The 52,024-nt window shown below is 36.5% G+C and overlaps 1 protein-coding gene across 2 annotated transcripts; it reads left to right on the top strand.

Moving 5' to 3' along the window:
• Positions 1-1,293: 1,293 nt before the first annotated feature.
• TTC21B (tetratricopeptide repeat domain 21B) lies at positions 1,294-43,440 on the top strand. 2 transcript variants are annotated; one of them, XM_074910732.1, is made up of 29 exons: positions 1,294-1,341; positions 1,512-1,641; positions 2,744-2,854; positions 5,134-5,300; positions 7,590-7,712; positions 9,177-9,334; positions 9,732-9,816; positions 11,346-11,444; positions 12,027-12,219; positions 13,252-13,349; positions 13,822-14,022; positions 15,796-15,925; positions 16,361-16,518; positions 17,771-17,995; positions 18,759-18,997; positions 19,319-19,391; positions 20,391-20,501; positions 23,623-23,761; positions 25,679-25,785; positions 28,304-28,492; positions 31,306-31,416; positions 32,547-32,628; positions 33,364-33,514; positions 34,005-34,166; positions 34,564-34,759; positions 36,507-36,731; positions 39,182-39,302; positions 41,601-41,668; positions 42,647-43,440. In XM_074910732.1, the coding sequence occupies exons 1-29, from the start codon at positions 1,309-1,311 to the stop codon at positions 42,722-42,724; spliced, it is 3,963 nt and encodes a 1,320-aa protein (XP_074766833.1). In that variant the 5' UTR covers positions 1,294-1,308; the 3' UTR covers positions 42,725-43,440. The 2 variants fall into 2 exon arrangements, with proteins under 2 accessions (XP_074766833.1, XP_074766834.1); XM_074910733.1 differs by lacking the exons at positions 1,294-1,341; positions 1,512-1,641 and having other exon boundaries at positions 2,750-2,945.
• Positions 43,441-52,024: the final 8,584 nt, after the last annotated feature.

Raw genomic sequence — 52,024 nt, 5'->3', positions numbered from 1 at the left:
AAAGTATCAAAATGAAAAGATAAGTATTTTCAGATTAATATATAGACAAAATATGTCTTAAAAGTATGTAAGTTATCCACAAACTAACAGGAATAACAGACTGTTTTAAAAAATTAGGTAGTAAATCGAATAATATTTTTAATATTCTATACACAGCTTTTTAAACTTTGCTTTTCTCTAGAAAATAGTTTTAAGATAAATGAGAATTATACCGCTGTCACTGCAGATCACAAGTCATGGTCATGCAAAAATATGTGTTTCTCATAGGTATTTTAGGTTTTCAATGTTACAGAAGCCAAAGTGTTACTTCTCAACAACTAGAGCATCGCTTAAATATAACAGGAAATTTTGAGGATCATCTTGGCCAACAAGAGAAACAAATATGGTTACATATTGTTTATTTAGCACCTTCCTGACACTGTGGATAAGTGTATAATGGAGTGGTGCATGTGTGATGTACTTGTCAGGAAAGCTTACTCTGGGTACTCTCCACTAGAAGGATCAGCTTCACCTAGTAATTCAGTGCAAGGTGGGTTCGCCTCCTTGTACTAAATGGCATTACTGCAGTTTTCATGTTGGACTGACAACACAACCGTTCTGACGGACTGTTGTTTAGCACCGGTTGTTTGTTTCTGGTGTTTAGAAATGATGAATGGGGATGCTTTCTCCAGGGGAAAACCTGAATTTTACTAGTCTTTGCAACTCTGTAACTCCCAAGATAGAACGAAAGGGGGGGGGGAAAAAAAAAAAAAAAAAAAAAAAGAAGAGAACTTCTTGTACTTGGTTTTACCCCATTATTGTTTCATTTCTGCAGAGAAGCTTCACGTTAACATGAAGTGCTCAGTAATGAGATACGTTATGAAACATACGGAGCGTGGGACACTTAGTCGTATGTCCAGCCGTAAAAAGCAAGAAAACGAATTCCCAAAGCTCCCATTCCGCACTCCGGCAGTGACAGGCTAACCGCCGGGAGCGCCCCTCAGGGACAGCCGGCGCCACCGCCCGCCCGCGCCCACAGGCGACGCTGCCAACCCCCAGCCAGCACGTCCCGGAGAGGCGTGTCCAAACCCCGCCCCCTCCGCTCGCACCCAATGGTACGGGACCTCCCGCCGGCGTGGTCCCGCCTCCATCTCCGGAGAGCCCAATAGGCGGCCAGACACGTTCCGGCGTTTCCCCAAGTTTTTCTTCCGGTGTCTCTCCCGCCTCCTTTCCCTTTAAGCCAATGGCAGCGGGCGCTCCTGCCGGACAGCCAATGGCAGAGTGCTACCAGGCTCGCCTCGCTTTTCCGGGGGCCGCCTCTCCGCCGCCATGGTAGCAACGATGGACGCTGAGGTGCAGCAGGTAGGTGCTGCTGCCGGGTGCCGTACGGCCCCGGGCCTCTCCGCGGCCGTGGGAGCCTGGGACAGGAGGGCGAGCGGCCAGAGGGGCCCGGTCTGGGACGCTCGGCGCGGTTTCCTGCCTTCCCGACGTGAAGCGTTTGCACGAATGACCCAAGGCCGCCTCTCCCGCAGGCTCTGCTCAGTTATTACTGCCAAGAAGGTTACTTCCACCACGTCCGGGCTGCGGCGGATGAGGCGCTGGGGCGGCTGGGCAGCGATCCGGTGTTCCTTTTCTACCGGGCCTACGGCGCCCTGAGAACAGGTAAGGGGGGCTGGGGAGCTGGTTGTTGTGTCCTGTCCCTCCACGGCCCTCCCAAAGCGCTGGTCTTCCTTGCATTACAAAATTCAGTATTTAGTATGCTACACGGAAAGAAAGCGGTGTTACAGAATCTGAATATTTTATCTTGCTGAGAAAATTACCAGTGTTTCGTGACCTACCACCACCTCCCTACCCCGCCCATTCATCACCACGCCCACACCCCGTTTGAATGAAACTGATCTAGACCACATAGTGCTAAAGTGAGAAATAAGGAGTATCTGTTTATTTATTTTAAATGGGTATGTGAACATGGGTCGGGTAAACAGGTTCTTTGGAGGGAATCTGAGTCCTGCCCAAATGCCCATTGCATTGTATCACAAAGATAAATGTGCTTGTTTTAGCTAATATCTTTTCCCTTCAGAGCAGCGGTATCTAACTTTGTATCCATCTGCCTCAGAGGAGCTGACAGCTAATACCTATTGGGAGGATCTTTGTGCACATTAAACTGTTTTGAGAAGTTTATTTAAGCGAAATCCATATTTCAAGGATGTTCCAGAATACTAACAAGTAACCCAGAGTGGTGGAGGGCTGTGACATGAGGGCTAGTAAGGATACAGAAGATTTGGAGGTTGTGTATCAGTTCCCAAACTCCCTGACTTCTTTTGTTTTACAATCATACATTACTATTTAAAATGATACATTCCTATTTTTCAACATATTTTCTTTTCTATTAATGTTCAAAAGATTCATACAAAAGAGGCAAAAATCCTGGCTATGTAAAGAAACAGGACCAAAAAGAGCTGCTTAATGCCCTGTATAAAAGAAATAATAAAGAAGATTTTCATCTTTATGACAGTTGACAGAACTAGACCATAACTCCTTTCAAGTTTTCTGCATTGAGATGCTCTTTTCTTTGTGTCTGTTTGAAAAAATTGAAATTCACAAATAAGTGAAAATGGATGTGTGACTAATGAAAGAAGATGTAAAGAAAGTGTTACCAAAACCACAGAAGAATTAGAGGGGAAAAACTTAAGTCAGATTGATGTTTGATGCTGATATCTGTCTTGAAAAATGTTATAGCATATTCTCCAATTGTTTTCACTAGGTGATATCCAAGAGGGTATTCGTCAGTTGGAGTCTATTAAAAACAAACAGGAGGTGTCACTTTGTACAATGATGGCTCTGATTTATGCCCATAAAAAGAGCCCTCGTCCAGGTATGCTCATTAAGACAATATTGTTTCATGTTTTAAACAGCTGTGTGTGGAGATCGGAGAGCTGTAGACTAATGCTGCTTGATTTAAAAAGGTATACTCCAGATTTGCATTTGACATAGTATCTTGTACTGAATTGAGTGACAGTTGTTATAATTGTAAACAAAAATACCAAAACACCAGAGTGAGTGTAATAAATACCAAAACACCAGAGTGAAGAGTAAGATTGAATATTAAAATAAAATTAAAAAAAAAATAAATTTGACTTACCTACTGCAATGAAAAGTCTTCTATGGAAAATAAATAATTGAATCAAGCTTCTTGTGATTGTTGTTTACTCTTGTCTGATGTTGGTACTTTTGAGCAGAACTGCTTTTAAGTAGACAGAAATGGCGTTGCATTATTGACTTTTGAGTTATCCTGATGTGGCTTTAGCCCAGAGAGCAGCTGAGCATCATACAGCTGCTTGCCCACTCCTTCCCCCTCAGGAATGGGAAGAAGAATGTAAAAGGCTCAGGAATCCAGATAATGACAGAGAGGGAAAATTCATCCATTATGGTCAGGGGCAAAAGATAGACTTGTTAAGGGAAGAAAAAAGAACATCAATTTAATTGCAACACTACTACCACTTGACAAACTGAGTAGGACAGTGAGAAGTGTAACCATGTCTTAAAAACACCTTCTCCCTAGGCTCAGCTGTGTTCCTGATTTCTCTACCTACTCCTGCCTCAGCAGTGCAGAAGGGCAGGAGATGGGAGTTGCAGTTCATCAGTCAGTTCATCACATTTTGTTTTTACCAATCCTTCCTCCTCAGGGGGAGGACTCCTCACACTCTTCCTCTGCTCCAGTTGGGGTCCCTTTCATGGGAGACTTCCATGAACTTACTCCAACATGAGTCCTTCCCACAGGCTGCAGCTCTTTCCAAGCTGCTCTAGCATGGGTCCCTCCTTCATGTTGCAGTCTTCTCAGTGACACAACAGTATGGGCTTCCCTCAGAATCCTGGCCGCCTTTGGGTGCAGCTGCCTGTTCCAGTGTGGGGTCCTCTGCAGGCTGCAGGTGGGCATCTGCTCTACCAGTGACCTCCATGGGCTGCAGGGGCACAGCCTGCCCTCACCACAGGCTGGGGGGGGGGGGGGGGGGGCGTGTCTCTTCTCTGCTGAACCTCCCCTTCTCCTTTTTTCCACTGACCTTGGTGGCTGCATAGGTGTCTCCCTCACAACTCCCACTCCCCCTCCTCCTCCCAGGTTCCCCTTAAATATATTATCACAGAGACATGGCCACCATCACTAATTGGCTCTGCCTTGGCCAGAGGCAGGTCTGACTTGGAGCTGAGGGAGCTTTGAGAGGCTTCTCACAGGGGCTTCTGCTGTAGCCCCCTCCCCTTCTACCAAAATCCCCTCACTGAACACATACAAACCCAACACACAAATGGAAACCTTACATATGGAGAAAAGAATTTTCTGAATGTTGTTATTCCTTACCCCAATGTAAAAGTGGGTTGCTTTCCTAAGCATTTTATTCTCAAACCAGTTCATTTATCAGGTAAACTTGAGTTGTCATTAATTTATTGCCCTTGTGTATTCCTGACTGTGCAGGTTTATAACTGTTACTGATAATTTTGTTAAGCACTATGATGTGAAACGGCTCTTAAGGACATCACGTGAGTCCCTAAGGACTAATACTGTAAGGCAGCAAAATTATGCATTTCAAGACTTTCTGAGAAAGTCGCCGAAGTAAGGGTCAGACATTTGATTTTAATGGCTCCTAAAAAAAGACCAGAAATGAATGTGGGCAAAAGAGAATATTTGGCAGTAAGTCCCACACACCAAATTAGATTTCTGTGTGCGATTAACCTGATGAGAGCAACTGGCGATAACAATGAGAATGTAACACAAAAGCTAATTTTCTTAAACGCATCGCATATTTTCCAGGGATTCCGGAACTAAATCGTCTTGTGTTTGGCATTTTAGGGCTGTTCTACAGTTAACTGTAAATTTATAAATACAAACACTGTTGTCAAGTTTCATTTATCTGGCAGAAGTCTCAGCTACAAATCTCAGGTTTAACAAATAGTGGGGTTCTTGCACAAATGACGATGTTGATGGTTCTTCTTTTATGTCTGTAACTGATTAATAATTTTAATTGGGAGGGATTGCCTGTGTGTTTATCAATATATAATATAGAAAACCATGTTTGCTTTGGAAGCCCTTGGTTTATGTGTTGGGTCTTTTGTAATATTTTGAGATGCTATCAACAAAAACTCTGAACAAAACCTTTTCAGATCGAGATGCTATTCTAGATTTGGATGCAAAAATGAAGGAGCAACGTAAAACGGCAGGACAGCAAGCTCTGTACTTTGCTGGCTTATTTTTGTGGCATCTTGGTCGTGAGGACAAAGCCCGTGAATATGTTGATAGAATGATCAAAGTTTCTGGTGGTGGTAAAGAGGTAACTTTTTTTTTTTTTTTTGTATTCAAAATAGTAATGGGATCATGCATACTGTGAAGCTAGGCTTATTGTATCCATGCTGTTTGGAGGTTCCCTCTAGCTGATTTGTATTCTGATACTTTCTTAATGTCACAAATTCTTTTGACAGGGCTGAGTAGAATTCCCATAATGATTTTTTTGTCTAAGTATTCATTTTCACTTAATAGATGAGAGTTCTGCATTGACCAATGGAAATAATACACAGTTATACCGATTTTGCTACTTGATACTGAGCATCATAATTCTTAGCAAAAAGCTAAGCGTGATAGTCTCACTAGAGGGAGACATTTGTTTTGAATCTGAAGACTCAGTACCCTTTACTGAATGTAATTGACTTTAAATTCTTTGTAAAATGTTGTATGTAGCAATGTCTTCTGCATTTATATACAGACATCAAAATTCACTAGAATGTTTAATCTTTAAAGAGTTTGTAAAAACTTATCATGTTGGTTTTTTTTCCAAAGGAGGTATCAGCTTCTATTCAAGGAGAGAAAAAACAAACATTTTTTTTGTAGTCTGATATCTTCAAGGCAGAGCTGTTAAAACTGAATACATAATTGTTTTCTTATGACACTAGTATTAAACACAAATGATGTTTCTGAATTGTTCCTCTGTGTGCTTCAGTACATTGCTCAATTTGTAATCTACAGTTTTATAGTTTATGTGATATTATGTGAGTTAGAAATCAGCAACTATTCTAAACATTAATTTTTGAAATTACATTATGAATTTAAATAATGCCTTAGATTAGGAACTATCACTGATTATTCATTAGAATTGGTAGCAATTTTAAATTACTGGCTAGTTTTTACTAGTGAAGAAATAATTAATGACATCACAAAGCTTTAACACATTAATTTCTAAAAAGACTATGGATATGACATTTTGGTAAAACAGCAGTATTTATGACTTTGTTTGTTAAAATCGTAGTAGCTGGGGATTGTTTCCTTCGTTTCGGTTTTAGGAGACATTATTTGGGAGTGTTGCTTAGTAGAAAATATTTCCAGCTGAAGTATTTAATGGATTTCAAATAAGTAATTTTTTTTTTTTTTTACAGAGGGACAGGCACATACATAAAAATGTACATTAGCATTAAGTTATATAGAAAACAAATAGTTTGTCTTTTTTCTAAATTAACTTTTGCTTAGCCCCTTTCCTAGTTTGACAGTAAAAAGTTATGTGTACTTCAGATTTTTTGGGAGGTGGTTAAGGGTGCTTGAACTTAGTGAAATATGATTTTCTTAATACATACAGTTCATTTTGATAAGATACTTTATGTACTCCTGATATAGAAGTAAAATACCTCCCTTTTTTTTTTTTTTACATGCTTGTATATGAATTTCAGCCAGTTTCTGTTGTATAACAAAATCATGACCTTGATTACTAGCAATTACAAAATATGGCTCTTCTACTAAGCTTTGAATTTTAAATACATGACTCACTTCTTTAATTTTATGTTACAAAAGAGCTAGTGATACTTTATAGTTTAAATTTTTGTCTTGATGACAAGTATAATTTGGTTAACCAATCCAGCACTTCAGAATAGATTTTATTTACTTAAGCTATAATTAAATGTCTGGAACACATATGAGAAATAAAATTCATTAATTACAAGTAATCATTCCTTTAATGGAAGGACACTTTCAACTTTTAAAATGTCTGGAACACATGCAAGAAATAAAATTCATTAATTACAAGTAATCATTCCTTTAACGGAAGGACACTTTCAACTTTTAAAAGTTCTAAGTACTACTTTTTTTTTATAATAATGTTGGGGATTTGGGAAATGTTAGGTCTTGCACACAGGTTTTTCTTTTTAAACAGACACTAGAAGAAAAAGCAAGTTTCTCTCTTTTTTCAGCACACTGTATGTTTCTCAGTGTTTCATACAAACAAGATCATAAGAAAACATTCTGCAGAAATGTTTGCAGAAAATATTCCTAAGTCTTACGTGATCGCTTCTGCGAGGTTTTGTTCTGTCTGTTGAGCATGTTAGATTAGTTCAGTGCCATTGTAGTTTGGTTTTTTTTAATCCTGTAAGTAAAGATACTATTTGATTAATGCTGGAATGAATGACTAATATTTTAGGTTATGCTATAGACTGGTTAGAATTTCAAATATATATTTTAAATAATTTACAATAGATAGTTTAAGTCCTATTTTATTTTTAGGTTATTTCTACTTATTACTGTATCTAGTATACTTTTTTTACTTCTTAGTAAAGAATTACAATTTATATTTTGTTTATAGGGATTGATTTTGAAAGCATGGCTTGATGTCACCTGTGGGAAAGAAACTCACGTTAAAAAAGCCGTGAAATACTTGGATGAAGCACTGCAGGAAGGCAATGATGTTTTTGCTCTGCTTGGTAAAGTAAGTTTACTTCATGATTTTAATGCTTCCTAAATGTCATATCAGTCTTGCAGAGTGATCAGAGGTGCTGAGAAGAGTTTTCTGTAAGTCAGCTTGTTCAGAGAATAGAAATATAGCTCAGTCACATATAGCTCCTTTTTGTTCAGAGGAACGTGATGCACTTAAAGTGTGTTAAAATGATGCACTTTTTTCTTTTTTTTTTCTTCTTTGAAGAAAATTATCTACCAGATGATGCTTTAGGGTCCATTTGACACCAGTGTAAAAAAAGAAAAGTATAGGTTAAATGCAGTCAGTCTAAATGTATCTTGAGGTTATAATTTTACTATGTACACAAGAAAAAACATTTTTATTCACATATTTATATGTAAGAAATGAGGTTTCAAATTGCCTGAAAATGTAAAAGTATGTGTGATCTTTTCCTTTTTGCACAGGACATTTATTCACATTACAGAATTGCTGTGTGCCATAGCAAAAAAGTAATAGTTAAATACTTTAGTGTGATCATCTATGAATGTTGCTAATACTAAATTTTAATCATCATTAGTCTGTTTCAAGTGTTTGTTTTGATTATATTTCATTAAGGGAGAGGCATGAATTGTTTTCTCTACACATTTTTCTGTTTCAGAGTATGCCACTTGTTTGTACCACAGACATTGTTATTATTATAATGTTTGTTTCATATTCTAAAGTGAAATGTAGGAAAAAATTGTTCAATGAAGATATGAAGACTAAAGTTCAGGAGAGTGTGCACAATCGTATTTGGTTAGGCATGTGTGTTTGACTGTATGTGGACTCTTGAGTTCAATTACCAGTATATCTCAAAATTAGTTACTGCAATTAAATTTTAGACAGACAGCTATCTTGCTACAGCTTAAGAAATTATTTCTCAGAACCTACTATATTTGCACCATTTGTATCTCAAAAATATGAAATATAATGGCATGCACACAGTCACTTGGAATATGGTAAGTAAATTTTGAGCATCAAAGGAAAATAGATGGCAACAACATCAGTGATAACTGGCAGCAGTAACAGTGACCTACTGAGGTGTAGGTTTTTAGATGGTACATACCTCAGGGCTTGAAAAAATGTTTAATCCGTGGGTTGTGTTCAATATCCTAAAATTGTGAGATGCTTTATACAAAGTTATTTGAAACCTAGTAAGACAATTTAACTCTTCAGCTACATCTCTTTTTCTTGCTTGGAACTAGTAACTTGTAAATGCTGCGAATACCTTTGTTATAGAGTGTTTACCACACACCAGGCTTTACATATCATCATCATCTTTTGCTATTTGATTGTTGCAGTTCTCTAGTTGTGGTTGATTCTGAAGTAGAACTATTACTTAAATAAAGATTTTTCCTCACTAACTCTTTTTCCTGGTTTCTGGATGAAAGAACTTCTGAATTTTCTCACCTGTATGAGTGTACAGGCTTTTGATGTGTCTTCTCTTCCTTCCATTAGGCACAGTATTTTGAGGTCCGACAGAATTATTCAGGAGCTTTGGAAACTGTGAACCAGATAATTGCAAACTTTCCAAACTTCATTCCTGCTTTCATAAAGAAAATGAAGCTACAACTAGCCTTGCAGGACTGGGAGCAGGCAGTTGAAACGGCACATAGGTTGAGTATGAAGTAGCACACCCCTAATTATGTTCTTGCTGTATTTACACTGTAAGAACACTTTGAAACAAAAGTAGATAGGTTTCCATTTATTTTTAATTAATTTGAATTCGTTTAATCAGTTGTTTTAAAAAAATAAATTTAAACTAAATTAAGTTTCATTAGAACCCAGCCTTGCAATTCTTTGAGGATACTATATCAAGATATGAATCTATTTGGATAGGAGAGGACCATTTTTGAGATAGGCATGAAGTAACAAAGCTGTGCTTTCAGTTGAGAGCTGTGACTTAAAGTGACTGTGCAGTACAAGTTATTTTATTCCCCTTTTATGATATAACAGGTGATTGAGCAAAGGTTTGTTTTGGTTTCTTTACATTCATGTTTTGTTTGGCTTTAGACTATTGCAGAAAGATGCCCTCAATTTAGAAGCCATAAGAATGGAGGCCCTGCATTATCTGTGTAGGGAAGGAAATATATCTGAGGTGAGTCTTTTTATCAGCAGACTGTGCATAGTACAGCCTTTGTAGGGACTAGATGGTACATGCGCTATCTTCTTTATGTCTTCTCATACTTTGTCTGGTCCTGTGCTATACTACTTACCTTCAGGAAGAGGTATATTCACCTATTCTGACTCAAGTGGCCGTTCCAGATTATTGTTGGGGTGTTTTCTGCATGCCAAGGGAAACATAATTTTTTACCTCCATCTTTCCAGAGAACAGGAATCAAGCCAAACAGAGGTCTCCTCTGGACAGTTATTTGAATTATGCTGATTTGAATCATCAAAGCAATCTTTCATTATTTAAATGCATCTCTGGTAAATGAAAAAGTTACTGTAAGCTTTCCATTAATTTTAAGTATTTTATTAATTGAAATAAAGGAAATAATGAGGTCTTGTAGTGATAAATTTTTGGAAGGGGGTCATAGTCACTTAACAACAGTCTGCAATATTAGGTTGTATAATATGTGCTTTGTTCACCCTTTTTTGACAATTACTGGGGTTTTTTTAGCTTTAAGAATTCTCTTTAAACTTTCCTTCTACTCCCAAGATCCTTTTCTGCACAGGGATATATGCATGCATTTTGTACATATGATGCTTGTGCCATTTTTCAGGAAATTTAAAAATACATTATCTGAATTGTTACCAAAAATCATTAAATATTTTAAAATATGTTTTTCTCATTATGAAAAAATGCTGCTATAATTTAAGTACAGATTTAGCAAAAAATGTAAACTACTTTCAGTGTTTTGTAGGTTTTTTAAGGTTCTGGAGAAAAAGGTTAATACATTTTTAGTTATTGTGAAGAACTCTTTAGTCATTCATGTATTTATAATCAAATTTAAGTGTTACTCATACACAACCATAGGAAATATGGAGAAACAGTAACAGCTGCAATCTCTAATTCAGTAAAGCTGTACAAGAATGAAACTTGCTGGACATGGTAGGGTGTAAACAAAAGATTCTGGGGTAGAATGTCACATGTGACTAAGAGTCATGCCTAGGAAAAAAATAAATAACCTGATGAGATTTAAATATGATTCAGGTGTGTACTTCTAAAATCATATTAAAAACCACCTATGTACCTTCGTATTGTAACCCCAGAAATTAGTTTAAAGTACCTTAGGTGGTTTGAGAAAGTGTGATGTTAAAAGCCTGAACATCTGGAAGTGCTTTCATTTTGAGCATGTGTGTCTGTATCACACCAAGCCTGAACAAGATTCACAGATCAGTTTCCTCAGGTAATCTTGCTTTATGGGACTCTTCCTGTATGTCAGATTCAGCTCAAGTTTTAACTCTTTTTAGAGCACGTATAGAGGACACAGGATCTACCTGATTGTCGCTTTACTATTACAGAGTATTTTTCTAGGAATTCCAAAATAAATCTTAACTCCTAGCCCTGAAAAGTTCTGATCTTAAATTTCATTATTACATAGTAAAACAGATGACTAGTTTTTAGTGAAAACCATTCAATTGTCCTAATCTGTTAATTCTTTCTATGACTTATTCTCCAAGGCTTCAGTAAGACTGGGAGACCTAATAAAAGCGCTGGACAGGTTAGAACCACGTAATTCACAGCTCTTCTGCAAAATGGCTTTAGCTTTCAGTAGAACAGTAAGTATGCTTTTTTCTTCAGCAGCATAAACTATCTATATATCCTAGGGTTTTTTGTTTTCTGGTAGACAGATGTTAAACAACTACTAAAAAGTAGAAGATTGTAGACAATTGAAATATACTACATTGTGTAGCCTTTGGTAACTATGTTTTTGAAGTTTTACATTCAGTATGAATTACAATACTTAAGCCATCTCTTTTTAAAAATGTTTTTACTGCTTGCTTTTAAATGAGAAACAGGTTTCCAATGGAAATTACACTCAAATGTCCACCAACTATATCCTTAATGTAAGAATGTGACAAGAATGAAACTGAAGGTTTCTTTAATCTTTGTATTTATCAGAACCATTTTAAGGAAGCATTCAAAGCAGCTATCAACTATTCCTTACTGTATGATACTGTATATTTATGTTTGACTCCAGCACACTTTAATGTCGCAATTTTTGTATAATTACTACAGATTACATTAGTCTTATATGAGAAGTTGTTGTCTCAACTGCTACAGCAATACTTGGTGTGTTGTTCTACGTGAATCTGAAAAATAAAATAAACTTAAGGTTTAAAGATTATTCTTACCATTAGTGTGGCCGGAACCAGCTCATCCTTCAACATACACAAGCCTTAGTTGAAAGAGCATCTGATTTGGCATCTGACAATGCAGAATTTGCTACTGAACTTGGCTACCAAATGATTTTGCAAGGGAAAGTGAAAGAAGCTTTAAAGTGGTACAAGGCTGCTATGACACTTGATGAAACAAGTGTTTCTGCACTAACTGGTAAGGTCTTACAGTTTCTTCTGTTTTTTCTGGTCTTAAGACACAGACAGTGCTTTTTTGATCAAGTTTTCCTTACTACTGCTACTAGGAAATTGTAGAACTATTAGAACAGGAGCATTAGACAGTACTGCCTGATTGATGTTATGCTGTCTTCCTTGTAGCAACAGTTTCTCCTCAGTGGATATGTATTTTGGTATTCCTTGTGAAAAATGAAACTTTTCTCTTTTAAATTAGAATTCCCGAAGTAATAATAAGGACAGAGATGTGGCTGTATTTTTATTTTTTAAAAACTTTCTTTTATTTCTATAGTGCCTAAGAACTATAGAGAACTCTTAGGCACTGCAAAAATAAAAAATTCAAGAGCAGTTGATAGAACAAGCAGTCTGTGGCTACATATGTGTCTAAATTAGATTGAAAAACATAATGAAGTCAAAACATCTGATACTTTTGATGTACGTGTTATGTTCTTTGAAAAAAAAAAAAATTAATTTTGATAAAGTCCAATTGCTGTCAAGAAAATGGAGAGTAAGTGTGGCATACTTGCTTCACAGATTTTCCCCTGAATTTTTCTCCTTGACTAGGCTATTGCTTTCTAACCTGAAACTTCAACTAGTATGAAAAATTTAGAGGGTAGGAGTGGTTGTGCGTGTGGTTGGGATGTATGGGGGTTTTTTTTAAATGTCATTTTACTTCTTGTTCTGAATTTAGAAGCTAAACTTTATGGTGCTTCTACTTAGTCTAGAACAAGTTGAAGATCTACTGTTTTAAACTTTGTAACATAAGAGACGACATCTTCCCATGAAAACTGCTCTTGGCATTGCATATATTAATGTATCAACTGTGTATCATCTGTCTTATGTGTTTCTAAGTACATAAAATCTGCATTACCAGAAGTCTTGATCTATACTTTCTTCTCATATCACCACTTCATGAAGAGGTTGAGAAGACAAAAAGTTATTATAATTCTGGAAAACAAAGCATGTGCCTTACTAGGAAGACAAATCTGCAATAAAATGTTTAAATATGTTACAGGAATTATCCGTTGTCAACTAATACAAGGGCAGTTAGAAGATGCAGAGCAGCAGTTGGAGTTTCTTAATGAAATTCAACAGTCCATTGGGAAATCTGGGGTAGGAGACATCTTCCTTCATTAAAATACTTTGATTACAATCTCAATTGTGGTCTACTAGCTACTTCACGTTCTATATTTCAGTCACTTCAACAGAGCAATCTTCATGGAGTACCATTAAATCTAAATTTCAGTTTTTCTTCCTATCAGTCTAAGTTAATGTGTTGCCTGACTGCAACACAAGGCTGTTTGCTTGCAGAACAAAACCATCATTGCCTTCTGGCAGTGCTTTATCTCTGAAAATAAGTTTGAAACATCAGGAATGGAGGGATATTATTTTCAGGATTTTGCGCTCAGAAAAATTTAGAGCTTCTTGCACAAATTAAAGGAATGCATTGATACGGTAACTACATGTCTTACAGTATACCTAAATATAAAGAAAAAATGGCTAACATAATAGTTATGTAGTACTGTATGAGTAACAGATTAACATATTGGAATATGGAAAATATTTTTTTTCTTCTTTTCTGCAGGAATTATCTTTCTTGCGTGCAGTCCTAGCTATGAAAAAGCATAAGAGACAGGAAGAAGTTATTGCTTTATTGAATGACGTTCTGGATACTCACTTTTCATCTTTGCATGGTTTTCCTCTTGGAGTGGAATATTTTGAAAAATTAAACCCTGATTTCTTGCTAGAAATCATTAGGGAATATCTTAATTTTTGCCCATCACAGGTAAGCAGCTGTAGAACACATCTGTCTGAAAATGGAAATTATTCTTGGATTTCATTCTGAGATCAGTTAATCATGAAGCAAAAATCTAGAGATTTCCCCTCTTAAAATGTGAATTTGTTTGAAGTAAAAGTGTGTTTTAAGATATTACACCAGTAGTTAATCAAAATAACTATGAAAATACATTTCTCTTGAAGTAAGCAAGTTGCTATAATGACACCTGAGGAAACTTGGGTTATTTGTTTAATGCACTCTGTGTGTGTATTTATACTTTTTCAGTATCTCTTGATCAGAAAACTGTAGCAATACAGTGAACAGGGCTATCTCAATATGAAACTAGGATGTTCACATTGACAATCCTATTCTTGAAATATTTTTGTCAACTCAGGGTATCTTTTCAATATACACATTCTTTCGTTTCAATTTCTTTTGTGTGTTGGTAAAAATCAGTGGAATACTACTTTATTATTAAAAAATCCAAAGAAGAATCTCACTTTCTTAGATGGCTAATCTTCTGTGACTGAATTTGCTTGTGCTAGTTTTGGCAGCAAGAGCATGTAGAACTTAAATTGAACAGGGACCTGACATATCTAGAGCAGAAGAAAAGCATTTAAAGTTTCTTTAAATTGTGTCTTCCTTAAATAAGTTATTGTTCTGAAATAGCTGAGAGCCAACTTTTGTTATCCTGTCATTAGCTGATTTCTAACCTAATGTATATTTATGTATAGTTTTAAAATCTAACAGGCAGACAAGTAGTTTTCCATTGTTGTGATCTGTCCCACCATCTATAATGAACTGGTAATGTTTGAAATGGTAATGTTCGAAAGTCATCAGTAACAATGACAATTTTCATGTTACAGATGGAGATAAATAAAAAATGTCATTCTATTGAGTACTTACTGTCAATGATGGATTTTTAATTTGGAATGAGAACTGGTTTTCCTGAACTATTGTCTGTAGATCGGTTTGTAAAACTAACGGTAGGATTTTTCTGAAGTTTCATTATTCCTTTATTGCAAAAAGGAATTTATGGTATTAGAAAGTGAGTAGTTTAGCCAGGTGGTGGAGGCTTCCAGTTTGATAGTGGATTGCAGCTTCCCCATGGCATGGGTTCTGTGGAAATGTTAGCTGTGAACAGAAAGATCTTTAGGTTGCCTTTTCTGTTTTTTTGTAGAACAATTAATAACTAGCTAAAGTAACAGAGGGAAGTGAGCAACATTTCTGATAATGAGGAACTAAAATGTGGTACATTGCACTGGCAGTTCACATGAAGGTAGCTATTTTTCAGCTGATACTTTCAGTTTGCTGCTAGCAATATGGATATGTTCTGTGGCGTGGAATGTGAGGGTAGGAGGACAGGACCAGAACCTTTTCTTCTCATCCTTCTAGTCATTCATTCCAACTTCAGCTCTCTTGAAATTTAGTTCAATTCACCGTTGTGTTGAATGAATTGCGATTGTAATTCAATGTTGCCAGATGTTTATGGACTGACTCTTCAGCTTATGTCAGGTCTGAAGTGTTTTATCATCCTTGAAGTCCATGAGGCTGTCTTGTGTTCCTGCTGATATCGTGAAGTTGCCCCATTAAATTTAAAACATACTTTTGTATTTCTTCACAATGACAGCTGACAGCTTTTTGGGCTGAAGAAAATAACAATGCTTTGCTGTTGCTCATTTGAGTTTAAAGTGAAGCTGAGACTTAAAATGAAAATGAAGTTCAAAACCTGTCAACTGGAGTGTTGTTTTTTGTTATTTGTGTTTTATTTCTTACTCCTAGCCTGGAAGTCCTGGGCGGTCTCCTTCACCACTTCTCAAGCACTGTGCTTCTGTTCTTGAAACTGTGGTAAAAACCGTGCCTGGTCTTCATCAAGCTGTTTTTTTAATTGCAAAAGTGAAATACTTGTCAGGTAATGTTTAGCTATTTACCTATTTAGTTTATTTAATATAAAAAGTTAATTTCACACTTTTAAATCGTAATGAATATTTTTCTTTCACTACAGGACACTGCTTTACAGCCAAGTGAAGAGCATTTGCACTGCCTTTTTTTTGATTTGTATGAGCATATCTTAATTGTACAGACACATAAATATGGTATTTTTTACACTGTTGCTTCCAAAAAAGATCACTTATTGATTGATTTACAGATGAAACAATGGAAAGATACTTTACCTTTGACCTGGCTTTGATTTCATTTTATAGCCACATAACACTTCATATATGAGTTTACTCACTAAATGCTCACATGTATTAAGAAAAAATAAATTGGTGAATAATTAATAAATGCTCTTTATTTAACCTCTGTACTTCATATCAACTACTTTTGCACTTTTTTAACTTCCTAGGGGATATTGAAGCAGCCTATAATAATCTACATTACTGTCTTGAGAGAAATCCTTCTTATGCAGATGCACACTTACTGATGGCCCAGGTGTATTTGGCTCAAAACAATACTAAACTATGTTCTCAATCCTTGGAACTTTGTCTGAGCTACAATTTTGAGGTGAGTTGGACAGAAAAATGAAACCATTTTATTTGGTCAACCATCTGAAGTGACATGGTTTTGTATATAATAATTTTTAAACTGATATTTTTATGACTTTCACTACAAGTTTACTATCTAAATGTTTATATGAATGTGTTATCTGAATATTTATCTAAGAAATGACCATAAGGACAAAAGTAATACCTTATTACAATGTATTGAAATAGTTTTGAAATACAAAGGAACAAAATGGTAGCTTGTTCTCAAATCCTTAAATAAATATGAAAAACATTTGTACTTCCAGACTAACCTTGCAACAGTCTTTAAAAGCCAACATAGGACTTGAAAAGTGATCCAGTCTTTTTTCTAGACTTTTTGCACAGATGTGCTTGCTAATGAAGATGTGCACAAATGCATGGGGGGATCAGAGGGGGTCTGGAGTTAAGTCATATCTTTGTCTATCTTTTCTGTCCCTTCAGGAGCAAATTTGGTAAATTAAGTACGGTATTAGAAAACTCACTGTTTTGCGGTGGTCCTCACCAGTTTTATATCTTGGAGCTAATACATTGCAGTATGGGATTTTTGATTTGTTGGCATCAGTGGAACTTTATGTAGGATTAACACCAAGTTGGGAACACTCTATACAGCACTCACTAGGTCTGAGTTGTGCTAAGTCTCTTGACAGAGCTTAGCTGAAAAGTGACAAACTACCTTGCAAGCATGCTCCCATCTTGGTTCCATCCTCCAGCTGATGCAAGAAAGCTGAGCATTAATTACCTAGTTAGGAAACACTGAGGTGCTTGCAACTCTGTGCACAGTTACATTTCCCTTATCGACATTCCCTTTTCATGTGATATATGTTTTAAGAAGGTGGCGAAATGGCAGGCAGAACTTGTGCCAAGTAATTATTGTATACTTATTTTATTAATAGCCTGATGAAGTGTGCATACAGCAGTGTGGGAGATTCTCAGAATCCCTTAAGATTCAGTCTAGTTTCAAATAATTCTGTAATGAATGTTTTTCTACCCCAAAGTCTCATCTCATGTAATAGTTTTTCTTTTTTTTAATTAAAAACTTAATTACTAGTTTGCATACTCTTTGCAAGTTCTAACATTTTCATGAGTAAATTACTGAAATTGAAAACTGATATATTTGGAGGGAAGAAGGAACCAAGGTCAATATTTAAAAAAAAAAAAGTCTTTAAAAGGGTTTGAATACTATGCATAACATAAAATTTGGAAGCTCCTTATATTGTTATGTATTTTTTTAGGTGAGAGAACATCCTATTTATCACTTAATTAAGGCCCAAACCCAGAAGAAGATGGGGGAATTATCAGAAGCTATTAAGACTTTACAGATGGCAAAGAATTTGCCTGGAATGAGAAAACCTACAGCTTCCTCAAAAACAAAAGGGAAAAAAATTGAAATTGATGCAAGTGATCGTGTGTCTGTCTTCCTAGAGTTAGTAGAAGCTCATCGTTTGAATGGAGAACCGGTAAGATGGCAAACTTGTTAAGACATAATACACCTCAAAACAGTTTCCTCTTCCCATTAACAGAAGTGGCTATCCTCATTAGTTTGGAATAGAAAACCATAATTTCTTTTACCAAGAAGATTTGCTTGGTAACATTTCCAAGATGTTAATATCTGGCTTGACAGCTTGTACCTTAAATTGTACAGAGAAGAAAAACCTACTTGCAGGTGCTCTATCTCGAGGAGGAGATACTGTTGATATTCATTTGCCAGCACCTAGATTCCTATTTTGCTGTCACAATGCTATTAGAAATATTTTTGGATCATGCCCTTATCTTTGTGTAGCAGAATCCTTACTATCAGCTGTATCTTTATAACCCGTAGAAAACTACAGATATATATAAGAGAAGCCATACGATCATGTAATTGGAAGAAGCCTCTGGAGGTCATCTGGCTGAAAGCAGGACTTCTTAGAGCAAGGTGCTGAAGGCATTGTCCAGTTAAATTTTGAGCAATTCCTTGTATATATGCAATGCAAATGTTATTTTCTCTACTCAAACTTTTTCTGGTAGTTCATATCACACAAATTTTATTTACAAAATCAAGAGGAACAAAACATTTTAAATGTTTTAGCAAAACAAACAGATCCTGTGGATTGGGGTGTTTTTGTGGTTTTTTTGGTTGGTTTGTGTAATGCCCTAGACATTTATTTGCTTACGATGTCTTAATTTTTGGTTGTTCAGCAACAGGAAATACATTAATTCTATTGGTTTTATTATTTGCAGCATGAAGCTGCTATAATACTGCAAGATGCCATAAATGAATTTTCTGGAACTCCTGAGGAACTAAGAGTTGTGATTGCAAATGCAGATTTGGCAATTGCTCAAGGAGATGTTGAACAAGCCTTGACTATGCTCCGAAATATTACACCTGAGCAGCCTTACTTTGTACAAGCTAAAGTAAAAATGGCAGATATTTATCTTCAGTACAGGAAAGATAAGAAGTTATATGCTGGCTGCTATAGGTAAAAGTTTGTGGTGTGCGTGTATGTTTTCGTAGATGTTCAATGGTATCATGGTGAGCTCATTTTTTCCCTTTCTACTACAATAAGTCAGAAATGTTTAGTGACATAATGAATTCATTTAAGTAAGTGTTGTAACACTTTAAAACAGCAATTGGAAGCCCTATTTTGGAAAAATATCTCAGATATTTGGTTTTAGAAATATTTTTATTCAGAAATAAAAACTAAAATCTGCAGAGGATAAAAGTGTTGTGCCCTATTTTTTGTTTAGATACCTATATTGACATGTTAAATATTAAGCAAGGTTCTGTCTTCTGTTTCCAGAGACCTAGTAGAAAAACTGCCAAGTGCTCATACTTTTCTTCTTCTTGGTGATGCATACATGAATATTCAAGAGGTAAGTGCTTGCTAGAGATGAATAGAATGATTGAGTCATTTGTTGACATTGGCAAGTTGAGACAATTGATTGGTAGTTGGCAAACAGAAACTGCTTTAGGATGTAAGAAAACATAATTACTGGCTACAAATGTAACTGTTCTAAGTTCAAAGAAAAAGATCTTGAAAATGCATTTCTTCCAATAACTAGGTGAAAGTCAAGGAGGGAGTTTTATCCAGAACATTGACCTGTAAGACTAACAAAATTTAAAGTGAGAGCTAAATTAAATTCAGAAAGAAGTTGAAGATGTTTAGAAGAGTTCTGAAGCTTAGAATAATTCTAAGTAACTTGTTTGTCATACTAAAAGTTTTATTTAAAAATCTTAAATTATTGAATCTCTCTATATTTTTTATATCCTTTGATTTCCTGATGAACTGGAAATGTTATTCAGTGTTTGTAGAAGACAGTGCAGTCAAGTGGAGATAGGAATTTGAAGGATGCACATTTAAGTTCATATTTTGAAAGGGTTAGGACATGCAACTAATAGTTTAGATTGTTAGTTTGGGATCTCTACGTGATTAATGGTTGTTTACTTATTAATGTTTATGTGTAGTTTTCCCTTTAGTAAAGAACAATAAAGCCAGAGGGAATTTATTTAGATCTGCTATAACATGGCTAGAGGAGAGAAATGGATGGTTGTCCAACACAGTAATAAATTTTCATAAGTTTGTTAACTAGTGAAATTAGTAGTAGAGAAATTTCAGTGGAAAAAGAATCACATTAATTCAAACTCTTTGCCAAGTTCTCTCCCCATTCTTGATTAGCATGGAAATGTAAATTTACATGGGCTTTACACTTCCTTCAGTTTCATAGTGACCTTCTCTCAGAGGCATTTTAGCTTATGAACCAGTAGTACTTGACCTTGACAGTCAATCCTGGAGGTGTTACCAGATGTAGTTTTCTTCATACACCTTTTATCTTAATTCTTGACTTCTGTGTTTTTATCTTCTACTGTTGAAGCCCGATGAAGCCATAGAAGTCTACGAGCAGGCCTTGAAGAAAAATCCAAAAGATCCAGCTTTAGCAAGTAAAATTGGAAAAGCCTTAATCAAAACGCATAACTATTCAAAGGTATTCTCTAAGTACTGTATTAGACTAATTAATATTGTGTCTGTTATTGTCAACATGTGGGCTTTGCCTAATTTTGTTTTCAGGTTGGGTAGAAGCATTTCACTTTAAAGTGCTAAACAGACTTTTTATCCTGAAACTAAGTTTGTAGATCCCCTTCAGAATATCTGTTCAGTAAGCTATGTGGCTCTTGCACAGGACAGGGAAGCGAAGAAAGTATTTTGGGACAGCCTGGAAAGGAAGCAAGCAGGGCTGTAGTGCTGGGGAAATGGTGTGATTTTACCCTTAGTGCTTACATACAGAAATCTTGAACTTGGGTCTTTTATGTTTTGTTTACATCTCACAGAGTCCTTTAATACAGTATTCTTAAATAGTTTCCATGTTGCCAAAAAGACTTAACTGTTTTGTGCTTACAGTACTCTTATGCATATGTGCTGTGACAGAAGCTGAGAGTTTCTAATTTCTTTTTTGGAAGAAACCATCTTCCCAAGCTGGTATGTACATTCGGTACAAGAGGCTTTGACATGAATTGATAGACAAGTTTAAATTGCAGAGGAATCAGTGCCAACTTCCTAATTTTCAGTATCTGCTCTTTTTTCTAGTCACTTGTATTGAAATAACAAGCTGTAAGACCAAGAGAAATGGCTCTGTGCTTTTCTTCAGCAGCACCTCTCCCATAAATGCTTAGCACTATCTTCCTCTGTACTTACAGAAGTTATTTCAAATAATGGTGTCTCTGTCACTTTTGGACCTGGCAGGAGTTAGGAGGAGGGCCACGAAGATGATCAGGGGGCTGGAGCACCTCCCCTGTGAGGACAGGCTGAGAGAGTTTGGATTGTTCAGCCTGGAGAAGAGAAGCCTCTGGGGAGACCTTAGAGCAGCCTTCCGGTACTTACAGGGGGCTACAGGAAAGATGGGGAGGGACTCTTCATCAGGGGGTGTAGGGATAGTACGAGGGCTAATGGTTTTAAACTGAAAGAGGGAAGATTTAGATGAGATATAAGGAAGAAATTCTTTACTGTGAGGGTGGTGAGACACTGGCAGAGGTTGCCCAGAAAAGCTGTGGCTGCCCCCTCCCTGGCAGTGTTCAAGGCCAGGTTGGACGGGGCTTTGAGCAACCTGGGCTAGTGGAAGGTGTCCCTGCAGGGGGTTGGAAGTAGATGATCTTTAAGGCCCTTGCCAGCCCGAACGAGTCTATGATTTCACGGAATCTATTTTCTGCATTGGATTCAGGATGGGACTGTTCACTCTCATCATCACTTCTTGTCAGGTTTAATACTAATTGAAGGTTCCAGTCTGAGTTTGTGTATTACCAACTCAGATTAAGTGACACCTGCACATTCCACTATGCCATCTTGCCTGTTTAAATTTGCATGTTTATTACCATTGTGCCAGCAGGTTGACTAAGAAGAAACATGGTGTTAGCCCCATGGAGAAAACCCAAAACGTCTCTGTCTTCTGGCCCTAATAGATTTTTTTTCAGGAGCATTAATAACCAAACAAGTTACGAAGCAGTGACTAGGAAGTGCTGTTGCATAGAAATCCTTCTACAGATTCCTTTCTTACCATGTTGAATGTGAAATATTCAGTGTGTTGTTCCAGGGAATATACGGTCTTTGTGATGTATATTTGTGATGTATGAGCAGGTTCTTGCATATGTGTAAGGTGATTAGTCAGCTGCACTTATACTGTTTTCAGGTTGGATAGAAGAAAGCCTTTCACTTTAAAGCACTAAACAGTTTTTTTATCTTGAAAGTGAGTTTGTTGGTAGATGCCCTTCAAAATATCTGGCCAAAGGCACAGTTACATGCTGGTGGATACACACCTGGTGAATTGTAGTTCTGGTGACTTGCAGTTTATGTGGTTTTGGGCCTGAACTCAAAACCATGTTTCATTACTTCTCCATTGACTCAGTTTTACTGCATCTCCTAGCCTTAACATTGGCTAGGACAGTAGTAACAGAGGCTTTAACTTATTGTAGGAAAACCAGAAGAAAAATGGGGAAAACTTGGAAGGAGCAAATGATTTTATTTGGGCAACCTCAAACTACTGGAGGGTGTGTCCAAATTGTGTTTTGTGTTAGAATTTTCACTTGCTTCTGATTAAGTCAGCATTACAAGCAGCTCAGTATATGATTCCTGTATTGCTCCATGATACTTCAGACATTTTTAGTGTATGTATAATAATCTAATGTACTCTGAGGGTTCCTTGAGCAGTTACAGAAAAACTTGTAATCTATATCATGATGGGTGTTTTATGGACTTTGATTTTTTTATTTTGCAACTTCACCTATATTATGCTTAGGATGCTTAAGCCTAAATTGGTAACCTGCCTCATATGTGCATTATTAAGCATGTTAAAACATCTTATGTTTTAAAACAATGAAAGTTAATAAAATATTTCAAATTCATTTTGGAAATGTAAATTTTCAACATAATTCTAGTTCTCATTTTTCCCTTTACTTAAGAAAAGTAACATCCTATTTCAAGACTATTTAAGTTGTTATTTGAAGGGGAGTTTTTTTAAACTTAGGGAATAATAGTTTATTGATCCATTAACATTGCTTTTTTTCTTGAGTAAATATTTGACTTTTTTAATTGTTATGATTGTCAGTTTTTATGTTTAAAAATGCAAAGTGAGAAGACTCCTTTCTATTAAGATTATGCTTAGTTGGTATTTTTAAACTTTTCATTACTACTTTTATCCTCATGTTTTGCAGGTAGACTTTGGGAAAATATTTGCCCCTTGCATACAGTAAACCAAAACTTTATAACTCCAGTCTGAATGGAATTATCAAACTTCAGCAGCTAATGAAAATGTAGTTTAATTGGCAGCGATCCCGTCAAAGATAGAAAGTGATAATGTTGTTAGGCTTTGTAAATGCATGTTTCTCAGAATGTGGGCTCTAATTATTCTATTTATCTTTAATTTGACATTACATGTTTGGAAGCCTGAACTTGCAACTAAATAGCATTTTTTTTAATACAGTATTTACTAGAAATCACTTACAAGAGAACTGAAGAAAGAAAACTCTAAGCAGCATATCATTAAATATCTGAGTAGCAAGGTTGTTGCCTTTAAGATGTCTTTAAATAATAATCACATTTTTGTTTCTTCTTTTTAGGCAATCAGTTATTATGAGGCTGCATTGCGAAGCAGTCAACAGAATTTCCTTTGCTATGATTTGGCTGAGCTTTTAATGAAACTGAAGCAGTATGAAAAGGCAGAAAAAGTACTTCAGCAAGCTTTAAATCATGAGCCTGGTAGGAATGTTATTTCTTTACAGCAAGACATACAATTTCTACTGTTTGTGTTTTCTCTGTGACTCTAAGGAATAAATAAGTTCCATATAAACTTCTTCTTTAACTGTAAAACACAGGAAACTATTAAGTGATAAATGAGAAATGTACTCTAAAATAAACTTCACTTGCACTTAAAGGTGCTTTTGCCAGGACTTTTAAACTTGGAACATCTGTGGTTAGATGAAGTCAGTAAATACAATATCAGAGCTGCACACATGCAAGGTTCTTTCTCTTCTGTGCTAACACATGTTCTGATTGTGAATTGATTAGGTAGAGATGAGCCATTCCTGCTGTTAGGAATGGTTGTTTAGGTGGTAAATGCTACACAGTATCCTTAGAGCAAAGAGATTGAACTGGTTGAAGATGTCTCTTAGGATCCCCTTTTACACGTTAAGAATATGCACTTACAAAGATAAAACTTTTGGATTTTTTCCCTTGTTTTTGTTAAAAGACAAGTAAGAAGTTTTAATGTGTTCAATGTGAGATATTGAGCCATGCCCTTAAGGAAGTCTTTTTACAGTGGTTTAATTGTGTTTGTTAACTTTTGTGTCTATCTGAATACAGAAACTGTATTATCAAGTCTTATTACTAGTCCTTTCTGTAAGCTTTTCTTCTGTCACTATTTTACTCCTCTTTCATACTGTGCAGGACAGTGTTGGTTTTCTGTCTTGTTTACTTCTTACTGAAAAAATCATCTCATTTAATGTTATATTCCTGTCTTAGTTAAGCCTTTGAGGATCTGGCTAACTTAATAATCATGCTCAAGACAGTTTGATCTTCTAGTGTGGAAAGATAAATTAGCAGTAAATACAGTTTGCCCCATGTACTACAAAATCTCCTCTTCCGTTTTACAATGAAACAAAAATATATACAATCCAATATCCCTTTTGTACATCTTTGATATACATGCATTCTCCACATAAAAAAAAAAAGGTATATCCCATTGGCTGATTGGGAAAATTATTGAGCACTTTAATATCTTTTTTTTTAGTAATGCTAAAATATCCTGCATTTGTGAAAGAAAAATAAAATATAGGAAATGTACTGGCAGGAATGATTTTACATGGTTGGCTACATGGCCTAATCTCTGATTTGGAATAACATGTGACAACTGCAGCACTTGGAAGACAGTTTGCTAATAGAGTATAGCTCAATATACTCACTTTTATTTTTTAAAATTCTGGTAAAGATAGAACTTGGATTTTGGTGGCTTTTATGTATTAACATGGAACTGTGCTCAAGACACCACTTTGTCAATAGATTAACATGAGTACAAGCCAGGGAGAACTTGTATTTTTCAAATATTATTTTATGCATATATATATATATTTTAACCATTATTCAAAAGTAGATTGCTGCTTTTTGAGTAGATACTGAAATATTTAGTTCAAATAACCGTATTTGTGTCTGTTCCAGACTGTAACAAAAGAAAGGCGTGACTAGAAATTTCATCAAACATTCTTATGCTTTTTGGGTGTGCAGTAGCATTCAGTGAAGCAGTTTGGATATTTTTCATCACCTCTGAGGAGGATTTAAACAAGAAATGTCAGGAGTGGCTTTATTTCCTGTCCACTTAAATCAAAAGCTTTTCTTTCATATTTCTGAGAATACATATAGACTAGACAGTCAGGTTTTTTGTATTCCTTTTGCTTCTTTCAGTGTTTTTAGTGTTAAATCTGTTTGTAGGTTGTAATGTTTACTTTGCCCACTGACAACACAGTCAAACAACAGTCAAATCACAGTCCTAAATACATAAGACTGAGCTGTGAACTTTTCACTTAAGCTCTTGCCTAGAGCATGTGGAGAGCTTCATCTTTCTTTGACTTAACCAGAATAATTTCTTACAGGAATAATGTCTGTTTAATGTAATTCTTACAGTTAATGAGTTGTCTTCTCTGATGGAAGATGGGCGTTACCAGGTGCTTCTGGCAAAAATTTACAGCAAAATGGAGAAGATTGATGAAGCTATTGTTTCATTACAACAGGTAAAGGGAAAACCAAAAAAAACTATGAAAGCTTGCAATGTCCTCCCTTTTATCCCTGTTTTCATTTTTATCCCAGATTCTAACTGTAATATTTTTGTGAATGAGTAAAACTCATACACGGTAGGGGTAAAGCACCAGTGACTGGTGTGAAATGGTGGTTAGAAAGTCTAAGCTTTTTGTGAGCAGTTTTATCTGAATTTTAGATCAGAATGCAGGCTTTTACTGGAAGCCTGCATTCGTTTTATGCCTTCGTTTGCCTGTGGAACATAGTTGTAGCAGAGCAGGTGAAACCAAAATCGGCTATGGGGACAGCTAGGTTATGTACCTTTAGTTCAGCATTTAACACCACTCATAGAACAACCTGAAACAGCTTTCAGTGCCTACCTGTCATTTTGTGGCACCACTGTTTGTTTTAAATAGCAATAATGAGATCGGTTCATCCTGGAGTTGAATATTGTAGCTTAGACTGAGGCTTGAAAGAACAATGGTGGAAGTTAGAGATAATTTAATCCATTTAGAAGAATGCTTTCTGAACACGAAGGCTGAGCAAGAGGTTGGATCAGTACATTCCCTTCAATTGTACCTCTACTTTGTTACAGAAACAGTAAGCCTTGATAGCATCTTCTGACAAGAAATTACGTAGATTGATTAGAAAGATAATTGTACATAAGAGTTAAAATCCTACTAATACTGCTATTTAATCTGTTGTTAAATGCTTCTTTTTTCCTTATAATGTACTTTTTTCTTTCTCAAAACTTTTTTTTCCCTCATCCTCCTTTAGTAAATTTCCCTCAGAGCAGCCTACTTCTCTCACGCTTTCCTTTACTTGTTTAATTCTTTCAGCCATGTCACACTTCAAAAACTTTGTGTTTGTCTCTCTCCCTTTTTTCTTTTGTTGTTTTTCTTACTGCCCTCAAAAGTGTCCTTCCTTACACCTGTTCTCTTTGAAATATTTTCCTGCTCCTTTTCTTTTTACTGCCTCATTTGTTTACACAAAACCACCTGTATTTTGATTTTTTCAGCAGGACTAACTGCTTGACTCTGTTATTGGCTCTTAAACAGGTTTCTTCCCTTGGTTTTCAGAGTGATGTTAGAAGTTCCACCCAGATTTTACTTTTGTGTTTTAATTCCCCTTCCCTGCTAGGCAAAATGGTAGGGGAGTGAGAAGAAGCAGAATAGTATTAGTGCTACCTTCTCCTCCACTTGTGAACTTCTAAGTGAGCGAAGCAGCTCTGAGATTTTTCTTCCCATGTTAAGATAGTTACCCTTTTTCTGCCCTAGGAGTTTTGTATCTTATGTGTGTTAATTGGCTAGAATTCCAGTTGAAATCAATGAAAACTTGTGAGGCATAATCAGAATTGAGCATAGCTATTTCCTTATCTGCCCTCTTTTGGACATCTGCTGTTAAGACAGAGCTCTACCTCTGTGCTTCTGCTAGACTGTTCTTAATCACTCCTAAATGAAGGACCTCTAAATTTTGAAGGTTTTTTCCTTTTTTTTTTTTTTTCCTCTGAGTTTTCTGTGCTTAATAAATGAGTTAAGTACATACACCTTCTAGGTTTTGGCCTTTGAGGTCTTGTTTATATGCTTTATCAAAAGCTTAATTTTTAAGGAAAAAAAAGAAAAAGGCATGTAACGCTTCTACTGAATATTTTTGATAAGGAAAGGTAGCTTGGAGACTAAGGAAGTTCTTAATGGGAACTGATGAAGATGATAAAATAGTTTGCAGCAAAACTGCTTTGGTGTTTTTTGCTTGTGTGCAAAAGCACTGCTTTTTGCAAAAGCATTGTTCAATGATGTAATCACAAAAAATGCTGGTGTAAGACAACTCTGCTAGTAATTATAAACTGGAACATAAGCATTTGAATTGGGGAAGAGGTTAGTTATAAATAATGCAAGACACAGAAATGTAGGGGAGATTTAGACCAATAAAAATGTGTCATCTTTATTCACATGAATGTATCTGACCTAAATATTCCTTAGATGAAGTATTAAATCAGCTTGTTCATACCACCCTTTTCTTCAAGTACACACGGGGTAAACTGGATCCCTCCCTGGCTTATTGCTTTAATGTCCTGTTCCTTATGTTTCACAAAATAATGTATGTATGATTATCTCAAAGTTATGTTTTATAAAGTATAGATTATACATTATTGGATTGGCATGCAGTTGTCATAAGGAGCATTTTACAAGAATCTGCATTTCATCTTCTTGAAAGTGGTGAACACTAGGTTGCTTTTCAGCATGTTTTTAATGTGAATTTGGGGGAAGCAAGACAGTTTGAGAAAGGTTGTCAAGGGAGAGATATTGGTGGGATTTGTTTTTTTTTACTTGTTTTCATCAATTTTTTTATAGAGGAGACATTTTCACCCACTTTTTTATTATTTGGGGTTTTTTGTCTATAAAATACGTAGTGTGCTTATAGAACCTTTTAGAAATTTAGTTACGGTATTTTAAAATAGATAATATAAAATTTATTCCCCTGAAAATTTCTGACTTACTCCTTTCCTCACACTAGGCTCGGGAATTGCAAGCCAGAGTGCTTAAACGGGCTCAAACAGAACAGCTGGATGCAGTTCCTGCACAGAAACAGTTAGCAGCTGAAATTTGTGCTGAGATTGCAAAACATTCTACAGCCCAGCGAAACTATGAAAAAGCAATTAAATTTTACAAAGAGGCTCTTGTTCACTGTGAAACCGATAACAAGGTCAGTTCGCCGACTATTTTGCCTTTTTTATTTCTATTCAGTTTTGATATCTACAGTACATTTTTCCAATTATCCACAGTGCAGAAGTATATTTGCAGTTATTTCTGGTTTATGATATAGAACCTTGAACTTTCTCCCCTCCACTGCTTATCATGACAAAATAGTTGTATGTACTGCTAATTTCTGTCTCTTGCACAAACTCCTGATCCAAGTGGTGGTCTGTATGTGCTCTGAGCTGTCCATTAGATCATATAGTGAGCCCATCCTCATGTACCAGTTGAGGACATGTAAGGTACGGCACAGTAATAATGGAGATTGTTTCAATCTTGCTTGTTGCCTGTTCTCTGGGATGAAGTCCCAGAGATTTCAGTCAGTTCAGACAGTTTCTGTCTCTTCTGTATCTGTTTTAGCAGTTTTAGACTTTTATCTGGCTTGGTAGGATTCTGACTTTAGTCACAAAATGTTGCTGTTGCTGAGTAGTGATTATTGCACTGCTTTCTCCTCCCTGCACTGTCTCTTTCCCACAAGTCTGCCTATTGATAAATGGTAAAATTGAGCTTAGTTTTATTCCCCTCTTTCTTCTCCTTTCACAGCCCTGCGTTTTAGAGATAAGAGAGGGGGAAGCGAAAGGCTAAGAAATTTAGAATGAGCACCAAAAATAAATAAAATTTTTGTCAAATTTCCATGATTTTCTAGCATAAGTGTGGTGTATATTTAAGTGTATGTGAAGACATCTTATTTTGCTGCTTCTTATTGCACAGCTATCCGATTCACCAGCTGCTAAATTATCAGTATATCACCTTGTTTTAATACTGGAACTCATGTGTTGTGGTTTCAAGAATGTAGGTCCTTCCTAAAGCTACAGCTTCAGCACCTTTGAGACAGGCTTTCCTCATGGCATCTTGTAAGAATTGTGAAGGAGAAGAAAAATAAATTGGGAGACAAATAAAAACATCCCTAAAATCTTCAGAGGGTTACTTCCCCATTCCATCATTAAGAGCAAGGAAACTGCCTGTCATAGTACAGGTACAGCTATGGCTTTTGTGGTATGCCATCCCAGTAATTCAGTGTCAAAGCCTTAATGTTTTATTTTTCTTTCACACCAGTACTGAAATGGCATTTCTCTTCAATTCTTGCTAAAATCGTACCATTAAGAGATTGCCATTGCTAAAAGATACTGTGCGCTGATATTTGTACTGAATATTTCTGTTAGATGCACTTACTGGAGATTTTTGCTTTAATCCTACTTCACGAGCAATACAGAATGCAACATCTTAGAAAAATCTAAGACTGAGTTTCTGTTTAAAAACTTGTTTCCTGCTTAGAGTACTGAAAGCAAAATACTTTTGGTTACCCACAACTAGTATAAATGAGTCATCTCACCCTATTTCTATAGTTTCAGTAGATTTGAACTTGTTTTCTTGCCTTCATTTTTAAAAACATTGCTAGTACAAGGTTAGAATTGAATTCTTTTAGATTACAAAATACGTATTTGACCTGTTAAACACCCACCTATTTCTGAAATGTCTTCACAGAGTTTACTTTCCTTAAAATTATATATGGAAGTGTTGGAAATTCCTTTGAAGCTATCTGTACCTTGTTTCATCAGAACAAAATCTCCTGTATTCTAGCCAAAGTAACCTAGATTTGAAATGTTGCATTAAACAAATTATTTGGCTAACTGTGAAGAGCTTGCAGTCCATGTCATAAAGGCTTTGGGTTGTGTTGTTTCATTTGACATGGTTAAATCTGGTAGGTAATACCCTACCTCATTTCTCTGACCAGATAAGAGACAATGCAGTTTCCAGATACAAACTTGAAGTGGATCACGGACTGCATCAAGCACATCATTTCACATAGTGTCATTGTTTTTTGGGTTGGAGTTGAAAATTTAGAGATCAGTTTTAGTCATCAGAATCTAGTATAGAAGTCCAGTTTAACTGGCATTCTTCTCTGACATGCCCAAGGCAGGAAGTGTTCCTTGACTAGCAGACTGCTTTTTGGTCTTCCATAAGAAGACAATGGCTTGAAGAAAGCTATAATAATTAAAATTATTACATGCATGCCATCTCCATATCATTTCAGTTATTATCCACCTGCCTCTCTGTTTCAGAATTATACAGCAGGAGTGACACTGCTTACTGTTTGTCTACTGCTCATTTTACTTGGATTGGTTTAACTCCTGTTTTCTTCAGTGGGAAATTGATTAATCTGTGGTACTGTTGTGTTTATAAACTTTTCTGTGGCATTTTACTCAGAATAGTCTGTAATGGGACTTTAGCCTTAAGAATACATGCTTACATACATTTCAGTTTGTTAAGATTTATTCTGCAATTCCTTCTCAGAAATGGATCCACACACACACTTAATGTGGTAGGTTTGGAACTGCAAATAAGAAAACTCTTTCTACTGGAATTTGCTTATACTCCAAAACTAACTGGTGAATGTTAATGAATTATTTGGTTCTGTCAATTGGTTTAAAACTACTTGCATTTCCATTTTTTTCCAAGAAAATTACTCTTACCAAAATACTGTAGTCTTCAGAGTGATGCTATCTGAGTGGCTGTGTTTTCGATGTACCTTCAGAATATCCCTCTGAAGAAGAAAATTTTTATCTGTTTTAAAGGTGAGGGAATGGAAATGAATTAAATTACTTGACCAAGAGCCCACAGGAAACAACAACAGAGAAAGGTCTCTCTTTAGTAGAGAAATAAATTTCCCCTGAGGCTCTGAAATCTCAGGTTCATACTCATAGAACTGAACCAGCTTTCTTCATCTTTGAATTACATATCGTTAAATATTTTAAAATACAGGCAATGTTGGAACTTGCACGTTTGTATCTTGCACAAGATGATACTGATGCCTGTCAACATCAGTGTTCCTTACTACTGAAGAATGACCAAGATAATGAAGCAGCAACGATGGTATGTGCTATTATGCTAATCCTGTATCAGGATTTTTTTGAAGTTTGCATGTCTGCAATGTGACGGATGCTTAAAATACTTCTTTTACAAAAGCCTACAGCTTCCAATTTAAAAAAAAAAGTGAAAAAAACATTGAAACAAAATGTTTTTCTATTTATGCTGGATAATTCACATAAAGTTTCTAGCAGTCATAGCCTTTGTTCTATCTCAGTGCAAAAATGTGGCTTTAGAAATACTAGTAGAGTAAAAAGTAGCAGTTGTAAGATTGACTAAAGCATGGCGTAATGCATGTTCTATTAAAAATTGACTAATGGTCAGGGAAGACATTATTTTTCTAGCACAGTAATATTAAAGCAAGTATATAAAAAAAATTCCAGAAGAAAAGAACTGTGTACCTAAGGTGGTTTTACATCCTTATACAATCATAGTTAATCATATTCCTACTTAACCATTTTTAATCACAGCTGCAGATTCGTTGTACGGGATTTGTATACTTCCTGGCTTAAAAAACAGATCAATAGAGTGAGCAACTTTTGCTTTAACACATTAGGAGCAAAATTATTTTAAGATGGGAATAATTTATTTTCTCACAGCAGTCTAACATCTGGAATTTATCCTAGCATGGTGCAAGAACAGGGGTAATAGCACTCTCAATGTCTGTTATTAAATCTACCCTTTATTAGCTACCTCTCAGTGGAGATAATCTGAAATGAAATAATTTGGTTTACTTCCACTACTGAGGTGGGCTATCATCTTTCTTTTTCCCTAACTTTACACTAACTTTGCTTTTCTGTGTGCTTAATCTGCATTTATGTGAAATAAGGAGTAAAACTATACAAGTAAAACCAAACATATTTGAAAGGTGTATCAAAGTGTTTAATTCTCTTTTATTTCCTACCTTAAGTGAAAAATTGATAGGAGTCTGTACCTGCTTGTTATTATCCTGTGTCTGTATATAGTGTTTATTTTCCAGAGAGTAGTGAAAAACCCAACTCAGTTTACTTCTTGTTCAATTCCTGCAGCATTTTAAAGCTATAGTTTCAGCTCCTCACTTTGCAGAACTAGAGTTCATTATAAACCACAATAGATAATATTTTGTTTTGTTCTCTCTAAATTGGTCAATATTGTAGATGATGGCTGATCTCATGTTCAGGAAACAAGATTATGAACAAGCTGTCTTTCATTTCCAGCAGCTCCTAGAACGCAAGCCAGGTGAATATTTAGCAGTGATATTTTTAATTCTTTCTGATACATAGTTCTAATGAGACAGAGCAATAAGTATCTAAAAACCACTTTGTATTATTAAAAAGAAATGTGCTATTTATTATGTAATGGATACTAAAAGTCCCTTGCTGTATATAAAAACATAAAACTATTGTAGGGGAAGATGAGAAAAATATTTCTCATAGATACAGTAATTTACTTTGCTGCAATGTAATATGCATTGTTTACCTCAAAACTAATATAGATAGGGTGTTATTTACTTGAAACTGTAAAGCACTTTTGGTTTTAAGATAGCAAGTGCATGAACACGAGCTAACGTTTTATTTCAAGATTAATAAAGGAGACTTGTCTCAGACAGGAATAAGTTTCTTGTAGCAGTTAGCAAATTATAACCAGAGAGAAGGCTACTAAAATCTATTAAAATAGTTCTGTAATGGATGTAAAGCTTTCTAGTGGATGTCGAAAGAAGTCACGGAGTACAGCAAATGTTTTTGTTTGAGTGCTTGTGAAACTGAAGTACAGCCATACTTATGTTTGTACAAGTATTGCAAGTATCACTTGATAAGTTCATTCTTCTATCTGTGGTTACTATGTAATATGCCTTATGTATTACGCCGTGTATCGTTTTTGTATGTTAAAAAAACAAGGCAGGCTTTCTATTTCTTAAGCTATTCATATAGCAAATAACTAGAATTACAATATCCTAATTATTTGTATATCTAGATAACTATGCAACCCTGTCGCGATTAATTGATTTATTAAGAAGAGCTGGGAAACTAGAAGAAGTCCCAAGATTTCTTTCAATGGCTGAAAAACATTCTTCCAGAACAAAGCTTGAACCAGGATTTCACTACTGCAAAGGACTGTATCTTTGGTACTTGCAATTATAATTAACTTTTATTTGAGTATGCAGTGTATATTTAAATTGACTTTTTTGTCATCCATTATCATTCAAAGGTGCTATGTATAGTGTGATAACTGCATGATATAGCACTACTTTTCCTAACTACTTAAGGTGCTAGAATTTTAGGAAAGGTCTCCTTTGCTCTTCTGAAATACTTTTAAATGAGCTCCTCTTTAAAATTTAGCTATTTTATCTGTCTCACATCCGTATTTCCTACTTGTTAGAAGGATATTCTTGCTGGTTCAATAATATAATATTGCTTACTTTCAAATTTTACAAACTGCTTTTGTCTGCAAAAACAAGTTTGTTGCAGTAGTATGCATGATGTTCAAACCTTGCAGTATCAGTATGTGCAAGTGTGTCATCTGTCTTCAAATACTTGGGCTTCTTGGGATTTGGGTAGGATTTAAAGCAGCGAATTTTACTTGCCCAGCTTTAAATATTTTAATTATCTGTCTAGGTATACAGGTGAACCAAATGATGCACTCCGGCATTTTAATAAAGCTCGAAAGGATAGTGACTGGGGACAGAATGCAGTCTACAACATGATTGAAATTTGTTTGAACCCAGATAATGAAATTGTGGGTGGTGAAGTCTTTGAAAATCTGGATGCTGACATAGGGTAAGTGAATGAAATAAATATTTCTTGGGTTCTGTCATCCCTTTCCTCTGCCTTAATAATTTACCTTAATTTAAATTGCTAGAACTTCGAGTTTATCTAATGCTTTGAACATTCTACTTGCTATATTGTGAGACACGATCCTAGACTGTAGTAAGTCAGTCTCAAGCAGAAAATATAGAAGATTTTATCTGGAATCATGGCCACTTGCAGTGTTAAAAACAGCTTGTTAGGTTGGAACTGCTGCTGTTATAGAAAAGAATCAGCATAGAATGCCTACATATCAGAGCTGTGTTGTACAAAATGGCATGCCTTTAGTACAAAATTGGAACTAACTCGTAATTAATTTGGTGTATATTAAAAAATGAAGCTTTTACAAACACTTTCTTTCTGATAACAGTAATTCAACGGAGAAGCAGGAGTCTGTGCAGTTGGCTGTGAGAACAGCAGAAAATCTTCTGAAGGAACTCAAGCCTCAGACCATTCAGGGTCACATTCAACTGCGAATCATGGAAAATTATTGTCTCATGGCAACCAAACAAAAATCAAGTGTTGAACGAGCACTGAACACTTTCACTGAAATAGTAGTGGCTGAGGTTAGTAATCTCTCTCATTTCCTGTCTTCTCTTTCACACTTACTACTTTTTTTTTAACTAGTCTTGCAGTTTACAATCAGAATAGTGGCACGTGTTAGTGCTATTCATTTTGAGGATTTTTTTTTTCCTATTAAAGAATGTTTTGTATAAAATTTGAAAAAAAATCATGCTAAAACATCTTTCAGAAGTTTTCAATTGGATTGCAACCTTATAACTCAACAAATACTAACATTGCCAGTTACTGAAATGTGAATAAGCTATTTGGTTTGAGCTGCTGGGTTTGCTTTTTAATTCCCAGTGTTGCCAGCAGCATGTCTGATGATAGAAGTCTATACAGTACCTTCATTCTATAAACAAAAATAATTAAATATAAGCTGCCTTCGTGTACTCATGGCTCTTTGACAGAATTTAGATTCCAGGGCAATATTATCAATCTGATTAAAATTCATCCTTAAGATGGAAATACTCATTATTTTGTAGCTACTTGTAGTCATTAGCTTTAGGATTAATAACGGATACTCTTGTTACCAACACCTTTCAACAGATTTTATTTAAGCACATGTAGACACATTTAGTCAATCAGAATGCCAAGAAATATTTGTCACTACTACCCATTAACTGTGTGCTAAACTGCTCCTTGGCTGAGCTGAGTATACTGGTGCTTATCTTGTAAGGCTGTTCTGAGAATCACGAACAAGGTGTCCCTCTGCCTCCAGGACTGGCTCCCCAGTCCTGCTCAGAATTGATCTGAGGTCCTTTGAGTATTGAATGTTTTTCACATGGTGACACCGTTCCAGCAGGAAGAATGCTCCAGTCTATTTAGTCTTCTCTCCAGGTTCACATAAAATATACAGTTTTAATCTCTTCAGACTTCAGAGGTTATTAATCCATGATAGGTGTGACTTCTGAGGGAAAGGGGGGATGAGCTGATCATTGTGTGGAAGAACGGCTTTTGGTGGGGTCATTTCATTATTTTTTTTTTAACCCACTATGGCAAGCCTATTCACAGCACAACACTACAAAGAGGTGTAGAGTCAAAATGCCAATAGTGAGCCAGGAACACTGAGACGCAGAAAGAAGCTTTTACGTTAGCAGTTGATAGAACTGCTCTCTGGATTTAGAAAGCAATTTTGGGATGCAAGTCCCATTCTTATCTATACTCTGTCCTAATAAAGACAGAATATTAAATATTACACTTGCTCCTGCACTTCTTACTGCTTCCTTGAGGGTCTTGCATAGAATCGTGGCTTTTAAGAATCTTGTTTTATTATATGTAGCTTTTGGATACAGTTTAGACTTACATTTTTAGCAGCTGTAGACATAGTAATAGAAACTGGTGTCCTTGTTCTTGACATTTGACAGGCACTTCTAAAAATAGAATATACCACTTGTATTGTAACTTCAAGTGAGTTCAGTTTCTGTCTGAAGTATTTATTTATGTATCAAAAGGCTAGATCTTGCTGGTATCAGAAAGTTTCTTGTTGAGATAGAATACCTGTGGATGCTTTCATCATTTCCTCAGCCTGAAGAAGATTGTTTTGAGCCCAAACATTTGATTATTTAACGTGGTGTTTATTATGAATACTCTTACAGCAATAATCGTAGCACTAGATGGAAAACATTTTTAAATTGGTTGTTCTATCTTTATTTCTCGAGATTTAGCTTTTAGTTTAGTAAAAGTCTTGTTTTAAAAAACATTACAGCAAAATAAAAAAGCACCAAGCAGTCTCTATGCTTTTTACTGCAGAAGGATCATATACCAGCACTTTTGGGAATGGCCACAGCCTACATGATCTTGAAACAGACTCCGCGAGCCAGAAATCAGTTAAAACGGATTTCAAAAATGAGCTGGAATCCCATTGATGCAGAGGAGTTTGAAAAGAGTTGGCTTCTGCTTGCAGATATATATATTCAGTCTGCAAAATATGATATGGCGGGTGAATTATTAAAACGATGTCTTCGTCATAACAGGGTAAGTGAATGCATGTTAAAAGTAACCTATTTTATTTCATCTAAATGTCTAGTTTTTCTCTGAAACTTGATTTTGAAATGTATTTCTTTTTCCAATTGCCTTCTATTTGACTTATTAAGGAGAAGTAGACCAAAACAAGCCAGAAAACCAGCAGCTTTACACTGGAGGGTAGTAAACAAACCTGTGAGTGAAGCTTAGTCGGTTTTATTCATATTCTGTTATAAGTTATGCAGGTTTTAGCTGTGGTGGCACTAGAAGCTTAAAGTGCTTATGGAATGTCAGAGATGCATTTTACTGAGTCTCACAAACCTGATGAAGAAAGATGTAGCCTTATAAATTTGGGAGACTTGTTCCATTTATTAAGAGATATTATCCTCATATCTTAAAACATGGTTTTAAACATTTATGTTCATAAGCTTGCTATTATACAGGATTTTTAAATTATTATTTTTTTAATGCTAGTATTAATCCTCTGCTATGAAGATAATGTCTGGTAGATTGTCTGGGGACAAGCTCTAATGTTTTTAACTCAAGAGTTTCTGAGCAGGCAAACTGCCCAATAGTCTAGTTTGACTATAGGAGCAAGCACAGATCTTAGCTTTTGTGCTTATTTTTTCACTTTGTCCCTTCTTGCTGTCACACTTTTCCATCTATACACTTCACTTTCCTTCACATGAGGCACATTGAACAGGCTAGTCATCCACTGATACTATGCTGCAGGTTCGGGATACTGTTTATAGTGCACAGACTTGGTTTAGGAAAGGACCTGTTGCTGTATATTTCTTTTCCTGAATTCATTGGTATAGAAGGTAAGGTTCATTATTCAGTCTTATTTCTGCAGCCTCCTTGAGAGGTAGACTTTTTTTGAACATGTACTCTTTTTATTTCTAAATATAAAATTAAGAGGCAGTTCCAACAGTTCTTGGTATAATGGTATCACGTACTTCTGCAGAGATGCCTCTTAAAATAGGATGTACTCAATTTCATTTTCACAGAAAATGAGTTTGAATATAGTTAAAAAAAATTTCTACCTTAAGGTCAGTTACATGCTTGTTCAGATGGCCAAGGGAAGTTGCAAAATCCTTACCACTGGAGGACAAACATGAGTCATCTCCCAAAATAAGGCATATCTTGAAATAGATGGTCTGTTGAGCAGGTATATACTACAAATGACACTTTGTTGCAGAAATTCTCAAACAGCTCTAAAAACATAGCCTAGTTAGTAATTTGTTTTCTGCTAAAAAGTTTTAGTCCCAAATTAGATAAACAAGCGGTGCTTGATTGGAAGGAGGATGACAAATTAGAAGTCTGCAACTCTGGTTCCTTAACAAAGCAGCATGGTAAAGATACTGACTTTTCTCCAACTAACATGCAAAATGGCTAAGCAGGAATTGTATTATACAAGTAGATACTGAATACTTTAGATCTTAAAATTTATCTTGTTAATTCACAAGACAATATTTGGTGTGGTATTCTCCAATTTGGAAGATTTGATTAGATTGAGAAAACACATTATCGTGATGAATTATTTTTTAGGATTGTTTTTGGCAGTCAGAATTGACTAATGTAGAGAGATACATATATATATATATATCACCATTCCTTTGCTCTGTCTCTGTAAAAAAGGTGTATATTTTCATAAAAGCTTCATTTTTTTTCTAGAAAATATTTGATCTATTGGCAGCAGGATAATATAAGCTGTTCACAGTAAAGGCATATGATAGTTAGGGTTTTGCTTATTTTTGTATATTTTTTTCCAGCTTTATGTACTAAATGTAAGATTTTTGTATGAATTACTTTATCTTTCATACTAACTTTTATTAAGGAGTTAAATTGATTGATATATATGTGTAACATAAAGAAGGCTAGTGTTCTCATCTAGGGCTTAATAGTTTTTGGAACCTGTTTTTCAGATGCTTGTAACTTGCCACATGGAGTTACAAAATGAAGTATTTAATGGTTGGTGTTCTCTTCGGGATATTTGTGTCTGGTTTTAGCTTTAAGTGGAAAATTATAATGCAAAACAATTTCCAGAAATAAGACTATGAAAATACTTTTTTAAGAAAAAGTGAAACAAACAATAATAGTGGAAGATACAACAGTTTGTGGGTGGACTTGAAATGTGGCTGCCATAGGGTTATTATTAACTGAGAGAGGTATCTACAGGGTTCCTGGAGGTTCTAAATATTTTTGAAGGAGTAGTTGCAGTGTCCTCTATGAAAAACTCGGTATTTGACTTCGAGTAGTTTATGGAATTCTGCACAGCAAATTCCTATAACTGGTTTGTATTTCAGATGTTTTAAATGAAGATCTTGTCATCAAAGTTAGTACAAGTATCACTTATGCTCTCCAGTTGCACAGATTTGAAGTATTTAAGCAATTAAGCTGTCAGTATTATTATATATAAGCTTATCTAAATAAAATTCTGACTGAATATGTATATTTTGCAGTCATGCTGCAAGGCTTACGAATACATGGGATACATAATGGAAAAGGAACAAGCATATAAGGATGCAGCAATAAATTATGAGATGGCCTGGAAATATGGAAACCAAACAAATCCAACAATAGGCATGTATATATAACCTATAAGTATGATTTCAGGCACTACAGTAGGAATGAAACAGCTACCCTTTACTGGAAAGACATTTTTAATTTTCTATAGAGTATCACTGATTTTCCTTTACGTCGGAACTGCAGATGTTTAAAGGTGTACTTAACAGTCACTTGGAAAGCCCATGTGGCTAGAGGTAGCAGCTTTATGATAGTTCAGAAGTTTCTGCTTACTGTTTTAGTACAAGATTTGGTCTGAAATTGATTTAGTTTGCTCTTTGTTAACACCTTTCTCTTTAAGTAGAGCATTAATTTTCAGTCATGTATTTATAGCAATGCAGTATGTACTGTCTGTAGTAGAGAACCTTTTATAATACCCAATATATATCTGATGGTGGCAGATCATTGATTTAATTATTTCATTTTGGTAATGAGACAAATTATCTATTTGTATAGATAAGGCTTTATATACATGAATAAGGATTTAAAAAATAAATTCTTTAAGTGTCTTCTAATATGTCTGACTTAAAAAAGATGGTTAACTGAAAACTTGGGATACTATTCAAGTTCCAGTCTGGATGGTTAGTTGCAGTATACACTAAACTGTTACGTTTTTAGACTATTTTAATGTAGGAAACCCTTTATGAAATGGATGATTAGGATAAAAGGCCAGTTCTTACTCAACACCTAGAGAATTTATATAAGCCACCAGCCACGTCCCAAGACTGGTGGCTTACACAAATGCTGTTCCAGGTTTTGGGCTATGCTTATGGCCCCTCAAAAATACATACTTCTTGCAGTCTTTAATCTGTGATCTTTTTTTGTGCCCTAGGTTTTCTTAGCGTTAGGGTAAGATAGCCTTTGGCATCAACTGGAAAACCAGTGGTTTTTTCAACAACGGCTGTTACACATAGAAACTGCCATATATTTTGTTTCTTTAACTCCTGGATGCTGCAGTGGTTTGGTTCATGATTTTTATCTAACATGGTCTGTAGATTAAAGTAGTGTTTTATTAATGGAACTAAGTGTCTTGTGCTTTAGCTCCTGCTTTTGTAACACAGTTAAGGATATAAAAATGCATGTGTGGATGGGTTGCCAGAATTAGATGTTACCCTATGTACTGTGAGTGAAAAAATTAGGAGGGTCAAAGCAGAAAGAAGACTCAGCTGTCAAAACAGAAATAAAAATGAGTGTTAGAGGTCTGACTTAGGTTATATGGAAGAATCTCTAGATCTGAGATTGGATGCAGTAATTTCACTAGTTGTTCCTGCTCCTACAGACTGACCCATGAATGTCTTGGCTAAGATGTTACAGTTGTTGATCAAATAAAATGTATTAGAAAGGACTTTTAATAGTAAAAAGGTGTGATTTCTCGAGTTTGTAGAGAACATAAGTCAAGACTTCTGCTATGTTGAAACCCTCTAGAGAGGGTAGGAATTGAACAAATTACAATATCATTTGGTGTCTAGACAGGAGAATGCATTAGTGAAGTTAAACGGTGGAACAGTCTTGCATACGAAAGTGAGAGTATGATATTGTCGGTCCTGTGTGCACATTGTTTTCTAGTTTTGCATACAGCATTGTGAGAATTGTCATGCATTAAAACTAAAAACCTTAAAGCAGCACAAACTGGATCTAGCAAGTAAAACTGTTTAAACTGTTACCAGATCCCTCACACTCATTTGCTTGTCATGATAAATTCATAAATGAAAGATCTAAAATTTCAAATTTTGGAAATTACAGACTCACTCTTTTTTTTCCTTGAATCCTGATCTCTGTCCAGGCTGATATACTTGGGCTCTTCTTTTTATGTTGAAAGTATCAACCTGACATGTTGCTATGTGACTTAGCTATTCCATGTGGCTTTTTATCAGTGGTCTGCTGACAGTGGAATAGAATAGCATTTTAATTCCCTAGTTTGTTATTGCTATCCTGATTTTTTTTTTTAAATTCTTTTTTCCTTTAATAATGGAATTGCCTTTACAGAGTGACAGTGTATTGTAGGTCACAGTGAGAAACTCAGTGGGATATCACAGTAATTGAAAGAGGACAACCATTATGTATTCTCTGTAGTAACACATACTCTCCAGAATAATGTCTCCTTTTGATTCAGACGTAGCTATCAGTATATAAAGGACTACTTGAAGTGACTTTCAGTAAAAATTTTGTTCTCTACAGGCTTAGATGAGAGAATACTAGAAAACAAACATACTAACTTTAGAAAAATATGGTAACCAAAATGAATTTGAATGTGGTATTTTCATTATTCAATACAGAAAGTGAAATTGTCACCTTTTTCCCCCCCTTTACTTACAGGATACAAGCTGGCTTTCAATTACCTGAAAGGAAAGAGATACGTTGATGCAATTGATGTTTGTCATAAGGTAGAATTTGTATATAATGCTTAATACTCTGTACTGTAGCAACATTCTTTTGCATAATTATCCTTTCCTTTGTTGAGTTTAAATTTCTAAAATATATGACTGTGCAGAAAGACACCCTATTTAATAAGTTTGATTAAACTAAATATCTTATACTTAATCTGCTTTGTCCTGAACTCCCTGGACACCAGGTAAATAAGAGATAAAGTGGCTGGCTATCATATGTGAAAGCATATTCAAATGGCACCACCCTCTTTTGGCCTTGTGGTTGTAACTTGGTAAATCCATACAGAAGTATAGCTGAAGAAGTTAATCGAGTGTTAGTATCGGAGGACACTGTTAGAAAGTAACTTCCAGTATTATCTTTGCATGGTCCAAGCATAAATAGAGCAGATGCAGAATGAGAGGAAGGGCTATGATTACAGAATCACAGTGAACATTATAAATTAATAATTATTAGTATTAATAATGAGATAAATTTTATTTGCTCTTTTCAGGGGACATAAAGATAACTAGAAAGGACAAAATTAATGGAGGGATAAAATAGCAGAGAGAATTGAAGGGCAAGAAGATGAAGTGGATAGAGTACAATAAGAAAGACCCTGAGAGAGTGAAAACATAAGAGCACTTTATCATTACAGAGAAGTATACTGAAAACCTTGGAAATGTCTCCAGAGGTCATTGCTCTGAATGCACACATTTCAAGCCACCCAGAGGATTTAGCCCTTGATCCCTGTGTCTTTCACACCAAGGTGACAGGGCAGTGTGAAAAGGAAGCAAGATGTCTTTGATAAAGCTGTTGTTGACCACCATACATGTTACTCTCTAGCCACAGTTAAATATTTATGCATTCTTAAACCAAACATGTCATGTTGTTAGTTTAGTCTTAGAATGTGTAAACTCAGTGATGAGGGGGATAACCAAACACAGTATTCTTTCGTTTTAGACACAGAACTTCTGGGTTGTTTTGTCTTTTGACAGGTCCTTGAAGCACATCCAAACTATCCAAAGATCAGAAGGGAAATACTTGACAAGGCCCGTGCATCACTAAGAACATGATTTTTTTTTTGTATGGCTCATGAACTTCTTTGTTTAATCTGACTCCGGAAACTATGAATTAAATACTTCAGTGACAGAGACCATATCAGCACAGAAGTATTGTGAATATGATTAACTTAATTATGCTAGAGGTCTGGATTATCTTCAGGAAAAACCTTCAGCCCTGAAAGAAATCGTGTTTATTCTCATTAAGGAGATAATACTGCTTACATGTGTGCTATATAAAGTGTCATCCAGCATCAAAAAAGTGTCATTAGCATTATAAAAATATTGTAAAGCATGTAACTTTGTTTTTTTTTTTTTTGTCTCTTTGAAATAGCACTCAAATCAATAGCCTATCCTACCTTGTGCAGGTGCTTTGTTAAGATGCTGGATTTCAGTTCGTGTAAACCATTTATTCATAATTACAGTGTAATCTTTATTACTGTAAATGTATTTTAAAGTATGATTTTTGATTTTTTCATATATTGTGAGCATGCTTTATTTTTTAATCTTGAAAAAACATCTATATACATTGTTCTCATTGAAACTTATATTTTTAATTAAAATCTACTATTTAAAATTAAGACCTTGTGTAAATATTCAGTAAAGACTTTTCTAGATCATGCAAGTCTTACACAGAATTTATCTTCTGCTCATGCTGTATGTTATATACCTGACATTTCCATGAAGAGAAATGTTTGACATTTTTAATTTGGAATGTTTAGTCTTTCAACATTGTATGTGTAGACAGTGCAGTCATATGTGCAGAAGTTAGCACTCATTTTTTTTAATCTGTATAAAACACCTTTTTGAAGAAATTGTTTTGATTACAGGGGGTTATGATCTTGTCTCACATACAGAATATACCTGTGGATCTTTAAGGAAGCAGTAGCATGTCATAAATAAATGAGAGGAAGGAGAAGGATCAGTTTTTTTTCAGCAATGCAGAATTTTTGAAAAAAACAAATGCCTAACACAAACAACTGTTACACTACTGTATTTGATTTTCAAATCACTTGATGTTGTATGTATTTGACTAGAAAACTGATGTTTTGGCATGAAGGAGAATTCTTGATACTAGTGATTAAGTTTCTTAAAATAACGGATTTTGGTTTCCTCCTTAGGTAATTTTATCTTTTCATGTTGACATTGTGTAAAGTCACTTTCATATGATTTTTGGGTTTCTTTTAGACAACTGAATGTTAAGGCTACAGAAGGGAGCCTGTTTACAATCATACCTAGTCTTGCTTATCAATAACTAGGTACTGTACCTTGGGTAACTATCCTTGTTTCCTAAATAAATTGAGGTATATCATTTATGCAGTGATGCTACCTGCTGGTGGTTTACAGGTTCTGCATTCCAGTAACTTTTGAGCTGTTGGTCAGCTAAACTAAAAGCAATAGATGTGTCTCAGGACTGTAACACTTCTACAAGATTTGTGTGCATGTTAGAATTGGGAAAAGACCCAAATAAGCAGCGTCTCCTTCCCTAGGGAACCTTGAAACTTACGCTGTAGCCTTACTGCTTCTGTTTGACACTGGCAATCACTGTGTACTTAGTTATAACCAGGTACAGTACAGTCTCCCTGTTTTTTGCCTGCAAGCTGTGCAGCGTGATAGAGCTCTGAGGAAGAAGATTAAAGAGTCTGGGGAAAAACTGATGGTATGATAGCGGAATGAGGAATATGGAAGGATCTGGAAAATGCTGAGAGTGAGGGGGGAACTGTAAGGGAGCTAGGCTGTGGGGGTCAGTAGACTATGAATTTTTAAACTATGCTGGTGGTTTGTTTTTTTTGGGGGGGGGGAGGTGTTGGTTTTGTTTGTTTGTTTGTTTTTATTTTTCCACTGCTAAAAGAATAAGTACTAGGCCCTATCAAGGCTGTTATCTAGTAAGACCACATTTCTTTGTACACAGCCCTATTCATAGTGGAAAAATGTGGTTTTTCTTCCTTAATAGCACTGGAATAACATTTAGCTGAAGTTTAGAATAAAAATAGGTAGTTTTATATCAGCACATGCAAGATGTTTTCAAAAAAGGCAAGACTAGTCTACATCTATTTTATTTTGGTTTTATTATGAGCATAAGATGAACAGAGTAATAGATTAGGTCATGACAATGATACAGCAGTTAGTTGATAGAAATTAAACTGAGACTGAGCTTCTGGTGGCTAACTTTTGGTGAAGAGTGTTATTCATACACCATGCAGGTAAAAGATTTCTGAATTCCCATTAGCCATCCTGAGCATATCTAGCCACTAGTGTCATTTTATAGATGAGGTCTTTAAAAGAAGAGTGCAAATGAGGCACATCTTTGGATTTCAATTAAAAAAAAAAAAAAAAAAAAAAAAAAGATGGCTATAAGCAGTCCTTTAGAGAAAATCTTTCTTTAATGTAGTATTCCCAGAAGTAGTAAATGTCCTTTCCATTTCCCTTTTGGTTTATATAAGCCAACTTAAATTTTCCTGTACTTGGTAATGTTTTTTTTTACTTTCTGTGCAGAAGGAATGGCTTTGTTTCATTTCTCTTTACTCCAGCTAATTTCAGGTGTTAATTTCAGCTTTTCTTCTCCTTCTACAGTTTCTTATTTTAAAAAATGCATGTCGTGGTAGCTTTTTTTTTTAGCCTCTTTCTTAATAAATGGTTTTGAATGGAAGAGACTCCTGGGATGGAGGGGAGTCAGTAATGCCGATTTCAAAGAGCTGCAGTCTTTAGTGTGGTGTTGCTTAGCAACCTATCTTTCAGTTTTGCCTTTGGTGAATAAAAGAGGAGAGTAAAGCTGTGGTTTCTATTGATTCATTCACTGAAACTAGAAATCTAAGCATCTTGTATCTGTAGCAACATAAGCCACAGGTTCCTCTCCTCTCTTGTCCCTCTTTCCTCTGCAGGTACAGAATGCCTAGAATATCTTCCAGAGGAGGTGTAAACATTTTTGGTAACAGTGTACTAAATAATACTTCTGTTTTCATTCCCTACTGTTTTTTTTTCAGGTTTGCACCAATACTAGAAAGATGGTCTAGAAAGTATGATTAGGTAAAATAATTAGTATAATTAGTTAAAATAACTAAATTAGCAAGACTCTCATAGAAAAATTGAGTGGAAGTAATTTGCATTTTTCACCCTGCTTTTGGACTAGGTTTGACTACTGAGAGTAATTTCTCGAATATGGCTGTAGCAGTTTTTAGAAAGACTCATAAATCAGGCAGCTCTCGTTTAGTAACCTTAACTTTAATCTTGTTACCCATTAGATGAGTGAGGAGCTTTATAAAGATGATAATTTAAGCTGAATCGATTGTGTTAGAGGAATTTTTTTAAACATTTCTGATCAAATTGTCTTTGAAAGTGGTGCAGGAGACGTTTCAGGGCAGTCTCATTAGTGGGGGTGGATTCTGTCTCTTTGGAAGCTGATCATAAAGAACTCATTAGTGTGTTCCCTGTACAATGCTGAACAGGAAAAAATAGGTAAAGAAATTAAGGAAAGATTTCACTAGCAAATACTTCTCTGTCATCTTGTGACTATCTTACACTAAAAAATGACTCTGCTGTTTTTTAATGTAAGATCGCTATTTTGTCAGTTTAGGCTCCTTATGACTGTGATTTTGATTTTTAGCTCCATTCATTGTTTTCTGGCTTCATTCACTCTGTGCCTACACCTCTTGCTGCATCTTGCAGTGAAATCAGAACTTTTTTTAAAAAAATTGACCTGCCTTAAAATGTTTAGAATTGGAGTGTTACTGCAAAAATCACATGGTTTTATCTCTGCTAAAACTTGGTTTGATAATTATGTGACAAGGTGCGTGCTAAAAGAGGAGCTAAGTGAATGGTCTAAGTCTTGTTCTGAAGTACTTTTTTTTTTTTTTTTAAAAAAAAAAAAGAAAGGAGTTGGTATGCCTGTTAATGCAGGCTTTATTCTGGAAAACAGCTTTTTGCATGTTGATGCTAGAAATTTGCCTTAGTTGAAATGTGTGCAACAAAGTTGAATGTTGACTGTACATGTCTTGGGTGATGTAGTACTTGCTACAGTTCAGGCCTCAACTTTCAAAGGCATAAGGAAGGGTTTTAATATGCTAGAAATACCAGAAAATAATAACTGTGATTAAGTCTATTCTGAATCTTCATTAAGTGTTCCTGGACGAGATGAAAATACTGGTATTGACATTTTTGTCACTGATACAGAATCAGTGCCAACTCACTACTGCCAACTCACCATCTACTTACTGAGCAAATCTAGCCACCTGCAGTTCAGCAAGCTGAAAGAAATCAACTTTGAAGCGTTGGACTGAGGCTGTAATTGTGGTACTTTTATTTGAAAGTAGGAAGGGAGATTCTGTGCTATGTTAAGGGAACTTAGGAGCAAACTTTGTACGATTTTTTTTTTTCCCCTCCCCAAAATTCAACCATGCCTTAACAGAAAAGTGATTTTATCTCTAGCCCTCTGGGAAACTTTGCATTGTGAAGGAAGGGAGCTCAGTGTGATATCCTTTCTCTCAAACTCTGATCTCACCTCTAAGGGATTTTGTGTTCTGTTTCCCGGCAACGCGAGCTGGGAGCGCTTGGTCAACCACATCTTACACGACGTAACACTTAGGTGACTGAAGAAAAAACCCCAGCCCCCTGCCGTGATGCTGAAAATGCAATCTGTCATTCGGCTGTTAGAGCACGCACCGGCGGCCGTGCCCTGCTGCGGTGCGCATTATGTAATTGTCTAAAAATGACATTTTCCGGCGGGTAGAGAAGGCGCAGAGGGATGAGTAAAGCGTTCCGCTCCAGAAGCGTGCGTGCTCCCCGCTTCCTCGGGCGGCGGCGGCGGCCCCGCCGGTGGGCCCGCGGCCCCTCGCGGCCCCTCGCGCCCCCTCGCCGGGCCGGCCTCGCTCCCGGGCCCCGGGGGGCGCGCGCGCACCGCGCGCATCCAGCCCCTGCAGCCCCCGCCCCGCCCCGCCGCGCGCGGCCCCCGCAGCCCGCCGGCGGCAGCTGCCTCGCGCACCTGGGCGCCAGGTGAGGGCGGGGCCGTGCGCAGGCGCGGGGCCGCCCGCCCGCGCGCACCTGGCGGCCGCGGAGCGGAAGCGGTGTCAGCGCGCCCGGCTCCAGCCTCCCCGCGCTGTGGGCGGCCTCCCGGCCGGGGCGGGCGCCGGCTGCTCTCTCCGCTCCCTCTGCCCGCCGCCCTCTCCGCTCCCTCTGCCCGCCGCCGCTCGCAAGGGCTGCGCCTTCCTCTTCCTCCCGCCGGACGAGGTGAGTGGGGGAGCCGCGGGGCGGGGGGAGCCCGCCGGCCTCAGCAGCCCCCGCGCGGCTCCGCTCCTCCGTGGCGGGGGGCCGTGGCCGGCGGCGGGGCAGCGCCCGGTGCCGCTTCTCCTCCGTTCACCGCCAGCGGTGTGAGCGCGCCTGGCGCGGCGCGGGGCGCAACAGGCGGGAGGGAGTCGTGATGTGAGGGAGAGGTCCCGGGGCGGGCGTGGGGCTGGGGCTGGGGCTGGGGCCGGGGCCCGCCCGGGGGACCCCCGCTCAGTCCCCTCCCCTCAGTCCCCCCTTCGCAGGGTCTCCTCCGCAGCCACGCACATTCTCCCAGGCCCCACACGCGGTTCCCTCCAACCCCACGGAACGGGCGCAGCCGGCCCAGGGGCCTTGCGGGGGGCCGGGGGCGGCCCAGCCCGGCGTGCCTCGCTCTGGGCAGACGCGGAGCGGGGCGAGGAGCTCGGGCGGCGGCGAAGGGCGCTGCTGCCTGGCAGCTGGACAAGCGGGGCTCCGGGGACTGCTGGCCACCAGCCGCGCGCACTGTCCAAACCAGAAGTATTGACTGAGGGAGGTGTCTCTTGCCATGTACTGATCCCGCCCAATTTGCCCACAGGACCGCACTGATTTGATAACAGCAGGGTGGTATTGCCATTGTGTACGTTGCCAGCTTCCTTTGGTATATTTCATCCTATATGAAAAGTTTTTAAGTTACTGGGTTGTCTTTTTCCGACAGTTTTTTAGTCTTACTTTGACGCAGCAGGTGACAGTACTTAGAACTGACAGGAAAAGTGAATTATAACATAGATAACCTTAGCGTCATGGAATTTATTTTTTATTTTTAACTCTGTGTAAAATATGCTTGTACAAAGAAGTATTCGTTAATAAACGTTTTTATTGGTTAAATAAAAAAAGTCTTACTGGAAATACAAATTTTATGTATGTATCTTAGTAGTATTTTACATATTAGTCTTCTGTTACAAAACGACGTCTTTTATTCAAAAAGTTGTAAGTTATATTGATCTAGTCATCCTTGACTAAAGGCAGTGTCATGCTGGTGAGCTGAGTGACAGTTAAAGACTGAGACAGAACAGCCAACTTATGGCTTTTGGTTTCTTTTTTTAGCTAAGTTTGCTCAGTGGCCTGGTTAGGTTGGCATCTGCTGCTATCATCTCAAGGCTTCTCGGTAACATAGCAAAGTAAAAATTAAGTCAGTTACAGAGAGCCCAAGTTACTATTTTTGTGCACTGTGGGAAGGAGCAGAAGACCAGTTTTCTTCTTCCTCACAACTGCTATTACCATTTACCTTTGCCCTTTTTCTTTGGGTGGGGTAATGCCAGTAGCAGCCTGGATGTCATGACTTCTGTCAAAATAGGAACAAGATATAATTATGCCTTCTGTGACATTTCCCCAAAGTCTGTGGTTCTAGGTTACAAACTTGCTTTGAGATGTTCCCTTTTGTTTTGCATAAATTTGTTGCCTGGTCTGTCTTTTCTGAGAGCTGATACCTAGTGCAGGGCTTCCCCTTTCTTTGGAACTGATGTAGAGAAACTTGTTCATAATATGAATTGCTCATCAGGTGCCTGCCAGCACTGGTGAGTTCCTCCTCCTAATCTCATTTCTGTGCTTGTCTTCTAGAAGATTTGAAAGTGCCTTAAGTTTCTAGACCATGAAGTGTTAGATTTTGTCCACTCATATAAAGCATTATTTTATTCATTTGCTGTCTGTTTTACCACTGGCAGATTTTTCCCAAGATTTGCTGATATTGTGTGCCACAGAAAATAGTTCTGCTTACAAAGAGAGAAATAATGTTGCAAAACTACCGATATTGACTTGGTAATTAAATTCTATATTCAAATGAGTATTTGTTAGGTAAGATTATTCAGCAGTGAAATGTAGCTGGAAAAGACCAGTCAAGTGAGGAGAGGAGGAAAGTGAAACACCTTTGGGAGATTCTGATAACGATTAGTTTAGCAGTCACTGACCCAATAAACATCAGTAAAATTCAAAAAATCAGTGAGGAGACTTGCTTTGCTCTACGCTTATTTAAACAATGTAAAAGTTTAAGGCCAGTTAGGGTGCAAAACTGTGATTTCAAGCCCTGCATTTATTATTCAGATGCTTTTGTTATTTTAGAAACATTACTACAATCATTAAAAAAAAAAAAAAAATCCCTTGGTTATGATCCAGACACTGTTTTCTGGTGTTTAAGTGAAAATCAGACACTAATCCTTCTAAGTTAAAACAGCACTTTACAGCTGCTGTGGTGCTCACTGGTGAAAATGTCATTTTTAGGGATAGTCTAAAATTGTTTTAACAGAGGCCCAAGCCAATCTGGCCAAGAAAAAAAGGAAACTGCAGAGTTGAGTGAAATTTAAATTTGAGTTCAGTGCATGTTTATAGTACCAGGACTGTAAAAGTAAGCCATATATATTTTTTATAATGTATGGTTACTGTATACTTTTAATATGCTATCTATTGTCACAGGGAAGCGAACTATCTATGCCTAACATATACAGTACTTTGCTGTAGAAAAATAGTAGTAGTGCTCATTTTGAAAGACTTTTTGGAGGTACTTCCATTAAAACACATAGAAGGAGGTGTGGGGGTTTTTTGTTGGTTTTTTTTTTTAATCTCAGAGAAACTGCTGAAAAAGATAGTTTACAAAGTTGTATTCCAGCTAGGTGTTCTGGCCTGCTGCTGCTCTGAATTTCTTCAGCCTATTATCACCCAGTTACAGCTTTTAATTTTTCTGTAATGATCACTGGGACAGATTACATCCAGTCTTTGCTAGAATAATCTGTGCCCTTAATGTTTCTAAAACTAAGACTCGGGAACCAAATGCTTTCAGTATTCCTCTTACAACATACTGTTTTCAAGAACAGAACCATATTTCACTTCAAAGAATGTACCTGCACGAACAGTATCTGGGGTTTATGAATCTATATTTTTAGGTATGTGTGCCCTATCTAGGAGTGTATTCTGCAGGAATTCTTAGTGGAACAGAGAGGCAAGTATCTTTTGTTGCAAGTGTAGAGATAGAAACTGGCCAGCTGATTCTGTTTCTCCTTTTCCTGTGAAGTCTTAATCTTCTGTACACTTTGTTTTATATTTTATTCCTTTATTTAAATTAAGGGCCAATATTCTTGTAAACAGTAGCATAGTTTGGTAAATTTAAGCAACTGTTTTCATTTTTCCCAAATTCTGAAGTGCTTTTCAATGTTTTTGACTATATGGAGAGCCTTCATATTCAGCTAAATGGGTATGAAAACTTCACTCCAAATTGTATGTTTCTTAGTCTGTCACAAGAGGTGGTAATGTGAGTGGATGTTCTTCTGATATGTACTTCTACGAAGTGGAAGTGGTTTCATTCAGGGATTTATTTTTTCTGGTAGAAAAAACCCTCCATTTCCATGGTGGTACAAAACAAGAATATCACTTACCAAACTGATTGTTTCACTAGCTAATGTTTTAGTAGCATCTACATTGGTATTCATGCAAAGAAAACAAAAAGCCCTGTCTAGAATTTTAGAATCAGAAATACCAGTGGTGAAAGTAGCACTTTTTACAGGTAAAGTATCCCAACATATGTAATCGTGTATCCTTGGCAGACTCTTGTGAATTTGGTGAGAACAGTTGATCCTGTCAGGTCTTTTTTTTCTAAAGAATTTGTTCAGTGTTGCTATTCACATACCCACTTTCTGATTAAGGGGACATTAAGTTCTTCATGAAAGGATTGTATACTTAGATAATAATAAAAAGTAGACAAGCCTTTTAATGAGACTGTGCTTCTGGAGTTACAGAAGAAATTAGATTAAAGGTGAAACAAAGTTGTGTAGTTAAATAGTTGTGATTAGAGCAATTCTGAAGGCTTTTTTCCTATTTTCTATTTTAGATATTTTTTCTTAAACTTTTTTAGTATTTTTACTTAATATTTTATATTTTTTTTTTTTTTACATTCTGTAAGCAACATTCTCAGGAAACATTAAAACCCTATTTAACATTCAGATAAAAGGAAAGTAGATTTTAAAAACAGATTTATTAAAAAGTTAGGTCAAGTACATTGTTGATACTAATCTCAACCACTGCCATCGTCTG

The sequence above is a fragment of the Athene noctua genome, chromosome 7 (assembly GCF_965140245.1).
Source record: "Athene noctua chromosome 7, bAthNoc1.hap1.1, whole genome shotgun sequence".
In the NCBI taxonomy this organism is placed as follows: Eukaryota; Metazoa; Chordata; class Aves; order Strigiformes; family Strigidae; genus Athene; species Athene noctua.
The sequence above is the reverse complement of the archived record's forward strand: the minus strand, read 5'-3'. Positions and strand labels throughout refer to the sequence as shown.

Coding starts and splice junctions, on each gene's coding strand:
- TTC21B (XM_074910732.1), top strand. CDS start 1,309: ATGGTAGCAACGATGGACGCTGAGGTGCAGCAG. Junction 14,023..15,795: donor TTAATTTTTGCCCATCACAG/GTAAGCAGCTGT, acceptor TCTTACTCCTAG/CCTGGAAGTCCTGGGCGGTC. Junction 34,167..34,563: donor AATCTGGATGCTGACATAGG/GTAAGTGAATGA, acceptor TTCTGATAACAG/TAATTCAACGGAGAAGCAGG.